A 72089-nucleotide genomic window follows, 5' to 3' on the forward strand; every position below is an offset into this window, starting at 1 on the left:
TAAAAATTATGGCAAAGTCAGATTGTATCTTTCAGTCTCTGTTCTCTATAAGTTTATAATCTACTAGAGGCCCGGTGCATGAATTCGTGCACCAGTGGGGTCCCTCAGCCTAGCCTGCGAGATCAGGCCGAAACCAGCTCTTCAACATCCCCCGAGGGGTCCCAGATTGCGAGAGGGCACAGGCCAGGCCGAGGGACCCCACTGGTGCACGATCAGGGCCGGGGAGGGACGCAGGAGTTTGGCCTGCAGGGCAGGGACCGCAGGAGGGCTCCAGGGTGTGTCCAGCCTGTCTCGCTCAGTCCCACTTGGCCAAACCCCAGCAGCAAGCTAACCTACTGGTCAGAGTGGTAGTCAGTGCACATCATAGCGACTGGTTGACTGGTCGACTGTCTGCCCCCTGGTGGTCAGTGCACATCATAGCAACTGGTTGACCGGTTGATTGTCTGCCCCCTGGTGGTTAGTGCACATCATAGTGACCGGTTGAGTGGTCTTAGCATATAATTAGCATATTATGCTTTGACTAGTAGCCCTGCACACGAATCCATGTGCCAGTAGCTCGCCAGTAGCTCATTGCCACCCTCCAGTAGTTCTCCACCCACTGCCCCGCCCTCCTGTAGCTTTCCCCACCCCCTCTCCCCGCCCCTCCTCATAACTTGCTGCCCCACTCTCCTGCTGATCCATGATCCAGTCATTACGCGGTTGGTTATTACACATCACGGCGTAATGACCATTTGAATATTACATCTTTATTATACAGGACTGGTTGAACAGATGACTGGACACTTAACTTATTAGGCTTTTATTATATAGAATAGCCATCACTCTTTTTTTTTTTTGCATTTTCACCCCAATTCCCAATCTAAATGACTTCTTCCCTTCAAAACAATACCCATCAAGAATATTCAGACAGGAACTTCAGGACAGAAACTTGACTTGCAAGAGTTATTTCACACTTACTGTACCTGTTTTGCACAACATCTGCAGCTACCAGATAACTTCCTCATGATATTTTCAAGGTCTAAGGCCCGTTCAGGACATGCTCTTTCTCTTCTAGTCACATTTCCACGACAGAGCGGACAATGTATTCCACTTTCTCGCATTGCAGTCAGGAAACATTTTCTACAAAAACTAAACCAAACAGTTGTGACATGTTAACTACAGAAAAAAGCAGTCTTTTCATTGCTATAATTAAACACAAACAAGCACTTACAGATATGCATTCGTGCTAAATAAGTGAGGCAATACACATGTACATAAATCTCAAAATTTTAAAAACTGTATGTGTATTTCTCAGAGTGTAATACTAATCACTGGGCTACATGGGAATATAAAAGAAACTACAATCAAGTCTGCTTTATCATTTTTTTAACATAATACATGAAAAATAAACATTATATCATTTAGTAGCTCTGTGATCTCACACTGCCTTCCTTGCCCTTATAAAAATGAAAGAATGGACCATATCCACTTTTGTCTCAAGTTGATGTATATCAAGATGTTGTTCCACGGGATATGAACAGGTCTACTACAGAACAGCACACAAATTGATCTGGAAAATTATAGGATAAACAAAGTTAATAAGGTATCTTTTTTTTTTTTAATCCTTACCTGAGGATATTTTTCCATTGACTTTTAGAGAGAGTGGAAGGGAGGGGGAGAGACAGAGAGAGAGACACACACACACACATTTGATTGGTTGCCTCCCTCAGACATCCTGACCAGGGCAGGGGATAGAGCCTGCAACCAAGAATCAAACCTGGGACCCTTCAGTACACGGGCCAACACTCTTATCCACTGAGCCAAACCAAAACCAGCTACGGCAATAAGATATCTTCTGCTTGCCAAAACCGGTTTGGCTCAGTGGATAGAGCGTCGGCCTGCGGACTGAAAGGTCCCAGGTTCGATTCCAGTCAAGGGCATGTACCTGGGTTGCGGGCATATCCCCAGTGGGAGATGTGCAGGAAGCAGCTGATAGATGTTTCTCTCTCATCGATGTTTCTAACTCTCTATCTCTCTCCCTTCCTCTCTGTAAAAAATCAATAAAATATATTTAAAAAAAAAAAAAAAAGATATCTTCTGCTAAGAAAAATATAAGTGTTGCCCAAACTTATGTGGTCAGGAAATATAAAAATTTCCCACAACAGTGTGCAATGGAACATAACTTGAAAAATATTTAAGAACCCTTCCAGCTCTAACCGTCTATAACCAACATTACACTAACTGAAACCAAATTACTAAAATTTTAATTTCTTCTCCCTTAACACAATGAAATACCAAATTTGATCAATTTGCTTTTAGAAAAACCAGGTAAAACATTGCCATCTATATCTGAATCCATCTATATCTCAACCCTATAAATTCAAGTATACCAATTTTCCTCAACTATACTAAATTTGAGAGGTAATAGTATAATAACAGATTACAGAATCTGACTTTCCTAACTAGCATTGAACAAGTCACTTTTCCCCTCTAAAATCAATTTCCTATCATAAAATAAAAAATTATTTATACTTGATAGGGTTGTTCAGAGGATTAAAAAAAGTAATGCAGTAAAATGTTTATCACAGTGTTTTTGACATTTAGGAAAGTGCTCAATAAATAGTAGCTAATACCTTTAAAGTAGTATTAGAAGTGACTACCAATTATTAAGACATTAAAAATATTCACCAAAACCAGGAGTAAATAAAATAAAAACCCACAGAGTAATACTGAGATACCATTTTCCAGTTATCAAACTAAAAACTAGTTTAAAAAATAATAACAGTGTTAGAGTGCTCCACATACTTGGATAGCAATTTGTCAATCCTTGAAGAAAGGTGTCCCAAAAGTCTGAGTGCCATTTTAAGCTTTAATAACTTCAAATGTATAAATATTACAAAGTGAAAAAACCAACACTTCCAAGGTTAATTCTTTAAATTAAAAATTTAAAGTTTAGCCCTAACCGGTTTGGCTCAGTGGATAGAGCGTCGGCCTGAGGACTGAAGGGTCCCAGGTTCGATTCTGGTTAAGGGCATATACCTTGGTTGCGGGCACATCCCCAGTAAGGGGTGTGCAGGAGGCAGCTGATTGATGTTTCTCTCTCAGCAGTATTTCTAACTCTTTATCCCTCTTCCTTCCTCTCTGTAAAATATATATTTTTAAAAACTGTTTAATTGTTTATGTTTTCTAAACTTTGAATAATAAATTTTTAAATTATGTTTCAGTGCTTGCATTCTTTCATAAGAGGAATTAGAACAAAAACAAAACACTAACTGAAATAATAGAGTAGACCAATGATTTTCAACCTTTTTAATCTCATGCACACATAAACTAATTACTAAAATTCTGCAGTATCAAAAACATTTTTTTTCCTGATCTGACAAAAAATATAAGCATAATTATGATTCACTCATACCCGATGGCTATTGTTATATTGGCTGTTGTCTTTTTTTTATTTGACAAGCCAAGGGAAAAGAGGTCAATGTCCCTGACCAAACAGTCCAGTATTGCATGTTCTAAAAATTCTTGTGGAGCCCTGGCCAGGTAGCTCAGCTGGTTAGAGCCTCATCTTCAGTCTTACCAAAAAAAAAAAAATTATGTTGAGATCTGAATGCAATTCCATTAGCATTTTTAGAGTTATCTGGGGAAGAACTGACATCTTAATTTTACTGTTTTGTCCATAAATATGTCAGCTCTCTTATCTTGTGTGTTTCAATAAAGTTTTTAAATTTCCCTATAGAAGCTTCATAATGTTTATTAGCTTTATTCTAATAAACACTAAATATTCTAAACTATTGCTCTTGTATCCAGAAACCTCTCTGTACTTATCCTATTGGTCTAACAGTTTCTCAGTTGTCACGCTTAGGGTTTGCATTAGTGTTATCATCTACAAATTACACTCAGATGTACACACCCAAAACAATATGTATACTGGTTGCCAGATGCATTCATTTTGAAAGTTTAAAGTTAAGGGGTGGGGGGATAAAAAAACTTTACAAATTCGTAAGTTTTACTTATAAGCATACACACAAAAGTCCTAAATCAGGCACAATGATATAAGAGAAAGGGTGTGGAATAGTTTTTTTGTTTCATTTTTATTGACTGACTTTAGAGAGAGAGGAAAGTAGGGAGAAAAAGGGGAGGAAGAAAAAGGGGAGGAAGAAAGCGGGGGGCGAGAAACCAATTTGTTGTTCCACTTATTTATGCATTCATTGGTTGCTTCTTATATGTGCCCTGCCTGGGAGTGAACACCTTTGTGTATGGGGATGATTCTCTAAACCAGTGGTCTCAAACCATGAGGTCCGAAAGGTTGGTGACCACTGCTCTAAACAACTGAACTACCTACATGGCCAGGGCTAGTTCTTCTGTTTTTTTTTTTTTTTTAAATATATTTTATTGATTTTTTACAGAGAGGAAGGGAGAGAGATAGAGAGCTAGAAACATCGATGAGAGAGAAACATCGATCAGCCGCCTCCTGCACATCTCCCACTGGGGATATGCCCGCAACCCAGGTACATGCCCCCGACCGGAATCGAACCTGGGACCCTTCAGTCCGCAGGCCGACGCTCTATCCACTGAGCCAAACCAGTTTCGGCTGTTTTGTTTTTTTTATCTTAAATCTAAACTTAGCAAACCAAGCAAAACTGGCTTTTAAAAGAATTGTCCTATGTGTAATTTTGCTTTATATCAGAACACACAGCCAATATATTTCAAAATAAACTACATGTAAAATCTGCAATTTCTTTGTTAATATTGCTAGCAACTATCCTGAAGAGCACCATGAAGGAAATTTCAAAAGTCAGCATCTATTCTGGTCCAAAATATTTTTAATATATGATCAAAAGCTTTTCCGGGTGGCTCAGTTGGTTGGAGTATCAATCCAATGCACCAAGGTTACAGGTTCAATCCCATCAGGACACATATAGAAGGCAACCAGTGAATGCACGGATAGGTGGGACAACACATCAATGTTTCTCCGTCACTCTCTCTCAAATCAATAAAAAAAAAATTAATTATATTAAAAAGCTTTTACACACTTTTCTAAAAGCCAAGTATTTATTTAGTTGAAAATTACTGTTAATTGACTGTGTTCCTTCAGGGACACATCTTTTTTCTTTTGCCTTGCATATTAGCTAAATGTTGAATTAATTTTCACTGAAAAGTAAAAACAAATACCAAAAACTTACATGCAATAAATTGAACAAACTGTACAATAAACTCTCTAAATATTAATTACATTGCTATAGACAACTGACATTGCCAAAAATAATAAAAAAGATTCACATAAGAAACTAAAAAAAGGAATCAGGTTTAAAATTAACTTAGGACTTTATATTTATTCAAAATGTAAAGACAAAAAGAAACATTTCCAGTTAAAATAGACAACATAAGTGCAAAACAAGGGGCTTTATTAAATAGACTAGAGGCCCAGTACATAAAAATTTGTGCACTGCGGGGGGGGGGGGGGGGGGGGGGCGGTCCCTCAGCCTGGCCTATGCCCTCTTGCAGTCTGGGACCCCTCGGAGGATGTCCACTTGCTGGCTTAGGCCCACTCCCTGGGGGATCGGGCCCAAGCTGGCAGTCAGACATCCCTCTGGCAGCCTGGCAGCCTTCGGGGGATGTCCACTTGCCAGCAGGGAGTAGGCCTAAGCTGCAGTTGGACATCCTTAGCGCTGCTGAGGAGGCAGGAGAGGCTCCCACCACCACTGCTGTACTGGCAGCCATCAGCCTGGCTTGTGGCTGAGCAGAGCTCCCCCATGTGGGAGTGCACTGACCACCAGAGGGCAGCTCCTGCATTGAGCGTCTGCCCCTGGTGGTCAGTGTGTTTCATAGTGACCAGTCATTCCCAGTCTTTCTGCTGTTAGGGTCAGTTTGCACATTACCCTTTTACTATATAGGATAGAAGCCTGGTGCACGGGTGGGGGCCGGCTGGTTTGCCCTGAAGGGTGTCCCGGATCAGGGTGGGGGTCCCGCTTGGGTGCCTGGCCAGCCTGGGTGAGGGGCTGATGGCTGTTTGCAGCTGGTCACACCCCCCCAGTGGGACCCTCATCCCATGGAGGTTTGGCCAGTCTGGGTAAGGGGCTGATGGCTTTTTTCAGGCTGGCCACACCCCCTTTATGGTAGGGGGTCTCCACTGGGGTGCCTGGCCAGTCTGGGTGCGGGGCTGAGGGCTGTTTTCAGGCTGGCCAACCCCCCCGGCGACGGAAGCTCCCAGCCTCTTTTTTTTTCTTTTTTTTTCTGGGATTTATTTACCTTCTATAATTGAAACTTTGTAGCCCTGAAAGGAGCTCAGAGCTGGCCAGGGCGGGCGGGAGGGAAGCCTCCTGCTCTCTCCAGCTCCGTGGCCACGGCAGGCTGAAAACAGGCATCTGGGATTTATTTACCTTCTATAATTTAAACTTTGTTGCTCTGAGTGGAGCTCAGAGCCCGCCACGGCAAGCGGGAAGCTTGGCTTCCTCCATCATTGGGGCAACCAAGCCTCCTGCTTGCTCCAGCTCCGTGGCTGCCAGCCGCCATCTTGGTTGGGTTAATTTGCATATAGTCGCTCTGATTGGCTGGTGGGCGTGGCTTAAGGTGTAGCGAAGGTATGGTCAATTTGCATGTTTGACTTTTATTAGTGTAGATACTGAAACTTCTTAAAGAAGACTGGCAAGATATATCTTAGACAGCAAAAGTGATTAATAGGTGCAAAGGCAATTTACTGGGAGAAAGGGAGACTTTTCAATCAATGATGTTGGAGTGCCCAGCAAGCATGGCTCAGTGACTGAGCCTGGACCTATGAACCTGGAGGTCACGGTTTGATTCCTGGTCAGAATAGCCATTTATTAAAAAAAAAAGAGAGAGAAAAGAAAAGGCCCTGGCCAGGGATTGAACCTGAAACAAGGTATGTGCCCTTGACCAGGAATCAAACCAGCAACCCTTTGGTGCGCTGGCCAATGCTCTAACCACTGAGCATACCAGCCAGGGCTCACATTCAGTATTGTTAATTCAACTTTACAGGCTTTTCAAAATATTACATCTCACCAAGGCAATATTAAACCGTTTCCTTATAATTTTTCTATTTCTACTGTCACATTCCATCCTGGGTTTTCTTCCTATCCTTTCCATTCCTTCACAGACTGCACTTTGCTTCACTCCGTGTATTCTTCAGCACTTTGTTTTACCTAAGCCCTCTGCTATCTTTTAATTTATATACCTCTTTCGGTAGCAACATCCATAGCACAGGTTTAGCCCCATTCCCCAGACCTACGTACACACACCTAACTAACGAACATACATTCATCAAATCTTACAGGATATCCTTAAAATGTCAGAAATCTCTTCAGTCCCAGTATCATTACCTTGATTCGGGTTCTAATCATTTCCCTCTTTGACACAGCAATGGAAGGCCTTTTAACTAGTCTCACCAATAACAAGCTGACCCTGTACTAAAGAGAACTTACTAGACCCGGTCGGGTAGTTCAGTAGGTTATAGGGTTGACCCAATATGCCAAAATTGTGGGTTCGATCCCTGGTCAGAGCACATACAAGAATCGTGCCCTGGCCAGTGTGACTCAGTTGGTTGAGTATCATACCATGCACTAAGAGGTCGACGGATTCAATTCCTGGTCAGGGCACATGCCTGGTTGCAGGCTCAATCCCCAGTAGAGGCTATGCAGGAGGAAGCCGATCAATGTTTCTCTCTTGCTCCCTCTCCCTTCATCTCTCTCTAAAATCAATAAAAACATATTTTAAAAAATCACCCAATGAATGCATAAACAAGTAGAATGTTCCCCTCTAAAAATCAATCAGTAAAAAACAATAATAAATAAGTGGAACAAATCAATGTTTCTCTCTCCCTCTTTCTAAAAACAAATTACAACAAACAAAAAACAAATAAATAAATGAGAACTTATTACAACTGAAATGCCACTCCCCTGCCAAAATTATTGAATTGGTCTCTATGGCTTCAGGAAAAAGTTTTGGTTTACAAAGTAAGTTCCTGCCAATCTCTCTCAGCTCCAGCTCCACTACACTCATCCGTTGACTTCAGCCAAACTTTGTAGTCCAGTATGTCATCCTCTGTAATCCCTGCTGGCCTCTGCATATGCTAGAAACCTCATCCAGGTGTATTCAACCAACCCGGAATACCAAATCTGACCTAAAGCATTACTTCCTCCAGGGAAGTGTCCCCTGTACTCACAAGCTGAGTTAGATGCCTTCGCAATGCTCACACCAAACGTCCTACCTGACCCTCTTTCACAGCAATCCCATTCATCACAGGCCTTCTCCATCAGACCCTTATTAAAGGAAGGAGCACTCTGTCCCCTGTACCCGACCCACAGAAAGCACTCAACATTTTGGTAAAGTTAATCTATGATAAGGAACTTGCTCCTTTGCCTGGAACAGTGCGGGCAAATCCTCTGCTGTCACTGAAATGGTAGTGAGAACATTTTCTTTTCTAACAGACCCACAGTGCCCTTCATCTCGCACTACCCACCCATCCAAAACTGACTCTGGGCTAACTATAAGTTTGTTAAAGGCACAGGTTTGTCTTTTGTGAAAAGGGAAGAGCAAATGAATTTAATCTAGATTATTTAAAACATAATCCTATTTCTCCACAACACTCCTTTCATCCATCAGGCACTGTTCCACCATTACCACCCCTTCCAATAAAACTCTTTCCCTTCTGCTTCCTTCAATTCATTGTTCAGCCAGAACCTGGAACAACTGTGTCTGCTGGGGGTTTGGAGGAGGGGGGCAGAGAGGAGATGGAGGAGGGTGTTAAAACAGTGCTCACTCCTCTCATCAACAAAATCTGCTCTGTATTTATTTCATTTCCATATCTAGTCCCATCACATCCAAGCCCAAGGATTTGATTTGAGAAAGGTCCTTAACTCCTTTTCAGCCTTGAGGTCAAGTCAAATTTCAGTCTGATTTTAAATGCCCCCCAAGGGAAGTGGACTTGAGCAGACTGCTTGGAACCCTGAGGGGAGCTAGAGGTCACAAAGAATTCTTTAAGGTCAAAAACCCAGAAGGGAGCTGAAATTATTCCGCCCAGAGAAAACCCACTTCCTCTCCCGCTGCCCTGCTCGCCCTCCCTTCCTTCCACCCACGGCCAGCACAAGCAGGAAAGGCACCAAGTCATGATCATGACTGCTGGCAGGTTAAAGGCTGAAAAACAGACACTGCGCCCTAGACACCTCGAAATATTTTTCTAACATCTGCATTTGCTGCTCCAAATAATAAAGGCATTTCGCAGTCATTCATCTCCCTGAAACAACAAAAGCATAAATGGCACAACTTCTATCGTGGAAAGCCACAGACTCTTGGCTCACAACCACCACAGGACAGGCATAAGGTAGGCGGTACAGTTAAGACTGCAGAGCAGGGTGAGCAGAACGGGCATCCAGAAGCTCCGTGGTTAGCGTGTCGGTCCTCGGACCCAAGGGTCTCGGGTTCGATTCCCGGTCAAGGGCACGAACCTCATACCTCGGCCCCAGCCCCCAGCCCCCAGCCCCGGTAGGAGGCTCCCAATCCCTGTTTCCCTCCCCCTCCGCCCTCCCTCCCTTTCACCTCTCTCTTCCCCCTTCCTTCCACTCTCCCTAGGAGTCAAGGGAAAAAATATCCTCAGGTGCGGACTAAAAAAGAAAAGTTTAAGTGAAAGAAACAACTGTCATGAAATTTCTGATGAACCCAAAATTCAATGCATTCTTTACAAAACTACGACTCCTCCCTCTCCAAAAAAAAAAAAAAAAAGAGGGAGCAGGAGGGAGGGAGAGAAAGCAATGTATTTAGGAACTTGTTTGCTGCTTCTCGCTCCCTGCAAGCACACAGCTTGGCGTATTCCCTGGAAATCAGGGCGCCCAGCCCTCACCTGCCAGCACCGCTGCCGCAGGTCTGGAGCGGAGCCTGGGGGTCGCTGTTGACTGAACCAGTTCCCCGGGGGCGCGGGGCGCGGCCGGCCGGTCCGAGCGCCCCCCCACCCACGACCCCCCTCCGCGCCCTCCCGCCCCCGGGGTCCCCGCCTCCTTCCCGTCCGCCGGCTCCTCTCCGCCCCGGGAACCGGCGAGGAGCGGGCCGGAGGTGGCACAAAGGGGAGCCACCGCTCCAGTACCCGGAAACCCGGCCCTCCCACAGCCGAGGACAGACACCCCACCAGCCCGGGGCGACCGGGCTCCGCGCCGGACACGAGGCGGGACGCCTCCGAGGGGGCGCCGGGCCGGGGCAGGCGCGCGGGGCGCTGCGGGCCGGGAGGACGGGCAGCAGGGTCGCCGGGAAGCGGCCGGCTCGGCGCGGGGCGGGCCGGCGCCGGGGCGAGTGTTGACACCGACGCCCGCCTTCACCCACGTTGCTAGGAAACAAAAAGGCTCCCCGGCCCCGGCCGGTCCTCCCGGGCCTGAGGCGAGAAGGCCTCCGGGCCTGCAGACGCCGCCGGGCAAGGCCGGGGCACTGCCCCGGGGCGCAGCCACGAGGGGCCCGGAGACCCGCAGCCCGGGGTGCGGGGCCCGGCGCAGCCGGAGGAGGAGGGCCGAGCTCGGGCGGCGGGCGGGCCGGGCTCCGCCGGGACGGGACCTGGACCGGGCCCGGGCCCTCCGCGCAGGGCGGCGCGCGGGCGGGCAGGCCGCGGCGAGCTCGGCGCCTGTCAGGCCGCGGCGGCGGTCCCGCGCCGGGTGCGGGCCTAGGCGACCCCCGGCGGCGCGCGGAGGAGGGGCGTCCACTCACACGTGCTGACAGGCCGCGGTCCGCACCGGCGTCTTGAGCACCTCCTGGCAGACGGGGCAGTAGAAGTCGTCCTCGGTGTAGGAGGCGGCCGCCGAGGGGTCCTCGGCCATGGCGGGGGCGGGGAATCCCGGCGGCGGCGGCCGAGGTGGCAGTGGCGGCCCGGGCCCGACTCCCTGCGCGAACCCCGAGGGGCGGGGACTCGTGTGAGGAAGCGGCGCGCGCCGGGGGGCGGGGCCAGGGGAGGGGCGTGGTCGGAGGGAGGGCGGGGCCGAACGCGCCGAAATTGCGCCCGAGTGCCCGCCCCCAGGTGCTCCTCCCCGCGGGCGGGCGGGGCGGGGAGGGAGGCGCGGCCGAGAAACCGGTGCGGGGGTGGGTTTCTCTTTCGCTTCCCCCCCGCGCCCCCCGCCCGCCACTCCCGCGCTGGGACCCGGGACGCGGCCTCGGCTGCAGACGCAGCTCTCGATCTGCTTCTCTCCCGGTTCCCTTCCCCCGCTTTCGGCTTCTGTTCCCCACCTGAGCCCCCGGCCGTGGGGTACCCCGCCCAGCACCGCCCCGCCCCTCCGCCCCTCGTGTGGACGCCCGTGGGGAGCCCCGCAGCGGCGCCCGATGGAGCCGCCTACCCGCACGTGCGGACGGAGAGAGAGAGCTCCCGCGCCCGCCCCGGGCCTGGCCCGCCCGGGTTGCCTTCGCAGCCGAGGCCGGGAGCGGGGTGGCGGGCGCTGTGCGCCTTACTCATCGGCCCGGAACGGGGCCGGCCCGAGGCTCACGGTGCGCCGGGATCCCTCCGCCCCCTCCTGCCACTCGCCCGTGGCATTGCGCCGCCCGTGGCTGCCCCGCAGGTCCCCGAACCCTGGAGGGCAACGAGCGCGGGAGGCGGCGTGGGGAGCGCGCAGTCTCCATGGCAACGGCGCAGCGCCTTCCACGGGTTGTGACGTCAACAGCTGAGTGCCCACCTGTGCATTCCTCCCCCACCCGCTTCTCTCGCAGCTCCTATCAGTGATACTGGGTTTTTCAGGAATGTTTTCTCAAAAACTATCTTTCCCTAACGTTAAATATTTGGTCCTTACTATTGGCCCCTGTCATCATGTTTTGATGGTGTCAAGATGTGCTATGAAGCAAGCGACATCCATTATGGCAGCGGTTCTCAACCTGTGGGTCGCAACCCCTTTGGGGGGTCCAACGACCCTTTTTTTTTAAATGTATTTTATTGATTTTTTACAGAGAGGAAGGGAGAGGGATAGAGAGTCAGAAACATCGATGAGAGAGAAACATCGATCAGCTGCCTCCCGAACATTCCCTACTGGGGATGTGCCCGAAACCAAGGTACATGCCCTTGACTGGAATCGAACTTGGGACCCTTCAGTCCTCAGGCCGACACTCTATCCACTGAGCCAAACCAGCCAGGGCCCAACGACCCTTTCATAGGGGTCGCCTAAGACCATCGGAAAACACATATATAATTACATATTGTTTTGTGATTAATCACTATGCTTTAATTATGTTCAATTTGTAACAATGAAATTGGGGGTCACCACAACATGAGGAACTGCATTAAAGGGTCGCCGCGTTAGGAAGGTTGAGAACCACTGTGTTCTGGGCTGTTAATCCTCGGGGAAAGGAAAAAGGAAGCTCCCGGTTGAGGGTTCCTTTTCGCCCCTACCACAATGGGACTGATCAGGCATATGGCACGTGCAGTCTTGCACCCACACCTCTTGTTTTTTTTGTTTTGTTTTTTATAGCTCTGAAGACAAGTGAGATAGAGACATGGATCAAGACATTTCACCAACGTTATTCACTAAATGCTCTTTTTATTATTTTGTGTGTATTTTGTTTTGTGTGTGTGTGTTTAGAGAGAGAGACAGTAAGAGGAAGAGAAACATCAATTTGCTGTTCCACTTATATATGCATTCACTGGTTGCTGCTTGTGTGTGCCCTGACTGGGGACTGAACCCTGGGGGGAGGACTCCACTCCAACCAACTGAGCTACCTGGCCAGGGCATGCTTTTATTTTTTAACGGGCCCTTAATTTACAGGGATATCCACTTATTCGGCATAAACATTCTATGTCACCGGATTTACATGAAGTGTTAACCCCTATGTTGGTTCTAAACAGCCTATAAAGTCATGTACTTCCAGCTCCCCCACCTTCAGCACTCCCCTCCACCCACCAGCACACCTTTCCCCTACTCTCTCTCTTTTCCAACCACATTCCTTTGGGCTGGAAAGAATGGACTTTTCCTCTTGCTACTCACTGATGATTGGACCCTCCCACATGCAGAACTCCCTTATCAAATCCCCTAGGCCAGGTAATTAGCATCCCAAAGGGGTCCATCAATGAATTTAGAAAGTTTCCTTTCTTCCTCGACAAAGCCTGACTTTGTCATGAGAGCAAGAAACGTCTGTTTTGCTGGTAAAAGCCTGTTTTGCTTGAGGAAGTGATTGGGAAGCTGGGGGATGGGATGGAAGGGCGGCTCGTGATTCACTGCTTACTCTTTGGTGTCTTTTTAAAGTTGGTATCAGGTGCAGTGTTGACATTCAACTGGTTTGCACAAATACTGCTCGGCTAGTCCTTTTCAACCTTGTCCCTTCTGGATTGGTCAATAGTTTGTCCTACATGGCCACTTGTTCATTTGATTCCAGTTGTTAAATATTTTCAGTGTTACTCTTGACCATTACAAAAATAAACCTATTCAGTGAAGGCATATCCTTTAATTGTTCAAGCCTATTTTGGAAACCTTTATTAATTCTTTTCATTCCTGTCAAAGCAATACTAATTTCTTCTATTCCCCACCTCATCGCACCCAACACAAACACAGACAGATGGATGTCCCAGGCCGAGTAGGAAGGAGTGACTGGGAGGAAGAAGCCAAGGTATTTCTCCCTCTCTGATATTGGGACTTAGAGTAAGAAATATATATCAGCCTGGCCAGGTAGCTCAATTGGTTAGAGCATCATCCCAATATGCCGACGTTTCAGATTCCATCTCTGGTCCAGCCACATACATGCATCAACCAATGAATGCATAAATAAATGGAACAACAAATTGATGTTTCTCTCCCCCCGCCTTCCTCTCTTTAAAAATCCATTTAAGAAATTAGTGTGTGTGTGTGTGTGTGTGTGTGTGTGTGTGTATTGGGGCTTTCTCCCCATTTGTGGTACAGAGCTCCTAAAACCTTTGGAATTTCCTAAATGATGTGAGTGGTAAATGTGTCTTTTATGTTAATAAGGTGACTTTTCACCAGAAGAAGCAACCTTGTGATTAAAGGGTTGAAATTTAAGTCCAACACTCAGACCTCCAGGGAAGAGAGGAGCTGGGGATTAAGGTCAATTAAAAATGGCCAGTGATGTCATGAATGATGCCTATGTAGTGAAGTCTCCACAAGAACGGAAAGGACAGGGTCCACAGAGCTGCAGGCTGGGGATTGGAGAGCGGGTAGGCTGCTCAGAGAGCAAAGAGCCCTGCACCCTTCCCCCCACACCTTGCCTTGTGCCTCTCTTTGTCTTGCTGTTCCTTGAACCGTGTCCAGCAAGGCCAGGGGTGAACCTGAGGAGAGGCAGTGAAGGATTAAAGAAGACAGACAAGAGAATACAGCTGGGGCTAGGTAGGATCACTGTGCCTGGATGAAGAAACAGTGACCCAGCCTGTAAGCCGAAGCTTTATTTTATAGTCAGATCACACAGCAAAACAAGGGGCGTAGTCAACATGTTTACGATGTTCTAGCAAGTTTCAAATCTATTTCGTTACGCAGCCTTGTTTTGGCAGCACTTGCTTCACCTCCACAGCCCATTAGCTCCCTAGGAACAAGGGAGGACTCTAAGGTCAAGCTTAATTGTATGTGGCTCTGCCACAGGTCAGTTTGAGACTTGACCCCATAGCCATTCCCTACAGTTCCTGAGCAATCCCTTTTGTAGGAAACTAATCTAGTGAGTAAACTGGTTTCCTGAGTCTTTTAGGCTGCCCTAACAAATAAATTGAACCCAAGGAGCGGACAAGGGGAACCTCTGATCTATAGTCCGTCAGCAGCACAGGCGCCAACCTGGACTTCCAGTTGGAGTTGGCATCTGAAGGGGTGGGGATGGGGGCAGTCTTGTAAGACTGACCCCTACATCTGGGACCTGACCCTCTTTCGGTGGACAGTGTGAGGATTGCATGGAATTGTAGGACGCCCAGCTGGTATCCAAGACTTGCTTGGGGTGTGGGATGCACCTCTTCACCACACAAAGGAATTGGGAGACAGAATGTTACCCCCTCTCTCTGCTGCTGGCAGTGGCTGCCTTTCTTTCATGGCTTCAGCTTCTGGGAGGTGGCCTGCCCGCCCCTCAGTGGCCCCAGCCCCTCCTGGGCAGTCCCTGCCCTTTCTCGGTGGCTTCTGTGATTGCCTCACGGTCACACTTGGTCTTCAGCAGTTCCAACATCTTAGTAAACTGTTTGTCACAGTAAATGCCCTCTTTTGCACTACTGATTGAGAATTCTACTTTAAAAAAAAAAAATCCTTTTATTGATTTCAGAGAGAGTAAGGGAGAAACATCAATGATGAGAATCATTGATCAGCTGCCTCCTGCACGCCCGCTACTGGAGATCAAGCCCAAATCCCAGGGCTGGTGGGAATCATTGATCAGCTGCCTCCTGCACGCCCGCTACTGGAGATCAAGCCCAAATCCCTGACCTCAAATCTAGCCCGACCTCCTGGTTCATGGGTCGACATTCAACCACTGAGCCGCACGAGCCGGGCTCCTGACCCATTTTCCTAACTAAATCAACACTTTAGGAGAGGGAAAGGCAAAGGAGAAACACTGCCACAGTGTCTCTTCCTGCAAAAGAGAAGGAACGGAGTTGCTTTCCAGTGTACATTTACATTCTCTGCACAACTCTGCAAACCGGCACGAATGGACACTTAAAAGTGAGATTAAGTATGGAAAGTAAATTTACCCTTTTCTAGTCTACCCCGGTTTGGGACAGTTAAATTTCAACACCTTCATAAATGTCATTATGCATATGCATTTTCATGCTATTGACATTTAATTTTACGTCGGCTGTGTTTTTATGTACTATCGCAGAGCTGTCATTTGTAATCCTATTAGCAGCCCTATTAGCAGCCCTTCGGCCCTATTATTTCCTGCGGAATCGAGCTGAAGATAAAAGATCCCTTGCCGCTGCCCCTCCCCTCTCTTTCTCCATCCTTCTCTCTTCTTCCCTTTGTTATTTTTTTTCCGCCCCCCGCCCCCCGCCCCCCATTACTTTACACAAGTATTGGCATCCTCTGGTCATTGTTCTAACCTGGGTGCATAGCCAGGATAACGGCAACTATAACAAGATTAGTTCCAGTATAAGAGTGGAGGCAAAAGCCTGACACCAGTTTTAAAAAGCAAACAAAGCCTAATTTGGGGGGAAAGAGAACCCTGCAGCATAGAGGCAGCCTTCTTCCCGTGCCTAGAGCTCTGCTATCCCCGCCGTTCCTCTCTCAATACCTGCGCGTTCACTGCTTCCTCCAAGGAGGCCATCTGACTCCCTCCCAGCGTGCTTCTCCGGCAACGCCTTGAGGCTGCCATGTTTCCAATCCGATGCCTCTTACTTTTACCTTTAATTGAATCTTAATCTTTTCTTTAAAAATATGTTTTTATTGATTTCAGAGCGAAGGGGAGTGGGAGAGAGAGAGAGAAACATCAATGATGATAGAGAATCATTGATCAGCCTGCAGGCCCCACAATGAGGATCGAGCCCACAACCCCGGCCTGTGCCCCAACCGGGAATCGAACCGTGACCTCCTGGTTCATAGGTTGACGTTCAACCACGGAGCCACGCTAATCTTTAACATCTTGTTAACGTCAAAACCATTGAAACCTGTAAAGAATTTTTGTGAGTTTATTTGAGCCAAACTGTCGACATATGCCGGGAAGCAGAACCTCAATGAATTGAGATAATGCTCTGGAGAATGGCGGGGTTACATTTCATTTATACATTCGCAATCAAAGGAGGGACATAGGTGGTTACATGAAATTCATTGGTGACAGATTAAGGAGGAGGGATAAAGCAAAGCAGGGGAAACCCCTGGGATTGGGTAAGAAGTAAAAGGATGGATACATACTTAGGTGGGTGCAGGATCAATTTACATGATAATGAAGGAATTTGTGGTATCTGTCCTGGCGCCCAGCACATTTGGTTGTGCCCCAGGGGCTCCAGAAAAAGGGAAGTTACAAGTCACCCAGACATTTCAAGGGAATGTTATCACAGATGCAGAAAGACAGACAGGCCAGTTAAGGTAAAGGTTGACCTTGTCAGTGAAGATACTGGCCTAGGAGGTGACTGCCCACCATCACTGCTTTAGTTAAAGTTTAATTTCAGACCATCCTTTGTGGTGACTGTAGGTCTCTGAGTTTGCTAGACCGGCATGCAGGCCCCCCCTGAGCTTGTCAGGTCAGCACGTGGCCCCTTTCATCCACAATCTCATAATCCTTCAGCTTTAGACTAAATCATAAAGGTGATTCCTATCAACCATTTCTATGTACCACAATGCAGAGCAAATACAACTACAATGAAAACTTGCATTTAGAACCTGGAGAAAGAAGGAGGAACCATAGGATATGTACCATCTGTTGCTGGACAGAGTGAATGAAGCAAAGCAGAGTCTCATGGGCGTCATTTAGTTGACTTGGTAGCGGTGAAAATTATACTGTTAGCCACGCTGGCTCTCTGATGGTGCCTGCTGGGAACGTTGCTGTTGTCAAAGGAATACCTAGAGCAGTGGTTCTACACTTTCTGGCCCTTTAAATACAGTTCCTCATGTTGTGACCCAACTATAGTTATTTTCGTTGCTACTTCATAACTGTCATGTTGCTACTGTTATGAATCGTCATGTAAATATCTGATATGCAGGATGGTCTTAGGCGAACCCGGTGACAGAGTCGTTCGACCGACAAAGGGGTCTCGACCCACAGGTTGAGAACCGCTGACCTAAAAGAACATTAGAGCAGCTGACCCCGTTTGGGGAGAGAGGAGTGGCATAATTCATTTGCAACTCACTTTTTGTTGAAGTGCTGAGATGCAAAAATGACCTGAGGCTTTCTAAGGAATTAGGACATTCTGCCCATGGATTTTAATAGATCACAGTCCTGTTAATACAAGTTGGGTTTTTACTGGGCCTACAGTCCTAATAGTTACCTGTCTATCAGTCTCATTTTAGGAGAACTCCCAAAAAGTAAACACCAAAGACTTGGTTATGTCTGTAGGGCTGTTAAGTTGAAACGCCGAGAATGGGGTTACACCTATAGATGTTCTGTTTGTCAGTAGTAACTCTGGGGCAACATATACCCAGTTTACCCTGACAAACTTCGTCTCAGGAGATGAAGAAAGTCGGCTGGGCTGGCAGAGAGCTCTTCTTCTCTGTCTTCTAAAACGTCCACCCGCCCCCAAACTGAGTTCCAGTTCCATGTGTATTGCAAAGGGAGTGTCATCCTGGTTGTCAGGAAGGGAGCAGCATGCGGGGTGGCTCGGGGAGTCAGGAGTCCAAAGCCTCCATTAATTCCTTCCCGTTCCAGCGGCCAGGATCTCTGTTTTGTCAGCATTTCAATTTTACACCCAAAGGGAAGTGAATCAGAGAACGAGACATCGGCACCTCAGTCCAGCAAACAATTACTTATTTGATTTGGACCTCAGCATTCTCAACTCCCAACTCTTCTTTCTTTACCCACGGCTAGCAAAATCTGATGGGAGCATGCAAATTTCTTGTGGGTACATGGGAAAAATCAACATAACCTGATTGATCAGTCTAGGTCAAATCAGGAGACATTTGAACAGACACAGTAATTTGAACTGAGAAAGTTTAATATAATTTTTAATTTTAGCATTCATATAGTAAGTAGTAGAAAAATCTAAAGACCATAGGGTTGAGTGCTCACTATACTAAAATTGGAACAATATAGATTAGTATGGCCCCTATGCAAGGATGACACCTAAATTTGTGAAGTGTCCCATATTACTTTGTTAATAAAAGGAATTTAGGGTTGAAATAGGGTACCCAGAGAAAGGCTCTACTCCCACCACCACTAGGGCCTTCTAGACCCAGGCCTTGCTGGAGAGGTCCCTGTGGCTCACTGGATGGTAGAGAAGTCACTGTGGTGCTATGCGGTCAGAACTTGCTGGAAAACAGTCCTCCAGGGTCCCATGGAAAACTACCTGTTCGCAAAGAAGTATCTCGGGTATTCTGCAAGATACCATCCAGAGGGATGCTAGGTGCTGGGGGCCACAGGGCACTGCAGAAGATGGCCAATAGAGGGCACTAGAGAGACACTGCCGCCCTTTTCCTCCTGCAGTGTCCTTCTAGTGCCCTCTATTGGAAAGTCTTACTATTGTGCCAGCCGGGAAAGAAAAAGTATGCGAAGGGCCCAGATGCATTTTCACACAGCAAGTAAAAAAGGAGTAAATTTAGAGCTGAGTAAATTTGCTCCCCATGTAGACCTTCCCAGTGAGAAAAGAATATGCAGAGAAGCTAACAGGAGTAGTCGGATCCATCCATGTGTCAGACATCCATTTTTCTGTCCAAGAAGCATGTATGGGCTGAATGTGTCCCTCCGAAGGTCCTAGGTGAAAACCCTCATCGCCAGTGGTATTTGGAGATAGGGCCGGTGCTACCTGTGTAATCAGCCATTTTGCCAGTCTGTTGTGATGAGGGGTGCCAGGAGAAGCACATGGTGACATAGAAATGCCATGAGATCAAAGTGGCCTGTAACTCTGCGGTTAGAGAGCAGCTGCCTGGAGAACAGCCAGGGCCCACAGTACTATCCCTTAAGTTGAGTGCCGGGATCTGGGGGTTTATAACCGCAGCTCGACCTTGACCAATCTCCTCCCATGGTTCACCTTCGCTGAGCCTCTTACCTGGCTACTTTGGGGCCAATGATTAGCCTTAATCAAGACCCATGTGTGTGGCTTTCTGAAACCTGCAGGATTAAAATACCAGAGGATTGTCCAGTAATAAGATAAAAACGTAAGTATTTCTTCGCCTCAAGGATCTCAGATACAGGTGTCCCTCTGTAATATTTTGTCTTATTTACTGCCATAAAAGTAGCCTAGGCGACAATGCGAAGTCTTCCCAACTCCTCCTGGGTTCCCTCTACCTTGCAGGATGTCACTCAACATAGGTCACGTCAATAACACCCATGTGCCTGTACCTCTTGTGAAAAAATCTAAAAAGCTCTCATATGTTCGAGCGTATCCTGAACTGGGGTACACGCGACAGGTTCGGCTACCTAAAACTTAGTACATATTTAGCGGAGAGGTAAGACGTAGAATTCATCTACAATTAACCTGTTACATTTCAGTGAAGCCCCTTGGAAGCAGAACCAGTAGCTCCATGACGACCAGCATTTCTTTGGCCTAAATCAGGGTTCCTAGACCTGGACACTGATGACCTTTGGGGCATGGTAACCCTTTGTTGTGAGGGGGCTGTGCTGGGCATTGCAGAATAGTGAGCGGCATCCTTGGCCTCTCTACCTCTATGTCCCTGGCCACCAGAAACCCCAGTTTTGACAAAGAACTCTCTAGATATTACCAAACGTTCCCCGAGAGGCCTACGTGAAGGTGTATGTTCGTGACAGATACTGCGGAATGACAATTTTAAAAGTTTATCGGTTTGTGTAAAAAAATGATCAGGATCAATATTTAAGAATAGATACAATAGGGTGGGGGGGGCCATGGGGAGATAAGGACACATATGTAATACCTTAATAAAGAAATTTAAATATAAATAAAGGAGAAAAAGATTTTTAAATTAAAAAAATAAAAATAAATATGTGTTAAAGAAAAAAGAGAATAGACACAATAGATATTTTATTGAAAGCAATGGTCCTGCCATTCTTTATTTCTCACCATACATTTTTACAGAAGGAAAAAACAAAACAAAACACCTGCACATTTTAAATTCTGATCATACAGTTGTTTTTTGCAGTTGCATAAGGAACGAATGAATCTCTTAATGACTTTTTAAAATAACTTCAGTGCCTAAAGGTACAGATTATACACTCAGCACTCAGTCACTGGAGTCAGCCCACTTCCAGGGGACAGGCTGAGCACCCCATGAGCGTAGTGAAGCGCCGTCGCTGGAGCTGTGACCGGGGTCTTAACATAGGGCCCCGGACTCGGAACCCCACTTTCAGCCTACGTTCAGAGCCCGGGGGAAAGGTGCATGAAAGGAGCAGCTCCACCGGCTTCGCAGGGTTGGAAGAGTTTAGCCTCGAAGAGAAACGTGACTCAGATTTCCCTTGGAAGCCCCCGGAAAAGCGGCATCTCAGGCGCTAGGAACAGCGTGAAACTTGTTCGTAGTCAACAGCTTCAAATACTGGTTTTCATTTTTTAAAACAATGAATTAGAGGATTTTTTTTTTTTTAATATAAAAGGTTAAAGGCACCGTGAAAGAATGAATATTTGCACTTGACCGTTTTAGAACTCAAAACCATTCCGAAGGCACCATCACGCAGGCGGCCAGCGCCTGATGCGTCCTGGAGGCGGCAAACTTCTCCTGGGGGCATCCAGGGGCAGGGTGCAGAACTGCTGCACGGAGCCCCGCGGGTGACTTAAAGCTTTATGTGAAATACGGGATTTAACGTTTTGGCCATTTTTTTCAAGTTTTACAGATCTAAAGATGCCTTTTGGATTGCTCTAAATGAACAAAGATTTATTTCCTGGACAGTACTGATGCTCAGGAATTATTTTTTAGGGACTAAAAATAGCCTTTCAGTCTGACGATTACCTCCCTCCTTGTGTGCTTTATTGGATGACTCATCCGAAGTGGAGGAAGGGGTTGTGAAACGAAACATCTGTTACTTGCTCACAGCTGTGAAGTCGACATCTACAAGGAGGAGGGAAAGCCCTCAACTTCATCGGCTTTCCGTCGTTCTGATTCCCTTGTAGGGGGTGGCAGGACCATAAGCAAGACTTTAAAGAGGAATGGATAGTTTACTCTAGATATTTGGGACACCATGATGACGACTACATTTACGTGTAAGAAAAAAAGTCTGGATTCGTCATTAAAAAGTCAGATGCGAAGAACAGTCAAACTATAAAATTAGGACTGGTGGCACGCACTGAACACAGCTCCTTGAAGAATTAAGACTGAATGGGGGAGGAGGAAGGGAGTACAGTATGTGACACCATAGCAAAGTGTTCCGAAAATGTTGATAGAGTACAGCTTTAAAAAGTAGGGGGAGGATAGGGAGCGCAAATAAAAAATGTTTGTTTTCACTAAATATTGGTGGTACTTGTATTAGTACTGTTATTCTGAAACTGTTGCATGTGTACGGTAATAAAAGAAATGGATATCTGTGTGATATTCTAATTCTATTGTGGCCCGTCTTGGAAAACCAGAATTCTCAGTATAGAAAAAATGGAAATATGGTTGTAAAAAAAAGGATTAGATTGTAGTACTCCATTTGATTTGAAAATATCAAAATAAACTCATGGCCCAGCCAGTGTGGCCCAGTGGCTGAGCGTCCACCTATGAACCAGGAGGTCATGGTTCAATTCCCCATCAGGGCACAGGCCCGGGTTGGGGGCTCAATCCCCAGTGTGGGTGTGCAGGAGGCAGCCTATCAATCACTCTCTCTCATCACTGATGTTTCTCTCTCTCCCTCTCCCTTCTCTCTGAAATCAATAAAAATATATATTTAAAAAAATAAACGCATGAAGTGTTTTATCTTTAAAAGACAAAGCTATTTCTTAGCTCCCTTCCAGAAACAATGGGAAGTCTAGTTGCAATGAGCATAGCAGCCCCAAGGAGAGCTTGGAAATGCCATTTCTCACTGAAAATGACCAGGCTTCTTGGCAAATGGCCGATTCCAGGTCTGGGGCAGGAAACATACAAGCTGGGCCTGCAATATTGTGTCACGTGAGTCGGCAAGGAAGCCACCAAAGATTTTGAGAGTAGGGTCAAAAGGATTCAGAGGCAACGTGGTGAGACACCCAATGGCCGAAGACAGGGCAATCTGAGCTTCAGTCAGGGAATATTTAAAGTGGGTTGAAGTCTATGCAATATGTGTGAATTCATAAGTTAGTTCACAATGCTGTTAAAAAGAGTTTTCACTAGAAGATGATAGGGAAAAGTTTATCTTGAAAATTGGTAAATAAAGGGAAAAATTCAAATAGTTATTTTTCTTTTCCTGCATGAACATTACCACTGGTTAACCAGATCACAGATGTGGGGAAACATCTCTTTTACAAAAAATGTTCCAAGTAATACACAAAAAAGAAATGACAGCATTAGAATACTCTCCAACCCACAATAAATCACTGGATCTAGGCACCGAGTGTCAAGTTTAGCCGACGTCACAAAAAAGACTGAACCGGACCGTCTTGCCAAAAGTCTGCTCAAACCTCTGGACCCATGTGTCAATGTCCAGAGGGCAGAGGAACATGCTGAATTGTGCCATGAGCCTGCAATCAATACAATACAGACTTGGGAAACTGTGAATCATAAGACCCGGTTCTCCAATTGGTAAATTTTAAGAAAAAGAAAGAATGGGGGAACGTGTAAAAAAGGGATGTAAACAATACATCTCATAACAATTTTAAATGAATAAGATAAAAAACAGTGTGTTCTAAGAGATACACACTTGGGCAATAAAACACTAAAGAAGTACAAGAAAGTGATTACTACTGAAATCAATGTAATGGTTACTTTGTGGGGTTGGGGACGAGCATTGTGAACTGTGACAGGACACGCAGAGGACATCCAGGGTGGCTGACAAGAGTGCTTTCCTATAATAATGTGATGAGCTATAATTCTGTTGGGTTTTCATTATTTTTTTATAATTTTTCTAACGGCGGAAATAAAAATAACATCAAAGCCCTTTGGATTTTCCACTAAGAATTAGGGATGTGAATACCTCTACTATAAATAACAGCTGATGGTTCTTAAGAACTTGCCTACATTATAGAAATATTCCTAAATAAGCTACAAACATTTGAAAAATAGAATATTAAATTCTCAGGTATGCAGTTATAAAAAGTAAAAGAATTAGGCATACATTCCTAACATGAAATTAATTTTGTTACATTATGTTATACAATTTGGTTAAATGGACTTCATCTTCTTCTAAAATTTTCCTTCTCTACCATACAAGATTATTCATGTTATTCTATTAGTGATTAGAACATGAGCACTGAAACAGATTTCATATTTCCTTTCATGTCCACAATTGGTTTCATGTTCCATCTTTTCACATAGAACAAAGATTAGTTATCTTGCCCTACCATGCTGCTGTTTATTAATGAGTAGCGTTACACATACTGTCATCCAGTTTGCAAATAAAGATCCTTCGCCCACCAATCCCAGCCTTAGGTTCTCTTTCATAGTATATTAATGGCTAATGGAGACTCTTTTTGTTTGTTGAGCATCTAAAAAGCTCAGGGATGTAAAACAGATTTAAACCATCAAGATAAAAGCAGTTTTAAAACGCAAGAGAACTGTGTTGTACATTTCTGCCCATCAGACATCGACAATGCCCCTCCAACTGTTCAAGCAGCATCTTAACAAATGGTGCAACTGTATGGTCTTCTTCCTTCTCCTTTTCACGACATTATGTGGTGTTTGAGTGACTCACATACTCCAGAAGTGACCGGTCTAATACCCTTCGGATAAGAGCTTCCTCAATTATATTGAAATCCTACAATTAAGAAAAATAATTAGAAACATACAATCAGAGACAGTTTTCACAAATTGAGGGAGCCCTGAGTTCAGTGACCTGTCCAATCTTCCATAAAAAACCCGTCAGGGAACCTAGCTCTTTTGTTTGAGGCCAGTGCATTTTCTATTTCATTTGACTGCCTACGAAGTAACCAGTTACTGTCATAGTAAAATAGTCCTGATTTGGAATTTCAAGTTTTGAATCTGATCTAATGAGTAGTTTTTAATCAACGCTACAAATACTGGTCAGAGAGCTAGATTCCACATAACAGGTCATATAAAGTTAAGACATTTCCATAGGACTCAGCAATCTCAGTACAACTACTGAATATCTATCTGAAAACTGCTGAAAGCAAAACTCTCTTTCTCTTTGACTTCCTGTGGTCAAAATGGCATTCAAAACTTCAATGTAAACAAGACAAAAACTATCAAGAGCCCTGTCCTTTGCAACCCATCTTCTCTTCCTTCAAAAACTAAAAGCAAACAAAAAACAACAACTCGTAAATCTGTGTTAAAAGTCCATTCTGAAACATCTATATATATAAAAGCCTAAGCAACCATTGGACCGTTTGACCAGTAGCTATGACACCCACTGACCACCAGGGGGCAGATGCTCAACACACAGGCATGGAAACATGGAACAGACTGATGAATCTCAGAGGGAAGGGGTAGGGGGGAGGGCGGGAAGAGATTAACCAAAGATCTTATATGCATACTAGAGTCCCGGTGCACGGATTCATGTACTGGTGGGGTCCCTTGGCCTGGCCTGCGGAGATCAGGCCGAATCCATGCACCAAGCCTTCGACATCCCCCGAGGGTTCCCAGATTGTGAGAGGGCACAGGCCAGGCCAAGGGACCCGACGAGTGCATGAATCCATGCACTGGGCCTCTTGTAAAGCCATAAAGTCAAATAAATAAAATCCAAAGGAAAGCCATAAAGAGTAGAAGAACATAAGATCTGGGACTCAATACTGGTTGTTTCTTAGGCAATGTATTAACCTTTGAGCTTCAGATATTTCATACCTAAGTGAGGATAATACAGTACTCCCTTGACAGTTGTTACAAGGAATAAAATGAGATAATATGCATGAAGTGCCTCCCATAGTACTTGGTAGCTGAGGAAACAAACAAACCAAAAAACACTGTTTCAGCCTCATTTCCATATCCAAGAATATGGTTTTGAGTAGGTGGAAAATATTCTCATCAAAGTGGCTTCCTCCCGACCAGCCCTGGATTCATACTTTGAAAGATCTTGAGAAGAACGGACTGAATATGAACAGCTAGAACAGGTGATGGCTTTTGGAACATCTGATGGAGCTAAACTAAAGAGGAAGCCCTCCCTACGTGCTGTGAAAAATGAGAACACATAAACCAGAGCCAGGCTCGGTGAGGCCTTGTGTCCTTTGGGGACCAGAGACGCTATTTGGGAGGCGGAGCAGAGCCCATGAAGCTCTGGTGTAGCCTGTGCAGTCCTTCAAGTGGTCCTCATATTCCCATCTATTCTCTCCCCACCTCTAACTTGCCTGAGGTCCCTGCCCACACTGTGCAAAGCACTTTCCCTGCATTCCCTCACTTACTCCTCTTTGGGGAGTAGGTGCTTTTTTACTCCCTTCACTTAGCAAATCAACAGAGGCTCAAAGGGCAGTAGTCTGCCCAAGGTCACACTGCTGTGACAGAACTGTTACTTAAATCCAGGCCAGCGCCAAAACCGGTTTGGCTCAGTGGATAGAGCGTCGGCCTGTGGACTGAAGGGTCCCAGGTTCGATTCCGGTCAAGGGCATGTACCTGGGTTGCGGGCACATCCCCAGTGGGGGATGTGCAGGAGGCAGCTGATAGATGTTTCTCTCTCATCGATGTTTCTAACTCTCTATCTCTCTCCCTTCCTCTCTGTGAAAAATCAATAAAATATATTAAAAAAAAAAAAATCCAGGCCAGAACCTAAATTCCTTGTGTTGAACCTGGATAATCACAGTGCGCAGATCAGAAAACAAAGAGAGAATTTTCAAATTAACCATTTTTAACAAATCTTTAACAATTACTAAATTCTATCTTAAAATAGCATAAAAAACAATGTCAAATGATCTGCGAATTCAAATTTAGCCGTTAACATTCCTGTATTTAGATGAAAGTTAACAATAAAATATTATGTTTCAGGCCCTGACCGTTTTGGCTCAGTGGATAAAGCGTCGGTCTGCGGACTCAAGGGTCCCGGGTTCGATTCCAGTCAAGGGCATGTACCTTGGTTGCGGGCACATCTCCAGTGGGGAGTGTGCAGGAGGCAGCTGATGGATGTTTCTCTCTCATCGATGTTTCTAACTCCCTATCCCTCTCCCTTCCTCTCTGTAAAAAATCAATAAAATATATTAAAAAAATATATTATGTTTCAGAACATAGTTCTGAGTGATTCCCCCCACCGCCCCCCCTTTACAGGCTGAAAGGGACTCAGGATAACATATTACCCTCCCATGACAACATATGGACCAAAGCACAACAAAGGCTACATTAACTGTTTGCTTGTTATTCTAATTTCTGATCATGGGAAATACAGTCATAAGCATTAGGACTACTCACACAATACCTAACTTTTCTTGCATTTTAAAAGAAGTCAATATAACGAGACTGGCCATGTGTTGGTAGTTATTGATGCATAGGTGATGGTTCTATGGGAGGTTCATTATACTATTATTCTGTCTACTTTGTGTACGTTTAATATTTTTCATAATAAATTTATGTTTAAAAAAGTTCAATAAATACTGTATTTTATAAAATTTAAATTAAAAATAATGGCTATCTGCCTTACTGCACAGATAATTTCATATCTGTGAACAGCCATTCAATGTACTATAAAAGCAACTGGCCCAGCTGGTGTAGCTCAGTGGTTGAGCACTGACCTATGAACCAGGGGTTCATGGTTCGATTCCAGTTAGGGCACATGCCTGGGTTGCAAGCTCAATCCCCAGTGGGGGCTGTGCAGGAGGCAGCTGATCAATGATTCTTTCTCATCATTGATGTTTCTATCTCTCACTCTCCCTTCCTCTCAGATATCAATAAACTTATTTTTAAAAAATAAAATAAATAAAAGCAACTGGATGCAGAACAAACGCTCTGAGTCATTTCGTTATTGGTGTGATTTCATTTCATCATGTATAAGTTCTCAGGTTCACAAAAACTGTAACCATACATAGGGAGGGAGTAAAGTAGAAACGAAAATAATTTGAAGGTGAAATCTGGCTCCTTATACAATGGATAATTATATGGATCACACAAAAAATAGTTTTGTATAAGGCAGATAACTGTTTTACTATTACTAGCCAAATTTACAAAACACTCTATTTTTATGATTTCTTACTTAAGGCTAATACTTAACATTTTGGTTATGTATGCATTTTTTCCTCCTTATTCGCTTGGATTAAAAAAGTAAGCTTAACACAGACAGCATGAAGACAACGTAAAAATAAAACAAATACTTACTAAGAAATCCTCATAGAGCTGAGTGTGACTGACTTGCAAATGTCTTATTAAACTGCCATTGAAGCTGCTTGGGTTCTCAGTGGGTATTAAACGGCAGAGTGGGCAGAACTGGAAACAGACAAGACCAAGAGTTCAAGAAAGAATGTAAAATAATCACTAATGTCAGAATTAAAACATCAAATAGCCAACTACTCAACCATAAGAAAAAATGGAATACGGCCATTTGTGACAACATGGATGGACCTTGAGAATATGCTAAGCAAAATAAGGCAGTCAGAAAAAGCTAAGAACCATATGACTTCACTCATATGTGGAATATAAAACGGAAACTCATAGACACAGACACCGGTATGGTGGTTACCAGAGGGAAGTGGGGGGAGGAAAGGGTAAAGGGAGCCAAATATATGGCGACAGAAGATGATTTGACTTTGGGTGATGGGCCCACAATGCAATAAGGATCATGTGTCATAGAAATCTATACCTGAAACCTATATAATCTTATTAATCAATGTCATCCCAATAAATTTTAATTAAAACAATAAATAACCACTCAATAAAGTGAAATTTAACTCGACAAATCTATTGGCCATACCTCAGTTTTATGTTTTAAAATTTCATAAACATTAAAACAACATTAAACACATAAAATTGCATTTATTCTTGTATATATCTCTTGTATACATATTACCGTATAGCTACTATTTTCATAGTTATTAACTGATTAAACAATTGTACAGTTAGTAGATGCACTGTAATGTACTTAATTAGTTGCCTACCTCTTGAAATAAGTTTTTTGTATGTAGATATTTTATTATTACAAATGATATTATCTATAGTGTTTATCTTTTGGGGGGGTTATATTCTTAGGATAAATGACCAGAAATGGAGATTCGTAGCAAAGGTTATAAACATTTATGGTCCATAATATCTACTGCTCTAAAGTATTTTTATTACCACCAGCAATAAAGATTATAACACACCAGCATCAGTAATTAGTATTTACATGTATTTCCTAATTTAATAACTATGAATAGCTCTTCAAAAAAAACTTTCATTTTGAAATATCTATAAACTCACAAGAAATTGCAAAAATAATTCAGAAAGGTCTCATTTCCCATCACCTAGTTTTCCCAAATGGTAATTATCTTACATAACTATAGCACATTATCAAAATCAGGAAGTTAGCAATTAACTAGACTACAGATCTGCCTTAGGTTTCACCAGTTTTTGCATGAATTCAGTTTTGTGTGTGTGTGCGTGCGTGCGTAGTTCTATGAAATGTTATCACGCACACAGATTCATATGCCCATCAACAAAATCAAATACAGAAGTGTCCTGTCACTGCAAAGGAACTTCCTACTTCTACCCCTCTACTTCCTTCTCTCCCTACCCTGGTGTCCACCGATCTGTCCCCACCTCTACAATGTCATCATTTTGAGAATGTTAAATAAATCCAATTATACTGCACTTAATCTTGTGAGATTAGCTCTTTACACGGAGCAGAATGACCTTGAGACTCATCCAAGCTGTTGCTTGCACCCACAGTTCCTTCCTTGTTATTGCTAGTGGTAAGTAGACCGTGATATGGATGTACCACAGTTTAACCATTTACTTCCTGAAGGACATTTGTTGTTTCCAGTTTGGGGCTGTTACAAATAAAACTGTAATGAACATCTGTGTACAGATAGCTGCATAGATGTTTTTATTTCTCTAGGATAAATTTCCAAAAATTTGGTGGTCATATGGTGAGTGTTAGAGTTAACTTGGTAAAAACAAAACAAAACAAAACAAAACAAAACAAAACAAAACAAAAAGCCTACCTCACTACTATACAGCAATAAAAATTATAAAAGCCACACCACAGACCTAACCGGTTTAGCTCAGTGGATAGAGTGTCGGCCTGCAGACTGAAAGGTCCCAGGTTCGATTCTGGTCAAGGGCATGTACCTTGGTTTAGCGCACATCCCCAGTAGGGCATGTGCAGGAGGCAGCTGATCAATGTTTCTCTCTCATCGATGTGTCTAACTCTCTATCTCTCTCCCTTCCTCTCTGTAAAAAATCAATAAAATATATTTAAAAAAAAAAAAAAAAAAGCCACACCACAAAGTAGAACTGAAATGCCAGGTTGAAAAGAAAAAAAGGCAGCACTCACTATGAATCTAGGAAATAATGAGCAATATGTGTATTTAATGCACAAGCATGTGGATATATATGAAATAAAGTAACAGCCTGATTAATAAAGATGAATGACTTCATGCTTTTCTTTGTTTGTTTTTATTTTATACTAGAGGCCTGGTGCATGAAATTCATGCAGGGGAGGGTACTTAGGCCTGGACGGCAATCAGGGCCAATCAGGGCCAATCAGGGCCTTCCGGCTGCCGGCCGGGGCCTTCCTTTGTTCTGCGCCGCCCTCTGGTGGTCAACGCACATCATAGTGAGCAATGGAACTCCCAGTCTCACGGTCGAACACCCAAGGGGACACTTTGCATATTAGCCTTTTATAAAATAGATACTTTTCTACTTTTCATTTCTAGTGTATTTTCAAAACTTATTTGCATTATTTAAAAATGTTTTTAACCTAGGATGTGACCATGTTTATTATACTAAAGTTAGTTCTTAATTGTGCATTTTGGATATTCTTAGTTGATTATGCCCAGGATTATCTGTAAGAGATAATGTCTAATTTCATAAATGAATGATTGAATGCACATTAGTAATTCTTATCAGTTTCAATTCAACACTTTCACATTTTGTTAATGTCACAGAATTACCATAACCTTGACAAATTATCCTATATAAACTATCTGTAAAGCCTATCAAATAAATTTTCTAATATATATTGAATTTAGACATTGCAGAAATGTATAGTGACAAAAATCCTTACCACCGGTCTCCTTTCTGATCTGTGATGATTAATACAATGATCCAGTAAGCTGTCTTCATCCAGTTCCTTCTGACAAAATGGACACACACACCTAGAAATTGCATAGAATATGAATATCACTAAAATTATTGGCAATGAGAGTAGTCACTTAACTACAGAAGTAAAACAATAGATCCAGTTTCCAGTCCTCATTCTTTCTGAATCAGTGTAATTTTTTCCAATCTAATCATGGTCTTGGTGCCTAAAGTCTTTCTCCTGAGGGATGTAAATGCGTGACCTTCTGGGGATAGGGGAGAGAAACAGCTACAGTCCACCTGCAGCCCCATTCACTGAGGAGCTGAGCACTGAGTCCACCCGCCTGTCCCTGCGTTACTTTGTCACTTTTCCATCCTCCCTTTCCTAATCTTGATTTGGGTGTTATTTGTCCTCCAACTCTTCTAGCATATATATATATATAGAGAGAGAGAGTGGGGCAAAAGTAGGTTTACAGTTGTTCGTATGGAAAATAATACAATAGTTAATGAGTAATAATACAAAAATAAACTCTGTGTTTTGCATACTCACAACTGTAAACCTATTTTCCCCTCCCTGTGTAACTACAAGTGTCAACTCACATAATTAGTATCAAATGAAGAATGAAAAATGACCTTCAACTACCCTGTTAAGCCCTTTACACTTGGGGGTATTTGTTCCTATATCTTGCTGCCCAATATAGTAGCCATTGGCCATATGTGTCTGTTGGGCACTTAAAATATTGCTAGTCCAAATGAGATATGCCAAAGTATAAAATACACACTGAATTTCAAAGGCTTACTCTAAAAAGAATGTAAAATATCTCAATAACTTTTATATTGATTATATGTTGAAATAATAGTTTGGCTATATTTGGGTTAAGTAAAATATATCAAAAATTGATTTTCCTTGCTACTAGAAAAGTTTAAATTACATTATGTGCTCTGCCTTCTATTTCTATTGGCCAGTGCTGCCTTAAATTATTAGGGACAATCTGGAAACTTGGCATTTTTTGCTCACTTTCCATTACAGATATAACTTCCTACTTTCTAAGACTTGTATTCTAGACAAGCTGCCTGCATAAGAAATTTAAAAATTTGAATCACGGAGTAAGTTCTTCTATAAAACAACGACTTCTATCTTAAATGCAAATATTAATCTATCCTGTAAGAGTGATTAATCACCAACCCTTCTCATTTTCTGTTATTTTCTCTTTTTTTCCATTTTCTGTTATTTTAATTCTTTACTATTTAATTCTAACTAGCAGAAGAAATTCAGCTTTAAATTAGCTTTTGATATTTTAATTTTTTTATAAAGCCTATCAACCTTGCAATCAAATACACACATACTTTCTCAAACCAGTTGCTATCCTTCCTTCCTATTGGCCCTTGTGGTCAATCTAACAGAATCTGGACTCTGCTTATAAATTTAAAATTTGTACTGTCATGGTATAAAACGAATCCTATAAAACAAGTATGTTTGCACAGCAGTGTCTAGTAAAACAAAAGGAATGGCGTGATTATTTAGACTTCCAGGTTAAAAAGTATAAGCTACATTTTGAGTGTGTTTTCTTAAAATAAGCAGAACTAACATTTTCCTTCAGGAGAGAGAAAGAAATCACATCCCTACTGAATCCCATTATTGGGTAACTGAGTTTATAAGCACATTTAATGGTTTCAAAGTCACCATTTCTTTATTTTGTTAGGGGAGAGAGAGAGAGACTCCAAACTTTGTAATTATTCTGGCTATCCGGACAATAATGACCCAGATTTCTTTTCTTTTTTTAAAGAAAAAATAAAAAAGGAGCTCAATATCTTCCATTAAACCTACTAGCAACCCCCATCCATCTTCCAGCCCCCAAAGGTATAGAATACAGATGCCTGCTGAGGCCTGTATCTCCTTGTTAGAATATATATGGAGATGTATGATGTGGCTTCCTACTTTCTAAGGAGAAACCGGCAAAATGAGGGAGGGAACTGGGAACTGGGCAGTGGTGGTAGAAAAGTAAAGATGAATAACCTCTTCTTTTTTTTTTTTTAAGATGAATCACCTCTTAATCACGATCTGCTTCAGGGCTCTATTAGTCAGAAAGCAGGGCCTAGCAGAAATGAGCAGTTCTGCATTGTTTGTGGATCTCCCTTAATATAAACCCATCTGAGGACGTTTCCCTCATCTCTCCAGTGCTCGACTGGCTCCCTCCATGCAAAGTCCATGATTATTGCTATTAACAACTGGTTACCGCCTGGCCAGCATGGCTCAGTGGTTGAGCGTCAACCTATGAACTAGGAGGTCACGGTTCGATTCCCGGTCAGGGCACATGCCTGGGTTTCAGGCTCGATCGCCCAATGGGGCGTGCAGGAGGCAGCCAATCAGTGATTCTCTCTCATCACTGATGTTTCTATCTCTCTCTCTCTCCCTCTCCCTTCCTCTCTGAAATCAATAAAAATATATTAAAAAACAAACACAAAACAAATGGTATTATGGTTAAGAGCCAATAACAGGTATTATGGTTAAGAGCCTGCCCATAACTACATGCATGTTTTCACAATACAAATTTTAAATTTCCCGTTAAATTCTTTTTTTCCCCTTTTCTGTAACATAACATTAAAATTTTTTTTTAATTATAATTTACATTCAATATTACTTTGTATTAGTTCCAGCATTAAGTTCTTTACAGACATATCGAAGTTAGCACTAAACTATACTCTGTGGAAACAAACCTTGCTGCTGTCTCCCCGAGTTCTTGTAGTGGTCCATATTTATCTATGTACTTCTGACAGGTTCTTATGTGTGCCCTCATCTCGCTGAGGCAAACCTACACAAAAGCAAATTCAAAATAAACTCACTGCTGAAAGGGAGCTCAGTGAAGCCTGTGTGACCCGGCTTTATTGCCACTTTCATTATTTCAAATAAGGTCAGAGTGGGGGTCAGCTGACTTTAAAAGGATGCATTCATGAAAACAGTACAACAAAGCTAGGGCAGTATCCAGAACAGCACTACTTTTCAATTTCTCTAACACTTTGAAGACCCAAATGTTGAGTTACTGAATTTGGTTCTTCTAGAAAGCATTTATTTTTTAAGTGGAAAGACGTAGATGAACTGAAATTTACTTTTTGGGAATGCCATTACCTAAATTGGTGATGGAAAGAGGCGAGTGGGAAAGAAAAAGGGGAGCGGGAAAAGAGAGGAAGAGGGAGAAAGGGGGAAAAGTAAAAAAAAAAAAAAAAAAAAGACAGAAAAGCATAATAAATGGATGGATTTTAGGAATATCCATAATAAGTAAAAAGAAACCCTGTGCCTCGGGAAAAACTATAAATACCCTGGTTTTCGCATGTATCTAGCAGTATGACATGAATTCACAATACACGGCACACTTAATGGCCCCATTAAGAGCACACATGAAAGGCAGCTCTTGCCATCCATTTTTATCAAGGCCAAAGAAAGAGCCCTTGTTCCTGCAGATATACATTCAGAGCCCTGACCATGAGGCATCTGTGGCTAACTAACACATGTTGTACTCAGTGCTTCGGCAGGAACTGGTAGGATCTGTGCCGAAGGGAGCGCTCACAGCTGTGGTAAGGTGGCCGACCCACCCTGCTTCACGCTGCCCACGCGACCGAAGCGAAACCTCAGACTTGAAACAGTTATAACTGCTTCACAAAAGACCAAAAATAAAAGCACGTCCTCGCCTTACAAATATCTAAGTAAAAGATGTAAAAACCGGGACTGATGTAGGTAGCCGCCTGGACACAGACTGTTACGCAGTCTTGAACACCCAACTTTGCCCACCAGCGCTCTCTCAACTCTTCCCTAAGCACGTTAAAGGTTTCCTTCTTCCTCTGTGTGTTCCTTCATCAACAAAGCGAAGGGCTCTTCACAGAAATTAGCAATCTGGGGACCATCTATACTGACAAACGAACTGATAAGTTCACACAGTGGCCACTCTAGAGACAAAAGTATGTAAGACAACGTAAGAGATGACAGAAGACACATAAACCACTGTGGTTGGTCTGGCCAGCGTGGCTCAGTGGTTGAGCATCAACCTATGAACCAGGGGGTCACGATTCGATTCCCAGTCAGGGCACATGCCCAGGTTGTGGGCTCGAGCCCCAGTGTGGGGCGTGCAGGAGGCAGCCGATCAGTGATTCTCTCTCATCATTGATGTTTCTCTCTCTCTCTCTCCCTCTCCCTTCCTCTCTGAAATCAATAAAAACATATTTTAAAAAAAATAAATAAATAAACCACTGTGCTTGCTGTAAAGCTGCTTCTAATCTAATGGAAGGGGGAGAAAGATATGTACGTAGACAAGTAGGAAGGAAGCTGATACGGGCACTGGCATACGGAAGCCAGGCGTCATGGGGTGGAGCTGTGGCCTGGATTCTTTAGCGTAAGTAGCATCTAAGATGGCTATCGAAGGAATGGCAGCATTCCCGGCAGGACGAGTAACAGAAAACAGAAGAGATGGATACAAGAAATACCCCAAAGAGAAAATGCAAAATGCAGAAATGGGCGGGGGGGGGGGGGGAGGGGTAAAAAAGAAAGGGAATTTCCACTCAGAATAATTGAATGTTCTTGTTTCTGACGGACACCAAAGGTGGGATAAAGAATAGGATGATGAAATAATACCCTGAGTTTGACCTGGGATGTGTTCATTTTATACGATGAAAAACATGTCCAAGTAAAAATTAAGCACCAGTCTATTATGATGAGGTGAAATCTTTTGATTTTGAGTATTTCTCATGTTTGAAACCATGTGTTTTCTCATTTACCTTTAAAACCATCCTGTGACACAAACATTACCTTTTTCCTTATTTTCCAGAGATAAACACAAACTCAGATTAATAACTTGTCCCAAATCACAAAGAGTAAGTGAGAGAATTAGTGTTTGATGCTAGGATGTTTGGCCTCAAAGACCATGCATGTATTCTGTAGCAGGCAGCCATGAAGAGATTACTGAGTCTTACATAAATACCAGTATTTACTAAAAACAAAACTGCATGAAGCACTTACTATGTGCCAGCCACTTTTCAAAGTGCTGGGTACACAGTTGCCAATAAAACAGACACAGTCCGCCCTGACCGGTTTGGCTCAGTGGATAGAGCGTCGGCCTGCGGACTCAAGGGTCCCGGGTTCGATTCCAGTCAAGGGCATGTACCTTGGTTGCGGGCATATCCCCAGTGGAGGGTGTGGAGTTCGCAGCTGATCGATGTTCCTCTCTCATCGATGTTTCTGACTTTCTATCCCTCTCCCTTCCTCGCAGTAAAAAATCAATAAAATATATTTAGAAAAAAAAACAAACAAAAAAAAAAACAGACACAGTCCTTACCTTCTTGGAACTTAAATCTGGTGGGAATAACTGATATTCAATTAAAAAATCATAAAAGCATAATAGTAAGTGGTGAAAAGTGTTCTAAAGGGGACACAGAGTGCTAAGAGAAAGTATAACAGGCTATAATTTAGGTTAACAATCAAGAAAGATTCTCTAAAGGAATTTAGACCTTCAGTACATAATCTCTCTTTTGATCTTTAGACTGGTATAGCCAAGTATCTCCTACTTAGTTCAAATTTTAACACATCTCAAATTCAACTCCGTGGATTCTGCTCCAAACCTGATCCCCATTTTAACACCTTCGCTACTCATCGCAGAAACCTTGCAGACACTCTGACACTTCGCGCTCCCTCACCCCCACATGCAGTCAATCACCAATTTCCTTTGCTTCTCCCTCCTAAATACACCTTGAAAAAATGTCTTATCTCATACCCAACACTATCTCCCCAACCCAGCTTCCTTACCTGACCCATACCGACAGCCACAGAATCGGCTTCCCCAGTCCTGCCTCTGCCCCCTGCAAGCCACCGTCCACGCACACGCTGGAGTAATATCCCCACGTGTCACCCCGATCAAAGGCTTACCCTTCTTCTATGCGTCACTATTGCATCTGAGAGACAATCTAGATAGAATCTTTGGCATGGCCCCAAGCCCTCACACGATCTAACCATGCTCGCCTAGGATCAAGGATGAAAATTACAACAGGAGGAAGTGGTGGAGAGAGAGAAACACTGCCAAGTCAAGGGCGTGGGTGCAAGTGTGCCACTGGATTTGCTAACGAAGCTCTCGTTGGTGCCTGCAATAGAGGAACAGGAATGGAGGCCACATCCCAGGGGGCACGGGAGCCATGGGAAGAGAAGAGATGGAGGCAGCCAATGAAAGCGTTTGTGTGGAAAACGAGGCGATGGTAGGCATCCGGTGACTATTTTCTTGCCGCTCACACCTATGAAACTGGAGAAAGGCTGAGACAATCAACTTTAGGAAGCCGGGGTAGGGGGAGGTCAAAGGGCACAGGGGAACCGAGGAGCCGTGCACCACTTTTCTCAGCCCTGCAAGCCGGTGAGCACAGGGCCACTCACCAGGGTGCCGCACTCCGCGCAGTTCTGGAACTCTGATTTCATCCTCCTGGTCACATCCGTGGCTGGGACTCCTTCGGAAGGAAGGTACGCCCGGCAGTAAGGGCAGGTCCACTTGCTGCTCTTCAGACTGGTGGCAATACAGGAGCGGCAGAACCTGCCCGAAACACGCCAAGGACACATCACTTTCCCTGAAGGGTGTGACGAAGCCGCCACTGCGGGCTCACCTGTGGGAACTGCACTGTAGTGGCACCTTATGCGCCTGCATTCACACCTGCCTCACTGCGCCCACCTGCCCGCTGCCCTGCCCACCCACCAGCCGCCAGCCTTGCTGCGATCGGAGCCTGTGGGCCATGGGGGAGGGCCCAAGAGGTGCTCCATGCACCTCATGGTGACCAGTCATTTGGTCGTGACACCTCTTGGCCTTTTATTATTATGATAGAATTTAGGAACAAGCAGATAACACTTTGTTTTATTTGTCAACCAAAAGCCTTCCTCCTTTTCTCACAACTTAGGAGTTTTATGCCAACACAGGCAGGAGACTAGCATTGGTGCCAAGCCCTGTGGTGGGCACTGAGACATGTTCCCTCCTTTCATCCTCACGGCGATCCTAACGAGGGCTCTGCTCTCTCCTCACTAGACGGAGGGCGGACTGAGGTTCAGAGGGGGTGACAGCTTGCAGAGGTCACAGCTTGCTGAGGTCACAGCCAGAGGACGGTCATGCTTTTCTCCTCTCACAGGTTCCAGGGAGGCTCGAAGTTGCCTTTTCATTCCTCCCAGTGAGAAAAGCAGCAAAGTGATATCACGGATATACTGTATATAAACCAGTGGGTACATTCTAGAATGTGACTTGAAGAGAAAAACATCTTTAAAAATATATTTTTGCCTGGATGGTGTGAGTCCGTTGGTTGGAGCATTGTCCTGTGTGCCTGAAGGTCACAGGTTCGTTTCCTAGTTAGAGGACATACCTAGCAGGTATGTATCTCTCTCACATCAATGTTTCTCTCTTTCTCAAATCAATAAAAATATACAGTTACCAAAATTCATCAACCAATACACTTTAAAAATATATATATATTTGTTTTATTGACTTCGACAGGAAGGGAGAGGAAGAGAAAGACAGAAACATCAGTGATGAAAGAATCATTGTTTGGTTGCCTCCTACACGCCCCACACTGGGGATCAAGCCCGCAACCTGGGCCTATGCCCTGACCAGGAATTGAACCTTGACCTCCTGGTTCATAGGTCAACGCTCAACCACTGAGCCACACCTGCAGGGCTCAACTTATACACTTTGTGTGAATTGTACTGTATCACTTCCATAAAGCTAGAAAACAATACAACAAAACAAAAATATTCCCAGACAACACTGCATGGAGAAGATCACAGAAATATATACAGCACAGACCCATTCAGAATCTTGTAGGCCTCCCTCCTACACAGCTCCAGACACACAGTACCTATTCAATAAATTGAAGTAACTAAATCAGTTATGAGGAAATGCCCAAAAAAGAATTTTCTGAGCAGGGCCCAATGTTCCCATTAATACATAGGAATCTCACTCTAACCGGTTTGGGTCAGTGGATAGAGCATCAGCCTGCCGACTGAAGGGTCTCAGGTTCAATTCCAGCCAAGGGGCATGTACATGGGTTGTGGGCTTGATCCCCATTAGGGGTCGTAGCTGATCGATGCTTCTCTCTCATCGATGTTTCTAACTCTCTATCCCTCTCCCTTCCTCTCTGTAGAAATCAATAAAAATATATTTAAAAAATAAATTAAACAGTAAATAGGCCCTAACCGGTTTGGCTCAGTCAGCCTGCGGACTGAAGGGTTCCAGGTTCGATTCGGTCAAGGGCATGTACCTTGGTTGCAGGCACATCCCCAGAAGGGAGTGTGCAGGAGGCAGCTGATCGATGTTTCTCTCTCATCGATGTTTCTAACTCTCTATCCCGCTTCCTTCCTCTCTGTAAAAAATCAATAAAATACCTTTTAAAAACAAACAAACAAACAAACAAACAATAAATAGGAATCTTGTGTCCTTCTGGAAGAATGAAAGGGACAGAAAGAGACACAAACCTAAGGAGAAAAGGGATCCCTGTTTGTCTGCCCCACCCCACGCCATAATGTGGCTCAGAATGACAAATTATAAAAGATACGATGAGAATGAGGCAGACGTAGGCCAACGATAGAAGCTGAGGGTGGAAGTCAATTGCATGTGTGTGTTTTTTTTAATTTGTATCTTTTATTTATTGAATTTATTAGGGTGGCGTTGGTTAATAAAACTATATAGATTTCAGACGTATAATTATTTTTAAAACATTTTACTTATTGATTTGAGAGAGAGAGATCTCTTTGTTGTTCCACTTATTTATGCATCCATTGGTTGACTTTTTTTTCCAAAATATATTTTTTATTGATTTCAGAGAGGAAGGAAAGGGAGAGAGAGAGACAGAAACATCAATGATGAGAGAGAATCATTGATCGGCTGCCTCCCGCACACCCCATTGGGGATCGGGCCCACATTGGGGATTGGGCTCACAACCCGGGCATGTGCCCCTGACTGAAATCAAACCTGGGGCCCCTCAGTCCGAAGGCTGACACTCTATCCACCGAGCCAAACCAGCCAGGGCTGGTTGATTCTTGTATGTGCCCTGACTGGGGATCAAACTTGCAACCTTGGCACATTGGGACCACGCTCTAACCAACTGAGCTACCCACCCGGGGCTCAGGTGTACAATTCTATAATATGTCATCTACATATTGTATTATGCATTCACCACCCCAAGTCAAGTCTCATTGCATCCAATTGCAGGTTTTTCAGACCACTTCAGTGTTTTCAAAAATTCTGAATGAGTTGCTTCAAAATCAGATTTCACACATAAACCTAAATTTCTGGCTTCACATGCAAATGACTTCCACCCCCAACCTCCTGCAACCCTGGACTCAATTCCCAAGTGGCCATATGGGTTGGTGCCCCCTCCTGTGGAGTACTCACCCTCCCCAACCATTTGTACCACTTGCAGCTCACCCCTGCTGAATGTATTGCTCCTTGAAGAAATCAATTAGGAACTAGATAATGACTGGGAGAACTCTGAAACCAGCTGGGAACTGAATTACCCCATTCCTGTTGGTTATCTCATTAACCCTTTCTGTTTTCCTGAATTAAGTGATTGGCAAAGAACTCAGCAAAGGATTGGAGGGGGAAAGGGAAAGAGTTGCTGAGGCCATTGGGTAAAATTATGCACCCAATCTTAAGAGGTAAAAGAACCCTAAGTATAGATTTAAAGAGGAAAAAGACGCATTAGGGATTCCGTGGGGCCTGGGTCAGACAAGCAAAATAAGTTGCCCAGAGGCGGTCCCCAAATGGGGTTCTGGAAGAAGCCACTGGCAGCACGTGGCTGATCTAAAATTTTATTTTTGTTCTTGACACTAGGCTGCCTCACTGTGGGTATGCCGATAGGAAGCTGATGAAAATCTTGAACTGGCTTGGTGAGCTTGTGAAGAGCCCAGCTGGCGTGGCTCGGTGGTTGAGCATCGATCTATGAACCATGAGATCACTGTTCGATTCTAGGTGAGGACACATGCCCAGGTTGCGGGCTCAGTCCCCAGGACGAGGTGTGCAGGATGCAGCCGATCAGTAATTCTCTCTCATCATTGATGTTTCTATCTCTCCCTCTCCCTTCTTCTCTGAAATCAATAAAACTATACTTAAAAGAAAATGTGAATAGACTAAGGAAGTTGCTATTGTTATGTAAAGTGATGATAAGAGTATGGGCCTAAAATATCCCAATATAGGACAATAAAGACACACCCATACACATACGGCTCCTTCTTCACCAATGACATTATTCTTAGAGCACAGGCCCTCCAACCACTCACTGCCCGCCTCTCAAGGTTTCCTTCAATGCTGTGTGCGACGTTAGATTATACTCAAAGTCCATCCTGGTAATCATCCAAAAAGTAACTGTGCAAACCTCTACACTCCATTATGGGCTGATTTTAAATTTAACGCCTAAGACACATTTTATTTCCTTTGACCTGACATCTTAAAGGTTAACGCCTCTCTAGACCCCTCAAACCCTGTCCTCAACTTACTGAATCTCACTGTCAATTAGAAGTGGTTATTTAAGGCTGTGCTCCTCAAACCTCAAAGTATAAAATCACCGGAGCATTTTGTTAAAACGCAGACTCCGATTCATTAGCTCTGAGGCGGGGCCCGAGGTACTGCAATGCTGCTGGACCAAGGACCAAGGCTCTAACGAGAATCTGGACATAAAACTCAATCTGCTACCGTATTTAGGTTCTGTTTGTTAGAGGATACGTAATTTAATAGGTCACTAATATTTAATTTGCCTATAAAACCAATGTTGCTAAGTAAACACACAGCAGTCCAACCACCAGAAGAGGCAAATTTCAGGTCGGCTTAATTACATCTTCCCGAAATTCTCAGTAATGCAGGCACAGAGCAATAACCCTATAAAAGGAACGGAGTTCGAAAACTCATGGGACTCATATCTGCTACTCAAACTGCTTATCATCAGCCGGCTGGCACTATGCAGTGGTTGTTGTCCCCACTTGAGGGGTGTTCACCGAAGTATCCAAACTGCATTTTGTCAAAGAGTCACTCATTAATTCGCTAATATCCAACACCTACTAAGAGCCAAACCTTAAAGGAATAGCAACATGGAAATCAGCATCCCTTTATTAAAGGAAAGGAGTCTTCTATACCATCAAGGTTCCAAAACTCTTAACAAAAGGAAGATAAGCAACCCAATCAGAGAGTTTTTGAACCTTGATGGTACAGAAGATTCCATTCAGCCCATTTTAAGTGACACTCACCCAAGTACTTTGGGGAGAAGGAGGCATCCTACATACATCTGTTTTTAGCATCAGGAGCCTGGATGCTTCATACCTACACTGCAAAGTTTCATCTCAAGTCAAATAACAGGTCAAATATTAGGTCAATGATAATTTGCAATCGCAGGGGAACGCCCACAAACTCCCACTACCTCAATTCAACCACCGGCATCTGTGAATGAAAGCACTGATGTACATTTCTGGGTCATTTAAAACTCATCAGTTGACTCTTAGGCTCGGAGGATTGCTAATTTGGTGTATACCTCCTATTGCTTATACTTGTCCACAAATGGAACGTTTTAATCCATTACCTGAGAGCTCTTCAGAATTGTCCTCAACTGTTTCATTATTAAATAAATAGATACGTTCTGTGACATAGAGCAATTTAATGCAAACGGATCGATGGAGATATGGCTCTCTGTACCTTACAGTATCCTTCAGTAAATACTTAGCTCTGGTAGTGGTAGGGGCAAAAATAGAATATTGGGGACTAGCTATGGTTATGGGAAATACTAATCATGCTGTTAACCCTGATTGCCTTGTGCTGGTTAAAATAAAGACATTCTGGCTTAATGGGAGCATCGGCCTGTGAACTGAAGGGTCTCAGGTTCGATTCCGACCAAGGGCCAAGGTTTGGGGCTCGATTCCCCAGTAGGGGGCGTGCAGGAGGCAAGCAATCAGTGGTTCTCTCTTATCATGGATGTCTGTATCTCTCCCTTCCTCTCTGAAATCAATAGAAAGAAGGAAAGGAAAAGGGGAAAGGAAAGGAAAGAACATCCTAACCTGGCTGGTTAGGGAGTTGTACATCCCTGGGACCTGGGAGTCAATCTTGGCATGTGGTCCATTCTCACTCAAGAACTGCCTATTATCATGGAAGGATTAACAACCTTGTTTCCCAAACAATGAAGTCCCACCACAGCCCACATTGCCTACCTCCTCATGCCTGGGATCCCTAATTCCCCATGTAATCTCTGTCCTACCCTATATAAGCAGATGGCTTATGGGGGGCTGCAGAGCAGATGTCTGTGGATGACCTGCTGCTCTCCCATGCTGCCGGCAGTACTGGAATAAACGCTCATATGTGATTCAATCCTGTCTCTGCTTAATTGGCTCGAGTAGTGACAGGCAGCACGGACCCATTGACTGTCCGGTTACATTAGGTCTCAGACCCTTTCAAGATAATTCTCCGACTGCTCCAGTTCTCATCTCTTTCTCCAAACCCACTCTCCCAGGGCCTCTGGAGTGTTTCCCCCTCGGATATCTCTCTGGGGCACTTTCAGCCGGCCCAGTCAGAGTTCATTAACTCCCTCCTGAGCTACACTCTGCCCCCTGGATCTCTGTCACCTGTTTGGGAGTTAGTTGCCTTGCACTTCTTTCTCCCCAGGTGTCTACCTTATCCAACTGGACAACAAATGTCTTTGAATATTTCTGGATATTTCTTTTAAGTGTAAATCAGATTCCCTTTAAGTTTCATTTGAACAGGTTACCTACCCAGCCCACCCTCTCCCCAGCTCAGGTGATAACAGAAGATAAGACAAAGATAAAGAAGCCTCCCTTACCAGTGTATTTTTACAACTGATAAGAGTGATGTAAATAAAGTCATTTTAAAGTGATAAAACTTTAAAATGGAACTTCTTAAACTCCACCTTTTGTGGCCCTTTATTTTTTTTTTCCAAAAGAGGTATAGAGATAAGAAATAATACCCCTGTAAGGGTTTTTGCTTAGTGGAATGATTTTGAAGGTAATACAAGCTATGTTTTGAGCCTTTATTATGGGCTCCTTTTACTTGTTAAATACTCATAAAATTCAATGACTCACCATGTTTTACAAGTGAGACAGATTCAAAGAGATTAAGCAATGTGTTGGTCATCACCCACTGTTTCTACGGTATCACAATACGATTTATAAAGTGCTATAAGGTATTGTTGCCATCATTGTACTTGCTCGGCTTGAAATAGGTTTACTAGTTTAAATGAACATAAATGACCTAGTTCAACAAGTTTGGAAGTTAGCTTTAAGAGGGGGTGATACAGAGGTCTCGTTTGCATTTCTTCATTTTCCAATTTAAGTTCAATGGAACAGAGTAATTGATTTAGGAAGGATAAACGGTGTTTACAGCACTGGCCATCTCAGGGCAGAAGGGACTCTCATTAACATTTATAAAGCGGAAGGGGCCCAAGTCCATTTGCCAGAAGGAGTAATATGGAAATTCTGCCCATAGCCAGAACAATGGACATAGATCTGTCCAAACAAAGAACAGTCAAGTGAGGAAAGGCCATTGGTCCAACCCCTGGTATATTTCATGACTGTTTTTCCAGTTGCCGGTTTCCTATTCACTCCAACAAAGAAAAAGTTGAAACAAGCCTCAACATTTTGCAAATGTGTATTATCCTGAGCAGAAGCAAACGCACTGCACACCCTAAGTCACAGCATTCAAATCGAAACCAGGGGAGGCGGTCTCCAAGCAGACAACCATCTCCAGGATCCAACAGCAAAGCTGCCACAGAAATCTTCAAGACTAATGACCACTGTGCGCCTGTGGCCAACAGTCAGTTTTAAAGCTAAATTTAAACGAGGCGGTTACTGGCCTGAACAAACAAACGCACGTCACCCTGGTACACGGGCATCGTCTGGGTTTCCCCGTTTGGCCTGGGGGATCGTAAGCCAATGAGCTACACCTGGACAGCTGGGCAACAACATCCGGGTTCAGACAGAGGGTAAATTAGCCTTGAGTGTCAAGTACAAAGCTGAAACCACAGGCCCTGGATACAGCCACAGAGAAACGCCCCGGACACCCCTCATTTCACCACTGTGTGGGCTAAAGCTTCTCCTCCCCGTGGCTGGCTGCGTGGCTTCTGCAGTGGTGAGAACCACTTCCGGGGACCAGGCTCCAGGTGTCAGGACCACCTAGTTCCTAGGTTCTTTGGAAAGGATTTTGCGCACTTACCTTTAGATTCTAGAGGTGGTTCTCAACCTTCCTAATGCCGCGACCCTTTAATACAGTTCCTCATGTTGTGGTGACCCCCAACCATACAATTATTTTCGTGGCTACTTCATCACTGTAATGTTGCTACTGTTATGAATCGTCATGTAAATATCTGATATGCAGGATGTATTTTCATTGTTACAAATTGAACATAATGAAAGCATAGTGATGAATCACGAAAACAATATGTAATTATAAATGTGTCTTTCGAAGGTCTTAGGCGACCCCTGTGAAAGGGTCGTTCCACCCCCAAAGGGGTCGCGACCCACAGGTTGAGAACCGCTGCTTTGGAATATGGTATTTTTTTTCTTTTTTAACGGGTAAGCCAAAAGCGCTTACTAGCCCCTGGGCTACTGCCCTGGAGCTACATCAATTACAATTGGTGGGCGGCCCGCGGGTTCCTCTGGCTCCAGCCATCCCCACTGGCACACGCAGTCATCGCGCACCCACGCACCCACGCGAGCGAGCTTCTAAGCAAACACACACATTCACAGCTGCGACTCCGGCTACCAGTTACTCAAGCACATCTTAAGAACGTGCCGGTTTTATAGAGAGGCTTTGTTTTTCGACTCTTCTGAGAAACTACCAGGGCTGTGTGCCAGCAGCGAGTTTGCATTCTGGAGCACGTGACTTCTGGGTTATTTTTTACCCGCTTTCCAGGCAGGTAGTCAGCCTCCGGGTGCCAACATCCAGCCCAGACCCCACCCCGCGGGCGGTTAAACTTGAACGACTCCAGGAAGTCCCTGGGGGGACCTTCCAGTTTCACGGGGAACCGTGGAGGATGTGTGTCAGTCGAGGGGAGGGAGGCGGGACTGGGGGTGGCGGGACAATCTGCACAGGTCGCGGTCTGCACGCGTGGGGCCTCCGCGGGCGCCAGCAACACGTGCACGCACACAGCCAGGAAAACAAAACCCAGCCCGGGGCTTGGGGGACGCACCGCCGCCTCGGGGAGCGCAGCGGGTAACCGTGCCCTCCCGGGAGCCCGGTGCCCGGTGCCCGGTGGTGCTGCTTCTCCTGCCCGGGTTCTCCTGCCCGATGCCCCTCCCCAGCCAGCCGGCAACCTGGCTCTTAGCGGGTTCCACGCCCGGATCCCACCCCGGGGGCCCCGCACCTGTGCGCCCGAGGAAGCAGCTCTAGGAGCTGCAGGGCCCGCTTTTTTGCTGTGTTTTTCCTCCTGAAATCCTGTGTCATCTTCCGATCCGGAATTTTTTCCCGTGGCCCGCACCCGACGGGTCCAAGTTTCTCCCCCCGCCCCCTCCCCAAGCCCTCGGCTCCCCCGGCCTCGCCCGCCGCAGGGGTGGGCGCGCCAGCCGGGCCCCCCGGGCTTACACGTGGCCGCAGCGGGTCCGCACGGGCTGGTGCAGCACCTCGAGGCACACGGCGCAGTCGAAGGACGTGACGGGCAGCTCGGGGTCCCGCCTGCGCTCCAGGGCCCGCGGGGCGGCCGAGGCGGGCACGGACTTGCCGCCGTCGCTGCTCAGCACGGAGCCCATCGCCGCGCCTCCCGCCCGGCCGGCTGCCGGGAGCTCCGCGCCGCGGCGGGGGTTTGTTGTCCCGCGGGAGGAAGGAAGTCCCGGCCCAGCTGCGAGCGCCGCCGCCTCCGGTGCAGCCAACCCGGGCTCGGCGGGCGAGGTGCGCGCTGCGAGTCTGGAGCTGCCTCTCGCGTGCGGCCCGGGCGGGGGCGGGGCGGGGCGGGGCGGGGAGGGGAGAGGAGAGGGCGGCGGCGCGGGATGCAGCGCCTCGGGGTCCTGCGGGGATTGCAACCTGAAACTGCAGCTGCAGAGCCCAAGGCTCAGCCGGACCCGGCTCCGCAGAGAACCTTCCAGGCCACGGTGCACAGCCACCCTCTCCCGGGGCAGGGTCAGGAACCAGCAGGCCTGGTCTGCTTTCTGGGAATCAGCGAACACCCACTTGTAAGGTGGTGGTCCCGTCAACCCTGCGCTGTTGTCATCATCGTAGGAGACAAAGATGATCGATGACTGAGCATCGCCTAAGACACCACTTCAGTCATCTCATCAATACTCGTTCGTTCCTGGAGAGGTAGCTTCGAAGAGGGGACCGAGTTCTGAACACCAGCATTGGGACGCCAACACGAAGTCCTTGCGTCCCCGCTTCTTCGGCTCAGGATCTCGTGCTGTTGTTCGTGTTCTCCGCCCTGTAAACATAACCAAAAATATCACTTATTAATACGATTTATTTAGGGCAGTGGTTCTCAACCTTGGCTGCACATTAGAATCACCTGGGAATCTTTTTGAAATCCTGATCTCTGGGCCTCATCCTCCGGAAATTCTGTTTCTTTGTCATGGGGTGGGGCCACAACATTAGTAACAAAGAAACAGAATTTCCGGAGGATGAGGCCCAGAAATCAGGATTTTTAAAAAGATTCCCAGGTGATTCTAATGTGCAGCCAAGGTTGAGAACCGCTGCTTTAGGGCCTACTGTATGCCAGGCTCTATTCTGATGCTGGGGACGCCGTTCCCAACAAACAACATCCAGCTTTCACAGGACTTACTGAAAAAAGGAAATTTATTTTGAGATAATTATAGTTCCACATGCTTACTAAGAAATAATTCTTAATACATACAATCCTATATAATACAATAATGCACATAAATATAAAATAATCCCATGAACCTCACCCAGTTTCCCCAGACTCGAACTTTAATGAGAAGATGTGAGTAATTGACAAATAAATAAATGAACAAGATCATTTCAGATAATAAGAGCCATGAAGAAGCTAAAACAGGGAGAGAGGGTAGGAGAAGGATAAGAAGGTCAGAGGAGACTTTTTGGATGAGGTGATATTTGAGCAGCGTCATGAATAATGAAAAGGAGAAAGCCATTCAAAGATTTAGGGACAAAGCTTGCTAAGCCCTGAGTACAGGGAGTGAGGCAAGAACAAAAAAAAAACAGAAGGGGAGTGGAGTTGGAGCATGGGGGACCAGGGGTGTAGATGGGATGAGAAGAGGTAGGAACCAGGCCTGATCATATCCAGTTTTACAGGCCTGGACCAAGAGTTTGGGCATTATTCCAGGTGCCATGATTTGATTTGGTCTGATTGCTATGTGGTGTCAAAAAGACAGGAACAAAATAGGAAAGCAGAGAAGCCAGTGAAGAGGCCACTGAATTAGTCCAAGTGAAGATGATAAAGACCCGAACCTGCAGGTTAACTGGGTAGAAGAGGAGAAATGGACCAGTTTGGGATATATTCAGAAGGAAGACCTAAAAGGGCTTGCTGATGAACTGGATTCCAAAGACCTTCAGCTCAAATGCCCAACAGATTACTGACACAGCCACCTGGTTGCTTTAGGCGTCTTCAGCTCAGCATGTGTAATAACAAACTCATTATGGTAGCCTCCCACCTGTCCCACCTCCAGCTGTTCTCTCTCTTGGCAAGTGGCACTACAAGCCAGCTGGGAGCTCAGCACAGACACCTGGAAGCCATCCTTGATTTCTTCCTCTTCCTCATTCACACTGAATCAATCACAGTCACAGTCAGCATTCTGGCCTCCATATATGTCTCAGAGGTTTCTTATTCAGTAGTTGTTGAATTGTTTTATTTTTCTCTGTTCCCCTGGCCAGTTATCACTTACTTTAAGTCACAGCATGCTCTGGTGTGACCTGTTGCAGTAGTTCCTATCCCTTCCACCCGCATTCACTATGGCCACACTGCAAGTAAAGTGACCCTTTGAAACACAAATATGTATCTTGTTACTCCTTGCTCAAAACCCTTCAATGCAGTGGTTCTCAACCTTGGCTGCACATTAGAATCACCTGGGAATCTTTTTAAAAATCCTGATTTCTGGGCCTCATCCTCCGGAAATTCTGTTTCTTTGTTACTAATGTTGTGGCCCCACCCCATGACAAAGAAACAGAATTCAGGATTTTTTTAAAAATATATTTTATTGATTTTTACAGGGAGGAAGGGAGAGGGATAGAGAGCCAGAAACATTGATGAGAGAGAAACATCGATCAGCTGCCTCCTGCGCACCCCCCACTGGGGATGTGCCCACAACCAAGGTACATGCCCTTGATCAGAATCGAACCCGGGACCCTTGAGTCCGCAGGCCGACCCTCTATCCATTGAGCCAAACCGGTTCTGGCCAGAATTCAGGATTTTAAAAAGATTCCCAGGTGATTCTAATGTGCAGCCAAGGTTGAGAACCACTGCCTTAGGATTAAATTCTTACTCGGATTTACAAAGCCCTGCAGATTTTACTCTTTCAACAACAGCAATCACTCTCTCCTTTATGCTGCACGGCTCTGAGCTTCTCTACTTCTTTCACTTCTTTGAGTGCACTGAGTTCTTCCTGTTTTCAGGGCCTTTGTACCCCTTTTATTTTTTTTTTGCTTGACACCCATCGCTCTCAACTACTTTCAACTCTAACTTCAGGTCTTAGTCTGATGACTTTCTTTCTTTCTTCCTTCCTTCCTTCCTTCCTTTCTTCCTTCCTTTCTTTCTTTCTTTCTTTCTTTCTTTCTTTCTTTCTTTCTTTCTTCCTTTCTTTCTTCCTTCCTCCCTTCCTCCCTTCCTTCCTTCCTTCCTTCCTTCTTTCCTTCCTTCCTTCCTTCCTTTCTTTCTTTCTTTCACATATCTTTATTGATTTTAGAGAGGAAGGAAGAGGGAGAGAGAGAGAGAGAAATCTTGATCAGCTGCCTCCTGGGGATGGAGCCGCAACCTGGGCATGTGCCCTTGACCAGAATTGAACCTGGGACCCTTCAGTCTGCAGGCCAACACTCTATCCACTGAGCCAAACAGTTTGGTGACATTCTATACCACATCCACTTCTCATACGACCTCCTCAATTCTTTCATAGTCTGCTCTATTTGCCTTCCAATTGATTCTGCTTGTGGCTTCTCCAAAAGTTAGAGAGAATGTATATAAAGTACTTGGCATGTAGGAGGCGATACATATACTATTTGGCATGTAGGAGGCGATACATATACTTATATATGTAACTCAATACTAATCTTACAAGGTAGATATTATTGTTCCCATTTTATAGGGTCAGAAAATTTAACTTAGCAAAAGGTCACATAGTCAATAACTGGCAGAATCATGTTTTAATTCTAAATCTTTTATTTTAAAATCCATGTGCTTTTTACTAAGCACTTGTAACAAAATGAAAAGTGCTAAGACTCTTGGGAAAAATAAACAAATTAAAAAAAAATAGTGCAGGAAAATGGGATCTGGGAGAATAGATGTTTAAAAATCAAACATCTGATATTATTTATAAGGCTCTTAATAAACTTATAAAGTTGGCAACAATGATGAAGGTGATGATTATGGTGTCAGCCAGAGAATAAATTCACAATCCAGACCGTGGGCCCTGAAGGGCATTAAGAAGTACAGCATATAAATCAACATCTCTGGCATCAAGAAGGCTCATGCATCTCTCAGTAAGTCAAGGGAGAGCACAGCTGCCAGGAAAATGCACACTTTACTTACTTCCCTGAACAGAGTGATGGAAGGAAATGAATTTACAATTTCAATTTGTGCCAAGTCGGCACGGCCATGGCATACTCAGTCCCTGTTCGGGTGCCATACGTGCCGAGCCAGCTCAGCCAGGTTCAGTGAGCCTGAGAGAGGGCAGTGAAGGATTGAGAAAAGACAGACAAGAGAAGGAAGCTGGGTCTGAAGTTTATTTTTAGTACCCCAAACTCAGAGAAAACCTAAATGTCCATAGGGAAATACTTCCTTAAAGTGTAGTAACCTTACTCAACAAACAGATAAAACATCATTTAAAAAACGTGCAGCTTGCCATTTTTAGGCCGATTTGTAGTATTTCATTTTAAAGATGCACATAGGTGACATGACATATGGATATTTATTATAGTGCTAGGGGCCTGATGCATGAAATTCATGCAAGGGCCTTGGCCCCGGCCCCACCCACTGGCACTGCCTCTGGATTTGAACCCAGGATCCTTCAGTCTGCAGGCCAATGCTCTATCCACTGAGTCAAACTGGCTAGGGCCATAGTGTGTACTTTTTACCCCTAATTGCCCACCCCTGGTGTGATCTGCGGTTTTTCTGGTATCTGTCCTTCCTAAACATAGGCGATACACACTTCCTTTTTTGCCTTCTAGCTATGCAGCTTCTTACCTATACTTCCTTTTATCTTGATTAATTTATTCAAAGTTAAGTTCTTACAGCCAACTCACTGACATATTTATCCTTTATTCTCAAGGCCTTTCATAGGCTGGCAGGAAAGATGGACAGAAAAATAGCATTACACTTATAGTTCAATATGAGAAAGAATGATGCTCTCTTAGCCCAGGGGTAATGTAAAGAAAGGGAAGGGAGCCCTAGCTGGCTTGGCTCAGTGGATAGAGCATTGACCACTGAGAGGTTGCAGGTTTGATTCCAGTCAAAGGCATATGCCTGGGTTGTGGGCTCGGTCCCCAGTGGGGGGCGTGTAAGAGGCAGTTGATCAAAGATTCTCTCTCATGATTGATATTTCTATTTCTCTCTCCCTCTCTCTTCCTCTCTGAAATCAATAAAAATGTATTTTTTTAATAAATTTTATTGACTTTTTACAGAGAGGAAGGGAGAGAGACAGAGAGCTAGAAACATCGATGAGAGAGAAACATCGATCAGCTGCCCCCCCCGCACATCTCCCACTGTGGATGTGACCGCAACCAAGGCACATACCCTTGACAGGAATCGAACCCGGGACCTTTCAGTCCACAGGCCGACGCGCTATCCACTGAGCCAAACCGGTTTCGGCAATAAAAATGTATTTTAAAAGAAAAAAAAAAGAAAAGGAAATAAAGGGAAGGGAAAGAAAGAACATTCCAGAGAGAGGGAAACAAGAATGAAAGAAAGGTGGAACATTCCAGGTGAGCGCAGATAAGGAGGGAAGAAGTAGCACTCTCTGCTAGGAGAGTCTATAGTCCTTGTTTCAGAATTTTAAGCACACAGAGGGTTGTGAGGAGAGAAAGAATCTGGAGACCTAGGCAGAGGTAAGGCCACGAAAGCTACATTTGACAGGTGAAATATTTTCAACTTGCTTCTGTGGCTTTGTGGGTGAGAAGTGATCAACCAAAGAACTTGTATGCATATATGCATAACCCATGGGCACAGACAATAGGGTGGTAAAGGCCTGGGGCGGGGGTGGGGGGGGGTGGGGGGGTGGGGGGGAGTGGGGGGTGGTCAATGGAAAAATAAAGTTTATGGAGAAGAGTGACAGAGGCACTCTGCCTATGTTAAGGGGTCTCAAACTTTATCTAGTATCAGAATCACCTGAGGAGCTTATTAAAACGGCCTCATTTCAAGGTATTTCAATTAAATGAGCCAGGAGTGAGCTGTGGAAGCTGCATTCCGATGCCGGAGTCAATGGGCCATTCTTGGAGAAACAGTTCCAATGTGGTGGGCAAACAGCAGGTCCTTCAGATTCCGCTGACAACAACAGAGATGTCAGGTGCCAGGAGTTACTTACATTCATTCCTAAAGTAATCGGCCCTTAACCTTGACCACACTTCTCAATCCTGGATGACATTACCCTGGGACCGCAACATCCATATTCCTTAATTTACAAAGACAATTTAAAAAAAAAATACCTATCTATAAAGCAATCGAGAGTAATATTCATAGTATTCTACAGAAACAAACATCTGAGGTGTGATCTTGAGTAGTGTTTAGCACCCCTCCACAATCTCAACTGTTATTTGATGACAAAATGAGGCACTACTCTCTTCTTAAAAGGACTTTATCACAGTTCCTCTGATAGCAAGATCTAGGAGTGAGTTCAGCCGGGTGAGCCGGTCAAGGACCTGGATCTCCTGCCCAGTTTCAGCATAACTGGGCTTTCACACTTGAGAACTGTCCGTCGTTTTCCCGCCAGCCAGTCTCACTGCTGCTGGATGCTGGGTTTCCAGAGAGCAAATCAGGGGCCGCCATCCCCATGCCATTCTGATCATTGCAGCTCACTGCACAGTGGACAGTCACATTGCAGCATATCCTCAAAGCATGCTGACTCACTCCAGGATAACTCCGTGGGCAGCACACCTGGGTGATGTTTACGCCAATCCACATTTGGGGTGTTCTGGTTCAATGAGCATGAAACCACGGCATGCCTAGAATGAGAAAGGATCATAGAGGGCATCTGACCCAGTTCTCTCACTTGGCAGACACGTAAGTGGCTTCCCAGTGAGGTGAAAGCATCACATTGCATCCCTCAACATTTCAAATGAAAAATTTTTAGTCATTTAGTACTTGGAAAGCCTGGCCTGTTTATAAGAGATATCTATTATCATAAACGATGAACGGATAAGTAACAATAAATGATGTAAATGGTAGTTTAAAACAAAATTAGAAGCAATATACCAAGGTAGCCCAAGATTAATTATAAATCTTTTTATAATTTTGTACAAAAATAATTATATAGTTTGCCATTGAACATTCTTCTATAACCTATACAACTAGCTACCTTTTACTACAGAAGAATGTCAGTGCTTTAGGTTTTAATTACAAATATGTAATTGCTTTCTATGCTGCCATTATAAGCAAGTAATATAGATAATCTATATATATAATTTTTTTAACATATTTTATTGGTTTTTCACAGAGAGGAAGGGAGAGGGATAGAGAGTTAGAAACATCGATGAGAGAGAAACACCAATCAGCTGCCTCCTGCACACCCCCCCACTGGGGATGTGCCCACAACCAAGGCACATGCCCTTGACCGGAATCGAACCTGGGCCCTTTCAGTCCGCAGGCCAATGCTTTATCCACTGAGCCAAACCTGCTAGGGCAATAATCTATATATATAAAAGCCTAAGTGACTGTCCGACTGGCCAACCATTCAACCATCTGACCGGTAGCTATGATGCACACTGACCAGCAGGGGGCAGACGCTCAATGCAGGAGCTGCCAAGCTGCAGTGACTTGGCAGCTGCCGTTCTCAGGTGAGGCACCCAAAACCAGAGAGGAGGGAGCCCGATTCTGGGGTGCGTCACCTGAGAACAACCCTCTCGCAATCCGGAACCCCTTGGGGGATGTCGGAGAGCTGTTTTCGGCCTGTTCCCCGCAGGCCAGGTCAAGGGACCCCACCAGTGCACGAATCCATGCACCGGGCCTCTAGTAGTAACATAAATAAGAAGATGTCCCTGGAATGAAGGAAATGTAAAGTTCGCTATTCCCATTTTACAAATGGAAAACTCAAGCATATAAATAGGCCTAACACCCAAACACACCATTAATTTCTGGCCTATGCCCTCACAATTTGAAATGTAGGTCAGCTGAAAAATAGACACAAAGAAAGTTTGGTAGAGGTTACATTCCAATGATCTGAGTGTCAACAACTAGTGTGTAGGTTTTATGCAGAAATTTCTGTGAAGGTAAGTACTAGTAGAGTGATGGCGAACCTTTTGAGCTCGGCGTGTCAGCATTTTGAAAAACCCTAACTTAACTCTGGTGCCGTGTCACATATAGAAATTTTTTTATATTTGCAACCATAGTAAAACAAAGATTTATATTTTTGATATTTATTTTATATATTTAAATGCCATTTAACCAAAAAAAATCAACCAACAAAATGAGTTCGCGTGTCACCTCTGACACGCATGTCATAGGTTCGCCATCACTGTACTAGGAGCTATTCTTCTGTGCCTCAAACCAAGGGAGCAGTTTCTCCATTTAAAAAAAAATGGCATAGCAGTAAGAGTGTGGGCATCATCTTTTGACATTATGTCAAAATCCATATCAGTTGAAAGAGCCGTAATGTCTTCAGATGTGGGAGAAGCAACAATTGTCTTTAAGGAAGTGCTAGAGAACACTCATTTTTGTGCAGTATTGTGCCCCACTCCTTCCTTCCCTACTCCCTTCCCCATTTATATTCGGTCTCTTGGTCCTTGGTATAAGCGATAGGAAAGGTGGGGCAGGCCTCAGAGACATGGTCCACGGAGGAACTGTGGGCCACAGACAAAACGATGGGCCAAGGGGATGATGACGTGCTGCGTGGCAACTCTGCAGATGCCGGGCTAGGTCCACAAAGCCTTCTCACAGCTGGTGCCCAGCCTGGTTAGGTGGGGTGACGGCTGGATGGGGTCACTCTCTGACCCTTTACAATTGGCAACAGACATGAAAGGAAGAGCTGTTATGGATCAATGGACACTGGAATTAAGTTTATTAATTTTAAGACTTCAACTGAGATTTCTAAAAGTATAGCACTTCTCCAACTCCAGTGTAGTATACCAAAACAATATATCATCACTGGCAATAAAAGCACCCTATTCAAGAGTACATAAAAAAGTCATACAAAGAGAATTAAGTTAACTCCATAAATGCTTCTTCGAGGCACTGGATGATTGGATCTAGCATGTTAAAAAGATACCACAATTTTTCTTTAGTGTATGTATAAAGCTCTAATGAATTGTTTGGGCCTATTTTTCTTCTTCTATTGATCCCAATATAAAACTGGCTTCCCTTCGAATATATTAAGCTGGTTACTATTAAAATGCCAATGTGGGTGAGGTGAACAACTTTGTGATCAGATACAAATAAATACAGTCCATCAAATCTGAAGCTATTCATTTTTTAAACATATGAGCCTAATCAAAGATTGAAAAGTAAGTGGCTCTAAGTTTGCTTATATTTAACCTTTGTTTATATTTACAATTATTTTTATTTCCTTATATTTATAATTAAATGCTGAATTATATTTATAAATATATATAAATGTTGTTTATATTTGCAATTTCAGTATTTCTTTATAATTACAATTGCTTGCCATAATATATAAACTAACAAACTCAAAAGATTTAATGACAATTCTACTTGGTTTGATTCGTTTCAGAGAATCATCTGGAACTCCATTGCCAAATGAGAAGGAGTAGCCAAAAGGCTGGTCAAAAACTGAGGTTATGAATAGTGATTTGTAGAGAGCAGTGATGCAAAGGACAAGCAGGCTTGAAACAATGTTTATGTTAGAGTAATATCAGCTCAACCTTCACTGTGGGTTAATTCTACTCCAAACATAAAGCTTACAGCAATAAAAACGGAACAGGCATTTTAAACTGAGCCGCTGTGCCCGGCCCATAGACGGCCTAACAGGTCAATCAGGCCTGTGGCGTGGGGGTGCCCTCCTTCTGTCTAGCATTATTCTAGTGGTCTCCGCGTCCAGGTGAAGATAGAAGACCCGGGGACTAAGTCAGCAGCTGCAGAGGATGGAGAGAGAGAGAGAGAGAGAGAGAGAGAGAGAGAGAGAGAGATGCCAGACGGCTCTCCGCGAGGCGCTGATGGCTGTGCCATGGTCCAATCCCCTTGGAGAGGGATGTCTCCACAGCGAATCGATAGGGCAATGCCATGGCTCCTGCACCGCGGACCTGCGTGGGCAGAGCAGCCGCCCAGCCCCGCCTCACCCGCCCGCCAGGACGGCTTCTCACGCCGCCAGTGACTGATGACTTCCTGCAGACACAGCAGTGGACTCCCCCCCCCCCCCCCCACGCCTTATTTGTGTTGACACGGTGGGTCAGCAGCTACAGAGCAGTCACAGACGCAGGAGCTGCTGCGCGCAGGTGCCGCGTGCCCGTCGGTCGGTGCGGGCCGTGGCCTGGCTCCCGCGCCTCTCCCGCGCCTCCCCCGCGCCGGGCGGGCTCCGCTCCCTGGGGAAGGGGGAGACCTGGCAGGGCCACGCGGCTCCTCGCCGGCGGCGCCGGGTCTGCAGGGCACGAGGTCTCCGGGTCTCAGGGCTGCACGGCACCCTGTGTTCTGAGATGACAGCAATGAAAAGGAAAGCTGCGAATAACCCCGAACCCGGTGCAACTGGCTTCATTTCCTCGTATGGCCCTTCCGAGTCCTGCAGAGCGAACCTGCTGGGCTTCTCTTCTGCGGAGGGCTCCCCACCCCCTCCCGCCTGTCCGTTCAGCGGGAGCAGCCTCCCTCCTGGACGTGACTTTGCACCCAATGCCCCTCCCCCAGCCGCCGGCCGCTGTTTACTAACTGGTCCAGCGGCGGCTACCTGACCCGCGCAGGGCCCAGAAGTCTGTTCCTGGGAATTTTGAAATCAGGAGGCAGCGAGATTTCAAAAGATGGAGGAGAGCGCCAGGGAGGGGGAGGGAGGAAAGGAGCAGTGTCTGCGGTCGCTGTGGCGGTGACAGGCGGACCTGGGTGGTCGCGCTATTCTGGGGGGTTGGGGGCTGCCAGTGAGAAGGGGGAAGCCCAGAGGGATGTGGGGGGTGAGGAACCTTGGATTCTACAGCGTTTCGGGCTCTGGCTAATTCGTGCGCCCCAGTGGGACTCTGTCCTTGGATTCTGTGAAATGTCCTGATTTTCCAAAAAGTTCTCTTTTGCGTAAGATAGCTGCAGCGGGCTCTTGTTCCTTGTAACCAAAAGAATCTGAACAAATAATTGAAAACAAACAAACAAAAGCCCAAATGCTCTAGCCCTGGCTGGTAGCTCAGTTGGTTTAACAGCGTCCTCCTGATCAAGGCACACACAACCAATGAGTGTGTAAACAAGTGGAACAACAAATCCAGGCAGCTCTCTCTCCTCTCCTCTCTCTCTCTCTCTTTCTCTCTCTCTCTCTCTCTCTCTCTCTCTCTCTCTCTCTCTCTCTCTCTCTCTGTCTCTCTCTCCCCCCTCCTCTGTCCCCTCCCCTCCCTTCCTATCTCTGTTTAAAATCAATCAATAAATTAAAGAAGTAAATAAATAAATGCTCTAGGCCTTTTTCTATTGTCTGTCTCACAGGAACGCCAACAGATCTAGAGGGAGGTGGTGTGAGTGAAGTCTGGAGATGGCCCTGCTATCAGCTGCGACCAGACCACGTAACTCACACAGACTTCACTTGATGGGGGAGGAGCTTACTGACTCCGGCACCTGCCAACCCAGAGGAAGTGCAGCTGCTGGGCAGACTTCATTTCCTTTTATCCTGCCTGCTTCGCGCTGCCTCCTTCTCAGGGAGTTCAAGGAAACTCAGAGTTCAAGGAAACTTCCCTCGTGTTCCCACCCCATTTTCATGGCCCTTAATTCTGGCTACAATTCCTGTGGCTCAGGCCCCGTCAGGTGCTGAGGTGAGGCCTGAGGTCTTTTTCAAAATATATTTTTATTGATTTCAGAGAGGAAGGGAGTTGGAGAGAGAAACATCAATGATGAGAGAGGATCATTGCCTCCTGCACGCCCCACACTGGGGATCGAGCCCACAACCTGGGTATGTGCCCTGACCAGGAATTGATCTGTGACCTCCTGGTTCATAGGTCAATGCTCAACCGCTGAGCCATCCCGGGCGAGGCCTGAGTTCTTAAACTAACACCTGGAGAGCCGGAGGGAGATTCCCCAGGGTGACTTTTCTGCAGAACACGGCTGCTACGAAGGTCAGGGGTGGGCAGAGGCTGGAGTCTGCTCTGCCCTTCCCTTCGGGCTGGCTGGCATCTCTACACTTGTCCCTTCCTCCTCCCTGTGAGGAGCTGTGTGTGTAGGAGAGGGGTGGGCAAACTTTTTGACTCGAGGGCCACAATGGGTTCTTAAACTGGACCGGAGGGCCGGAACAAAAGCATGGATGGAGTGTTTGTGTGAACTAATATAAATTCAAAGTAAACATCATTACATAAAAGGGTACGGTCTTTTTTTTTTTTTTTAGTTTTATTCATTTCAAATGGGCGGATCCGGCCCGCGGGCCGTAGTTTGCCCACGGCTGGTGTAGGATGATCAGTACTGCTGTGGAGCCAGACTGCCTGAGATCTGTCAGGTTTGTGGCTTTCCTCTGAGTCTTCTTGTCCCAGCAGCAGCTACCCCTGTCACATTCTTTGCTTAGAGAAGGCACGGGAGCCTTTGTCTGCACTGAGGAGTCTTCAGTCCATGTGGCTGATGTCTCCTCCTGAGACAGCCCTGGAGGCCGGGAATGGGCCAAGCAGCTCCTGCGGTGGGTGAGCCTCTTGGCCATGGGCCAGATCAGCCAAATTTTAGCTGGGATGCATCTGCTTCTGTGGCAACTTGGTATTTTTCTTGGCCTGGTATTTCTCAGCAGAGGTACCAGGCTTGGAGATGGCTGGCACACAGTAAGGACTATTGCAGGTGGCTGAGAGGCAGCACAGATAAGAGCACAGAAATCTCAAAACGGAAGGCCCAGGCTTAGCTGCCAGCTCTGGCACTCACCAGCTGTGTGAACTTGCATAGCTTACTTCACCTCTCTGTGCTTCATTAGCTTCATCTGTAAAGCAGGGTTAGTAATGGCACCTACCACATAGGGTTGTGAGAATTGAATGAGTTAGTATATGTGAAGCACTTTGAAGAGTGGCTGGTACATTAGAAGCCCTCTTAAGTATTTCCTGGCATTATTATTATTATTATTATTATTATTATCATCATCCATTATTACCTTAGGTTGGATTCTGAGGAAATAGACTCTGAGATAGGAATTCAGGTACAGGAAAGTTATTGGGTAGTATTCCACATCCCTGCCTTCCTGTAATTTTGGGTCCAGTCTTCCCCTGAGGACAAGTGTAATTCAGAGGTAGGACAATTTCTAGTGGCCATGAGCCACTAGCAGACATCACTCCTGGCAGATGGCGGCAATCAGTGCCTTGGCATGGGGAGCTCTGAGTGGGGCATGGCAACATCTACTACATAAATCTCCATGCATGACCCCCCTGACATGAGATGCATTCCCCAGGAGCCAACCCAAAGACATCCATCGGTGGTATCAGTGCCAAGCTCCGTGATCTGCGCATTGTGTTGTTATCTTTATCAATTCTAGCTATAGTTCCTCAGGGGGCCTGGGTCTGGATGCTAAATCACTCCCAACAACCCAATATTCAAAGAACTGATTAAAATGATAGGAAATGGGAGGCTGGGCAACAACACGGAGTTCAAAACACATCATTTCCTGTTGGACAGAGAGACTTGGTTAACCAGCCTGAAGCTATGCCCCTGAGGGGATCAGCTTTTTATTGCCCTAATTGAGCCCTAGTACTGTCATCTGGGGTGACCTCCTTTATTCAGAGTCCTCTTCGATCATATCTGGGCTGAGCATCAACACAAAATCCTTTGCTCAGGGCTAAGCAGTAACCTATTTAGCATCTATTTCTTGATGGTAGGCTTTCCAGGTCATGGGATTATTTGGGGATTGAATGGTTGGGAGATGTTGAAAGTGATGATACTTCCAAAACTCCTCAATAAACTTCCTTTATTGGGCCGAATTAAGTCATATCCATCCTCAAAATAAGAATGGCCTAAATAATTGAGGCCTGGGATCCTGAGGTATTCATTGGGAAAGGGGGTGGGTTTATCAGGCTGGAGCATAGCTGTCATCAGTTTTTCAACCATTTGTCTGCTATACAATGAGAAAGGAAGTCATTGATGTTGGGCAGTGATCCAAACATTGCCCCTTTAGTCATTCAACTGGATGAACTGGTTGACCGAGCAAGATATATGAAGCACTTATGAACTTGGAAAATTTTGCAGGCTGATTTTCCCCAATCACACTCAAGAATCCCAAACTAGCCGAAACCGGTTTGGCTCAGTGGATAGAGCGTCGGCCTGCGGACTGAAAGGTCCCAGGTTCGATTCCGGTCAAGGGCATGTACCTGGGTTGTGGGCACATCCCCAGTAGGAGATGTGCAGGAGGCAGCTGATCGATGTTTCTCTCTCATCAGTGTTTCTGACTCTCTATCTCTCTCCCTTCCTCTCTGTAAAAAATCAATAAAATATATATATATATATAAAAAAAAAAGAATCCCAAACTGTTCTTTCAGCCCAAAGAACTGCATAAGGCAGATGATCTTTTCTGGAATATAGTTGAGGTAGAGGCTTCACAGGAAACTATGTCAGCAGCAGAAAAGGATTAGCAAGTTAATTTATTTGTCCTTACTTGCATTGCTATTGGCTTATTGTTCATTTTACATTAGATGCTCTGGTTTTAGAAACATTAATGTCAAGGGTTAACTAAAAATATACTAATCGATTGTCTTGTCTGTCTCCTCAATTAGGGACCTGATCCCATTCAACCTTAGGGACCTAACAACTAGCGTATGGCTTATACATGGTAGGAACATGAGAGTTTGTTAGATGGCCAGTGGAAGGTCCCTGGGAACTAGTCACTCAAAGTTACTTCACATTTCCCGATAATTTAAAGATGAGCTCTACTTGGAAGGAAACTTTTACTTCTCTATCTATGTAACTAACATAAATTGCAGGAATATAGGGAGTTCTTGGGAAATTAAATTATTAATATTAATGTCAACATAATTTTATAAGTAAAAAAAGTCTTCTCAATTACTTGAAAGTAGTTAAGAACTATCTGCTTAAGATGTATAAATATGTCATCTATTGTTATGTAGTGAAAACCTATTAACAATCATCATTTAGCCCAGCCGGGTGTGACTTCCTGGTTGAATGTCGATCTATGAACCAGGAGGTCACGGTTGGATTCCTGGTCAGGGCACGTGCCCTGGTTGTGGGCTTGATTCCCAGTAGGGAGCGTGCAGGAGGCAGCCGGTTAATGGTTCTCTCTCATCATTGATCTTTCTACCTCTCTCTCCCTCTCCTTTCCTCTCTGAAATCAATAAAAAACATATAAGCAAACAAAAAAAGAAGTAAAAAACAATTCATGGATTCTCAGCCCGACAATCACTGAGGCAGGACTTCCTCCACCCTCTTCCAGTTTGGCCATGGGTATTTCTGGGGGCTCTCATGAGGTATCCCACACATGCTTACAAAAGAGGCTGTTTGCACTGGGCACCATCACTGATTCACAGAGTCAGCCCACTTTGCTGGAGGCTGCTGTGTGCTCTGGCAGGGCTGCCCAGATTCTCTGCCTAACACAGGGCCACTTCCCCAGTATATCTACAATTGTAATTGGCACCACTCTCTCTGCTGGTTATTACCACTGAAAGAAGTATCTTTTCATATTAATAAACATAAGTATATAAGATACTGTTATTGGTTCATGTTGTTATTTATGTGTACACATCAATAAACGGTCATATAACTTTGTTATATATTTTAATGGCATTTTATGCATTGTACCATAATTGATTCAACCAATTCTCTATGATTGAATATCTGGTTATTTTCTTTTTTGCTATTATAAATAATCCTGCATTGAACATCCTTGCAGTCAAACTTGCACATTCCTTCATTTTTGCTGTAGGATCCTAAGAGTTAATTTAACGTCTTACATGCTTCTTGAAAACAAGGAAATGATTTTACAAGTAATTCAAGGACTGAATAGCTTTCAGAATGTAGAAGAGCCACTGATAAAAATAGAAAACACTAACAATCATACCCTGTATGCCAGTTTAATTACCAGCTACAACAATTCTAGGAAGAGCTGCTCCGTGGCCGAGAGGGGCTATCTTCCTGACTCCGCGGGTGTTGTTTAGAAACTGCTCACCATCAAGTAAACAATGTGGTTTGGGAATGATTTTCAGATGTTGTTATTGCTTTGCTTCAAATACGTAGCTAATCCATTTGAATCCAAAGAAAAATACAACAGGAGAACTTAATGAGCTTCTTCCATTTTACCATTTTTTACTAGTTAAGTCGTGTAAACATTTAAACAGGAGAAGTAGAGTTTATGTAAGAGAGCATTCCAGAGAAACAAAAAAATAGGAGCTCTAAAAGGGCAAAGAGAAGCCTTCCGGAAGTTTCTAGAGCAGAGCTGGCTGTTGGATTTGCTAGGACCAGAGACAAACTCCCAACTGAAAAACGGAAATTAGGAAGGAGACGGGGGCTCCACATTTCCGCCAGTTCTGCTGGGTTTCTGCTGCTGGTTTCTCTGCTGTCAATCGGAATCTAAGTCTGCTTTGCCAGGGGCAAATCCCAGGTCAGCTCCCTGTCCGTTTCTTCCAGTCTGCATTGTTTTTCACAGACTGCTTCTGCCTGCCACAACCTCCACTCGATGATAAGAAAATTCCCTAAATCCAGAGAGAGCCCTTAGTCGTCACCACTACACTGAGTGACGTACAATGCATTTCCTGCCTAAAATAGTAATAGCTATCCTTGGTATATACCATGCACTGGAGTAAGCGCCTTACTTTCATTATTCGAATTACCTTAATTATCCTCACAATGGCCCTCCGTTGCTGCAATCTGCAAGAAGCAGAAACCTGACTCAAGCCTGTTTGAACAATAAGAAATTGTCTTGGCTCCTATAACAGGAAGTTCAAAAGTAGTATTGGCTTCAGGCATAATTTGATCAGGATTCTGGCTCCATTTCCCTGCAACGCTGTTCAGTTCTATATGTCAGCTGTGTTCTAAAGCTGATTTCCCTGGGGGTGTGGATGGGCGCTGGAGGCAGTTGGGGTTCCTTCTGTGCTTTTCCGTGTATGGAGTGAGAGAGAGAGAGAGAGAGAGACTTCCTGTGGTTTGTCTAGCAGAGCACAGAGAACGTTTCTCCGAAGCCTCCATGAAACCCTTTGTATGAGTTCACTCGGGCTGCCATAACTAAACACCATAGGCTGGTGGTTTAAACAAAAGAAATGGTTTTTGTTTTTCTCACAGCCTGAAGCAGTGGTTCTCAACCTTCCTCATGCCGCGACCCTTTAATACAGTTCCTCATGTTGTGGGGGCCCCCAATTTCATTGTTGCAAATTGAACATAATGAAAGCATAGTGGTTAATCACAAAAACAATATGTAATTATATATGTGTTTTCCGATGGTCTTAGGCAACCCCTGTGAAAGGGTCGTTCGACCCCCAAAGAGGTCGCGACCCACAGGTTGAGAACCGCTGGTCTGGAGGCTGGAAGCCTAAGGTCAGAGCACCAGCATGGCGGGTGCTGGTGAATGCTCTCCAGGAGCTCCATGCCTCATCTTGGGCTCCAGGCATGGAGGGCTAGGTGCAAACATAAATAGTTCCCCGCTGCTCTCTGGGCTATTATTGAAGGCCTTCTAAGACAAAGTCCTTACATTTTAAAGGTCTTTTAAGTACTTCTTACCTAACTTCATTGATGGAATGTCCCCTCCACTTTCCTGAAATCTCTGCCGTTGCCAAATCCAGCTGCTTGCAGAACTCCAAGCATCCCTTCCATCACTAGATCTCCCTGCACTGGTTCATGCTGTTCAACCTGACGGAATGCCTTTGACTGGATTTTGTGACTCTCCTGGTGGAAAAAAAAAAAAAATAGAAACGTTGATATGAGATACTGCGATATTCTTCTTCATAATACAAAATATATGTTTGGTCTTTACCCCTGTTTCTGTTTCACGGGCCTCTTAAAACACTTGCAATGTCTGAAGCGATGAGAGCACTGGGAGGATGTTTTTGTTATAGTATTTGATCCTTTATTCTGTGTTTCTGAAATAGCTCCAGAGCCATGAACGTGAGCGCAATGTCTTGCTGTTCATAACAAGCCCCTTTCAACCACACCTGAGTTCATGTTACTGAGGTAATTTTTTGGAAAGCTTCCAAGGATGAGGGCTGGTTGCCAGGGCAACCAACTATGATTAGAGGGATGGCACTTTCAGGATCCTCCATCCTAAGCCTCCAGGAAGGGAGAAGGGCAGGAGGGTGAATCAATCAGCAATGGCCAATTGTTTAACCAGCCCTCCAATGTACTGAAGCCTCTATAAACCCCTTAAGGGACAGGGATGGTCATCCCGTGAAGATGCTAGGAGCGAGGCGTGCCCAGAGAGGGCATGGAAGCTTTGGGCCCTTTCCAACATACTCCGTTCTATGCATCTCTTCCATCTGGCTCTTCCTGAGTTTTGTCCTCTTATCATAAACCAGTAATCTAGTAAGTGCTGTTCTCCTGAGTTTTGTGAGCCGCTCTAGTAAATTAATTAAACCTGAAGAGATGGTCCTGGGAAACTCCAGTGTATGGGTGTTCAATCAGAAGCACAAGTGACAACCTGGACCTGTGATTGGCATATGAAGTGTGTGTGTGTGTGTGTGTGTGTGTGTGTGTGTGTGTGTGTCTGTGACGGGGGTGCGGTGCAGTCTGGTGGGACTGAGGATGTCTAGGCCCAAGGTGGAGCCACTCCTGCCTGGGTGTCGTATCAGCAAACCAAAACTAAGGTAACTTTCGAGTTCCTGTAAACACTCTGCTGGACCGGAATCACAGTATATCCAGCCAGGCCACCCCCAACTGCCAAGACTCTGTATTGATTTCCTTGTTCTAAACGAGGTTAGATATGCCACCTCAGCCAATCAACGCAACCCAAATAGTTTTCCTTATTTCCTGATTGACCTGCTCGCCCTGCAAGGAAATCTGGACCTCCAAGCCAATCATGCCCTGTTCCATGCCGCCTCTTCTAACAGCGCATACAACCCACCTACTGCCCAACTGTCCCTCCGCCTCTTCTAACATCTATACAACTCACCTGCTGCCCAACTGTCCCTCCGCCTCTTCTAACATCTATACAACTCACCTGCTGCCCAACTGTCCCTCCGCCTCTTCTAACATCTATACAACTCACCTGCTGCCCAACTGTCCCTCCGCCTCTTCTAACAGCCCATACAACTCACCTGCTGCCCAACTGTTTCTCTGCCTCTTCTAACAGCCCATACAACTCACCTGCTGCCCAAATGTCCCTTGGGGAGAGTGCGTCACTGCTTGTGAGGCACTGAGCTTTCCCATGCTCAGGTTGTTTCCCTTTGAATAAAGGACATCACACTGGTTACTGAATTGTGTTATTTTTGTCATTTGACAGCCCTGAGCCTGTGGGATTGGATGCTAGCTTCAGGTAGATGTGTCAGAATGGAGTAAAATTCTAGGACACCCAGCTGGTGTCCCAGAATTGCGAGGTGTATGGAAAACCCACACATCTGGCATCAGAAGTGAGTCAGTATCATCAAAGGGTATGGAGAGTAGGGAAGCACACGGGAGTGTGGCTTTTCTCTTTACAGGTACATAGGGTTTAAGCCCTCTGCTGCTTCCTGGCTGAGTGACTTGGGACAAGTTGCTTAAGCCTCCTGAGCCTCAGTTTCCTCCTTTGTAGACTGCGGACACTAATACCTATTTCCTGGGGTTGTTCTGAGGAATCCAAACCCATGTGTGACCAGAAATGAGTACTTAATAAACGGGAAGTCCTTCAAGTCCCACTGCCTTCATACATTTTCTTTCATCTCCCAAAATTGAAGTGGTGACTCTGGCATACAAATCACAGCTAACACAATTGGTTTGATTATTAACTAAGGACTGTGTTGTGATTACTCTTCTGTTGCTGTCTTGGACTATTTAAAAGACTTAACTATTGAATTTTCCAATCCTATATAATAAAAGGGTAATATGCAAATTGACCCTAACAGCAGAACGACTGGGAATGACCGGTTGCTATGATGTGCACTCACCACCAGGGGGCAGATGCTCAATGCAGGAGCTGCCCCCTGGTGGTCAGTGTGCTCCCATAGGGGGAGCTCAGCTCAGCCATGAGCCGGGCAAGTGCAGCAATGGCGAGAGCCTCTCCCACCTCCTCGGCAGTGCTAAGGATGTCCAACTGGAGGAGCGGGCCTAAGCTGCAGTCAGATATCCCTGAGGACTCCCGGGCTGCCAGGGAAATGTCTCACTGCCAGCTTAGGCCCAACCCCCCCCCCCCCCCCAGAGAGTGGGCCTAAGCTGGCAGGTGGACATCCCCCAAGGGATCCTGGACTGTGACAGGGCCCAGGCTGGGCTGAGGGACCCCCCCGAGTGCACGAATTTTAGTGTACCAGGCCTTTAGTTAGGTTATAAGCGACTTGTGATCTGCATTATGGAGACAGTGTCTTGCCCATATGTCTGGAAAGAATACCCACTACAGAACTTTCTCTTCTTCAGGGGTGGTTAACACTTTAATATGCTAAGTAAACAGCAGTCATTCTCAATGGCTCACAATAGAAACACACACAGGGAGACTATCCACCTTCATTTTAACAGATGGTAGGGGTCATTGTGATGCAGATGTGGCTAGTACCAACTCTGAGATTGCCAGTAAATGCAAGAGCAGCCTGCTTAGCTCCCTCCCCAGGTGGTCCTGGGCCACTGTTTACATTTCAAAGTCCTTTTGCCCCAATTTATAAAGATGGCTTCTGCCTCAGTTCCTGTTGCAAAAGTTGTTTTCCTGGTATTCTGGAATTTCCTGGCACTCCAACCATTTCCTATCAAGAATGGCATCCTTACCCTAACCGGTTTGGCTCAGTGAATAGAGCATCGGCCTGTGGACTCCAGGGTCCCAGGTTCGATTCCGATTAAGGGCATGTACCTTGGTTGTGGACACGTCCCCAGTGGTGGGTGTGCAGGAGACAGCTGATCGATGTTTCTCTCTCATGGATGTTTCTAACTCTCTATCCCTCTCCTTTCCTCTCTGTAAAAAAGTCAATAAAATATATTAAAAAAAAAAAAAAAAAAAGAATGGCATCCTTTATGGTTCCAAGCAGGACCACACAGTATGTTCCAGGCCAACTCGCAATGCTTTTCCTGGTATTGGAGCTCTGTCTTCTCCTTGAGCAGTGGTCGGTAAACTGTGGCTCGGCAAACTGCGGCTCGAGAGCCACATGCGGCTCTTTGGCCCCTTGAGTGTGGCTCTTCCACGAAATACTGACTTCTGCACATGGGCCACGAAGTTTCAATCACACTGTACGTGCGCACCCGCACGTGGTATTTTGTGGAAGAGCTACACTCAAGGGGCCAAAGAGCCGCATGTGGCTCGCGAGCCGCGGTTTGCCGACCATGGTCCTTGAGGACCAAGGGCCTGTCTCTGAAACCCAGGCTGGCTGGTGAGTGGAGGTTGCCACCAAACACCAGATCCCCGGGACAATGCTCGCCTTACCTGAGGGCATGGCTCTTTGCCCTCCGGGCCGGATTTCTTTTTTCAGCTGAGTCAGACTCCCACCCCTTCCGAGGGTAGTGAGTGTGGCCAAGGGCCAAGATGGGTGCCTGTTTTACTGAGAAAATAGCCATGCTTCCTGCAACAGGGCAAGTGCTGCTGCTAATCCAATGATCTGGTCAAAGTTCAAGCAGTCCTCAAACACGGGGACACAGATACAGGGGAGTTCGCACTCACAGGGCTTTGCCAGTTCCGCTCGTCTTGTAATCTACAGCACACCCAGCCCTGCACAAAACAGGTCATCAGGTCAGCATGCTCTTTGGAGTTCCAGCAGACCTCGTCGCCTTGGGGGTGACTCTCCCCCACCCTACCCCCTCCAGCTTATCTCCTGTGGGGGGCAGGGGGGGAGGGGAGGTGTCTCTCGATCTCTCTGCCAAGTCATTGACTTGAGTTTCTCTGACTCCTAACCTGAGGCACCACTTGACACCAAAATAGGCCCCAAGACACCTCTGCCTATCATTATAGTTTTTCCTTTAGTTAAAGGCACCTTCGTAAAAGGCCATATTAAAAATGCATATTGACTTGATGGCAGAGAATGCCAATTATGACACCTAGAATGTCATTGCTTTAGGGTTATCACAATACTGATACTTCCAAAGGCAGCACTTTTAAGGTGTGTGTTTAGGGGGGGAGTGGGAGGGGATTGATATCATTTGTCAAAGGGCTTTCAGTATAATTTTGTCTCCTTGAGGGTGTTTCTGGTAAGTAGGAGAACAAGATTAGAAGAGCCCAATTAAAAAAAATCTTCTTTGAAGTAAATTCAGTTCCTTTCTCCCTCTCTTTGGTGATCTATCCACTTCTGGAAATTCGGTAAATTCAATTCAACAAGCATTTTTTTGAGGCCAACTTTGTGCCTGCATTCTACTAGGCACTGGTGATACCAAGAAGAATAAGACATAATCCTGGCCTTCAAGAAACTCAAAACCTGGTGGGCCACTCAGAAAAGAATTATGTATTCCACAGAACTTATCTGTCCCTAACTCATCAAAATTTCAGCCCACACAGTTGTTTTTATTTCACTTGAAAAATCACACACACACGATTAGAAAAACAGAAGAATCACACGAAAAATGACCCACCACTCCAGCGTACCTACTGCCTCTTCCACGGACAATTTCTCAGGAGATCGAAGTGTGTTCTAAATCTCTCTGTCCTCTAGAGATCTTGTTTCTTTTTGGTTGTTGAATCTTTGTATAAAGCAGCTTAACCGCAACTAGATTCACACTCACAGTAAACCCCACTGAGTAATTTCCTCCGACCACTTTCAGAAGCCAGAGCAGAGACAAAGCGAGCAGCATGGAGCATCACAGCAGGAAGCTGAAAGGCTGCCACCTGCACGACAGACGACAGACGCACTCCCTCTGCTTTTCTTCGAAGGGCACATGAGTCCCGGAGCACCAGTGGGCACATTTAGAAGGATCATAAGCAAGAGCCTGCTAATCACCGTTACCTAAAAATAGAACGGGCTGCCTGGACAAGCAGTGAGTTCTTCTCACCGGCTTTAAACAAGGCAGAAGCTGGACCACTCTTTGAAAGGGGTGCTATAAAGATGAAGCTGCCTATACATGTCTCACACGGCATGTGTGGCCTGCACTCAGGAAGGAGGAGCCCCTGAAAGATGTCGGGCCAGTTTGAACCCAACTGAATCTCTTTTTGTTGTTGTTAATCCTCAACCCGGGAAGTTTTCCATTGATCTGTAGAGAGTGGAGCGGGAGAGACACACGCAGAGAGAAACATCGATGTGAGGGACGCATCAACTGGTTACCTCCCACATGGGGATTGAATCTGCAACCGAGGTACATGCCCTTGACCAGAATCGAACCCAGAGCCCTTCAGTCTGCGGGCCGATGCTCTGTCCACTGAGCAAAACTGGCTGGGGTCCCAACTGAATCTTTTGAAGACCTCCTTTTTTCTTAAATCTTTGTGTGTGTGTGTGTGTGTGTGTGTGAGAGAGAGGAAGAAGAAGGGAGAGAGAAACATCCAACGGTTGCATCCCCAGAGGGGGTCGAATCTGCAACCTGGGTATATGCACTGACCGGGAATCGAACCACCACCTTTGGGTGTCTGGGACAACACTCCAACCAACTGAGCCACACTGGCCAGGGCTAAAGATCTCCTTTTTTGCTGCCTTCTAAAGTACCGAGTATGAAAAAATAAAATACTGAGTATGGAACGTTCATTGAATGAGTCGCTTTCTTTTGGGACTGGAGGAAACGTGATCAAACACGCTGTTATCTGTGTGGTTACCAAGATAGGACACTCTCGAGGATGTATTAACATGAGGATTGCTGGTTGGGTCGGACGGCTTTGCCAGTTTAGAAACACATCTGTTTGAGAAGTGACTCACTTCAGGCCGAAATGCTGTTGCTTTAAAAAAGAGACAGAATCTGGGACATTAGTCAAGCATTTAGAACAAAGTTTAAACCCAAACTGGGATCGGTGCCTGGGTATTCATCAACCTTGCAAAGGAAAACAAAATAAAATTGAAAACAATCTGTGGAGATGAAGTAAGGCAAAGAGTCATCGGGACATGTACATGTTTGTGCAGATGTACTTTTAATAATGTTGTTGCTTGTAATGTGCCACCGATGACAAGTTTGAAACCAAATGGACATTTTCTTCACACCTGCTTTAAACAGGACCCTAGCGTTCATTTAAAAAGCTGCTTGGATCCTGTGTGGCCTCTCAAGCATTTACTTGGCTCATCGTCTGGAAAACTAGCATTTTCAGACCCAGAACTCTAAGTTATAAAGAAATATTTCTCCTCATAGGAGTTGCTACAACCCATCTCTGTGCCATTTATAGAGTTGGTTCATCTATATAACAACTGTTCTTTTTGTTAGGTCGGAGAGAGCCCAGGATCAGATACATGCAGACATGACAAGATAATGGACTTCCCCTGGAATTTCTCACAGATCAAGGTGCCAGACACAGATACCAGCTTCTTCTCCCTGAATTCACATACCCCCACACAGATAAGAACTTCGTCCTGAATATTCCGCCCATTCCCTGCAGCAGAGAATTCCTCAGCTCATGTCCCCGCCCCTCACCCAACCGCAGTATAAAAAAAGCGCCCCCCTCCCTGTTGGCGTGAATCCACGTGCCCTGTCCTTGGGGTACGTGGGTCTCCCGGGGACGCAGAATAAACCTTTTCCTTTCCTTTCTTTTCTGATTCACTGGACTCTATTTCTTGCGCCGCCTCCTGAGCCACCTAACCTAACACTTTTATGTATCTTTAAAAAATCGTAAGAGCCCTAGCTGGTTTCGCTCACTGGATAGAGCGCCAGCTGGGGACTGAAGGGTCCCAGGTTCGATTCCGGTCAAGGGCATGTACCTTGGTTGCAGGTACATCCCCATTAGGGGGTGTGCAGGAGGCAGCTGATTGATGCTTCTCTCTCATGGATGTTTCTAACTCTGTATCCCTCTCCCTTCCTCTGTGTAAAAAATCAATAAAATATATATTTTAAAAAATCATAAGAATAGTTTACACTTATTAAACCTGTATTCTGTGCAGGCATTGTTCTTCATATGTATTAACTCACTTAAGAAAATCTGCGTTAGAGGTGAAACACTTAAGGAGGAGAATAGACCTTTTTCATACATGCGCAGTCCTTGTGTTGGTGATATGTATAGCAGTAATGGTCTTTGTTTTTTTTAGTGTGTGTGTGTGTGTGTGTGTGTCTATGAGATTGTCACACTCCGCTTTACTTGAGACTAATCCCAGAAGGTTCAGAAAAGAGAAGTTATCTAAGACCCACTGTATCAGAATCTCTGGGGGCAGGACTCAGGAGGCTAAATGTTTAACCAGTATCTCTGGAACTCTTATCAATATTGAAGTTTGAGAACCACTGCGTATCCCTGGTAATTCCTATCAGTGCTGAAGTTTGAGAAACGGTGCTGCAGTCCCTTGAATTACCCACTGGTCACCCTTCTTTTGCTTCTCATTTAGGAGCCTTGCCCCTCTCAGGGCGTTCCTGTTGTTTTTTCTCCTTTTCACGGTGCCACTGGCATTTCTACTCAGTTGCAGGTAGAATGGGAAACCTGAATCATCCTGAGAAAACATATTTGAAACCCTCTTCCTGTATTTTTTTTAAAACCATACATCGGGGAAGAGGTAGAATAGAGAACGCCCCCCGCCCCCCGTCCCCCGTCCCCGGGGCATAGATGGTTCTTGTTAATAAGGTCAAGAGTCCATGAAAGAAACAGAACGTCTAGCAATCACCATAGCACATACCTGTGTCTTCAAGACTGAACGTTGGCAATTTTATTTCTTGCGGGTGTCGTCACTAGCAGTGACTTACAAAACCAAGCACTGGGAGTCTCTTGGTTTTTCAGATTTTCACACCTCTCATAAAATATGCTTATTTAGCCGCTTAGTA

General features: G+C 45.1%; 2 protein-coding genes across 3 annotated transcripts in view; both read right to left on the reverse strand.

Annotated features, from left to right (window-relative positions):
* Positions 1-10863, reverse strand: part of RNF138 (ring finger protein 138) — a 22690-nt gene extending 11827 nt beyond the window's left edge. The window contains exons 1-2 of one of the 2 annotated variants that reach the window (XM_081096676.1): positions 10684-10863; positions 963-1128 (exon numbers count right to left, since the gene is read on the reverse strand). In XM_081096676.1, coding sequence (XP_080952802.1) covers positions 963-1128; positions 10684-10793 — 276 coding nt within the window. In that variant the 5' untranslated portion in view covers positions 10794-10863. The remainder of the gene's footprint in view (positions 1-962; positions 1129-10683) is intronic. The other variant, XM_081096677.1, reaches the window with a different exon arrangement.
* Positions 10864-23487: 12624 nt separating this feature from the next.
* On the reverse strand, positions 23488-46613 carry RNF125 (ring finger protein 125). Its single transcript, XM_081097976.1, has 6 exons — positions 46301-46613; positions 37132-37285; positions 33444-33538; positions 30712-30802; positions 27828-27935; positions 23488-24336 (listed from the first exon to the last, which is right to left on the reverse strand). The coding sequence occupies exons 1-6, from the start codon at positions 46462-46464 to the stop codon at positions 24250-24252; spliced, it is 699 nt and encodes a 232-aa protein (XP_080954102.1). The 5' UTR covers positions 46465-46613; the 3' UTR covers positions 23488-24249.
* Positions 46614-72089: the final 25476 nt, after the last annotated feature.

Source organism: Myotis nattereri, assembly GCF_964212035.1.
Source record: "Myotis nattereri genome assembly, chromosome: 8".
Taxonomy (NCBI): domain Eukaryota; kingdom Metazoa; phylum Chordata; class Mammalia; order Chiroptera; family Vespertilionidae; genus Myotis; species Myotis nattereri.

What these genes read in the sequence shown, in the direction of transcription:
- RNF125 (XM_081097976.1), bottom strand. Translation starts at nt 46,464, where the DNA reads ATGGGCTCCGTGCTGAGCAGCGACGGCGGCAAGTCCGTGCCCGCCTCG. An exon ending in CTCGGGGAGACAGCAGCAAG is followed by an intron (nt 30,803 to 33,443) that starts GTTTGTTTCCAC and finishes TGCAATTTCTAG; the next exon opens with GTGTGTGTGTCCATTTTGTC. An exon ending in GATCAGAAAGGAGACCGGTG is followed by an intron (nt 27,936 to 30,711) that starts GTAAGGATTTTT and finishes GTCTGTTTCCAG; the next exon opens with TTCTGCCCACTCTGCCGTTT.